The 60,948-nt window shown below is 42.4% G+C and overlaps 3 protein-coding genes across 4 annotated transcripts in view; 1 reads left to right on the top strand and 2 right to left on the bottom strand.

Annotated features, from left to right (window-relative positions):
* Window positions 1–1,883: 1,883 nt before the first annotated feature.
* TMPRSS3 (transmembrane serine protease 3) lies at window positions 1,884–20,076 on the bottom strand. The gene is made up of 13 exons (XM_026070714.1): window positions 20,059–20,076; window positions 18,804–18,948; window positions 17,465–17,575; window positions 16,456–16,572; window positions 14,694–14,817; window positions 13,497–13,622; window positions 12,673–12,716; window positions 11,806–11,971; window positions 10,110–10,279; window positions 7,791–7,886; window positions 6,974–7,116; window positions 5,332–5,484; window positions 1,884–2,384 (listed from the first exon to the last, which is right to left on the bottom strand). The coding sequence occupies exons 1-13, from the start codon at window positions 20,074–20,076 to the stop codon at window positions 2,367–2,369; spliced, it is 1,431 nt and encodes a 476-aa protein (XP_025926499.1). The 3' UTR covers window positions 1,884–2,366.
* A 2,191-nt stretch (window positions 20,077–22,267) lies between these two features.
* On the top strand, window positions 22,268–51,328 carry UBASH3A (ubiquitin associated and SH3 domain containing A). 2 transcript variants are annotated; one of them, XM_026070690.1, is made up of 14 exons: window positions 22,268–22,395; window positions 25,702–25,755; window positions 27,331–27,517; window positions 30,080–30,278; window positions 33,809–33,978; window positions 34,810–35,018; window positions 35,944–36,070; window positions 37,646–37,745; window positions 39,068–39,190; window positions 39,631–39,723; window positions 40,756–40,900; window positions 45,305–45,411; window positions 45,952–46,058; window positions 46,999–51,328. In XM_026070690.1, exons 1-14 carry the CDS (start codon window positions 22,283–22,285, stop codon window positions 47,134–47,136), a joined length of 1,872 nt encoding a protein of 623 aa, XP_025926475.1. In that variant the 5' UTR covers window positions 22,268–22,282; the 3' UTR covers window positions 47,137–51,328. The 2 variants fall into 2 exon arrangements, with proteins under 2 accessions (XP_025926475.1, XP_025926476.1); XM_026070691.1 differs by lacking the exon at window positions 39,068–39,190 and having other exon boundaries at window positions 46,999–50,460.
* A 7,657-nt stretch (window positions 51,329–58,985) lies between these two features.
* RSPH1 (radial spoke head component 1) overlaps window positions 58,986–60,948 on the bottom strand; it is a 6,486-nt gene continuing 4,523 nt past the window's right edge. The window contains exon 7 of the mRNA XM_026070692.1: window positions 58,986–60,948. This exon is cut by the window's right edge and continues 1,851 nt beyond it. The gene's annotated coding sequence lies outside the window, so the exon portion shown is untranslated.

Raw genomic sequence — 60,948 nt, 5'->3', positions numbered from 1 at the left:
ACCCTGCTCCAAAAGCAGGACATACTAGCACAAGCACACATTCGCAGGCCATTTATAAATCGTTTTTATACCAGCAGAAAAAAGCAATGTTCTAAGTGTAAATGAGATACAGTCCTTTAATCTGACCTCTCTTGGAACAAAATGCCATGTCCACCTCTGTGCAAAACCCTTCCCACAGTAAATGTCTTAAAACCCCTTGTATCTTCACCTGGGTGATTTCAAAGAAATATGCTTGTGCTGTGGTTATATCTATTTTTAAGCCCCTTGCAAACATTAATGGCATAAACTGGGGGATGAAAATTTAGTTTCATGGACTGACTTCTTGTAACAGCATTCTGCCTGTACCTAAAATGCTACAGCCAGGGGCATAACAGAAATTGGGGAAAGACTGGCTTTGCAGGCCAGTGAGAGTAGTCTAGGTCCATCCATAACTGATTGTCATTGACTTAGAGGTAAATGTGGCTTCTTGTACTTGTCTGAAAAACTTTGCTAGCTTTGTAAATTCTGTGTTAGATTCCTTTTTAATATACAGGCAAACCACATTGGGTATAGTTTCACTGTGGAAATAGAAGGAGTTGAAAAGAACATTTCAAGATGTTTTCAGAGATATGAAATAGTCASTCTGTGAGCTTAGAGAGCCATCCCCTCATCTCCTGATTAGTGCTAATAATAAAATATGAACCATATTAAGGCTGTAAGAATACTAGGATAACAAACAACTGGACACTAAAACACTTCTGAAAACCTCTTATTTACAGAAGAATTTGACATACTTGGTTTTAATTTTGTCACAGTTCAGACAAGTCGAAATTTCCCATTTCATTCTAATTTTTGTGTCAGATAGTTGATCATGATTCCTTCTTCTTTGTAACAACATATGACTTCTGGAAATGTCATTTCCATTGCACTTGCAGGTTTCTTTGTTTATGGTGAAACATATTGGAGCAGTCACCTCTGATACCAAAGTGAGTATCCACAGAACAGGCTTGAGTTTGACGGTTCATGCTAGTTTGCTGGTCTCTCTCAATTTTAACCTGATGTGTTGCAGTTAGACTGTAGTTCAGATTTCTGCTGTGCTTTCTTGCAGCAGTGGTGGATATCTGTGATGCAGATACTGGTTTAGAGGCAAAYAGACTGCATCCAAAACCTCATTTCAAGCAGACCAGCAGCATTTGATCAGATGACAAGATCAGTTTTGGCTGGTATTGAAAAGCTCTGACAATATTCTCTATTATTCAGTCTACCCAGCCTGTGGCACTCAGTTCTAAAATTGTTAACTTGGATYCCATGATTTTTACAAAGAGCAGGTGCAAAATGATCAGACACTTTGCAACCTAACCACAAGAGGCAGTTGTATTAGAATGGCTTGTAAAACAGGAAACCACAGCAGCACTTCAAATATTTTGCCCCTGCATTAGCTGCTTGCCTTACTGACATCAGTTCACCTGCACTGCTGCTGTCGCTAGTAGGTACAAAGAGTGCAGGATCTATACTATGCTATCTGCAGAGAAAGGGAGAGAAAACAGAGAAGGTGACTGAGCGCGAGTGCCTTAGTGAACTGTTATGTTAYGTGAGCTTGGGAGTACTGAGTGTATTTGATAGATATTGCCCTCCACAGTACACTATAGATAGAACACTCTTTTTGGCTTTATAGCCTATTGAAAAGCAGTAAAGAAACTCCCTTTAAGGTTGTTTACCAATCTCAGAGTTTGTCGGTAAAGTAACAGCTTGTGTGTTGCTTGTTCCAGAGCCATTTACAGCAATAAAACACCTCAGGATTAGTTTTTAGGGACTGTGTTTGCAGCCTCATGATAAAGATCTGAATCCAGACTTTTTTTTCTAACAGGAGCTGAATGTACTCAGAAAATTTCCAGCTGCTTGCTTCCTGCTTGCTTTATGGCTTTAAAGAAAGCTGCTGATACCCGTGCGACAGAGCATGGACCTTATATAGGAATACTTTCAAGAAAAAAGTCACTTTGTAGTCTGGTTCTTGGAAAAGAAGAATTAAAAGAGTAGCTAATAACCTGATTTTAAGTTCCTGTAGTCTTTGACTCATGTTGCTTGCAAAACTTTAATTATGATAGGATTCTGGATTCTCAGTCTTAGCACTTTTTCTTTGTGTGAAATTTGTGGTTGACAGTAAATACGCATGCTCATCATCCAGACTTCTACTGGCTTCTTCTATCTGAAAGAGGCTGAATGTACAACAGTTTCACTAAGCACAGTTACCAGTACCAAAAAGATGAAAAAAAGTAGTTGCTGAAGGTAAGAAGTTCAGAGCAGGTGTYCAAAAGACTGTGGTACATCCTTTTGTGCAGCTGGAATTTGATGTGGATTTTCAGAAGTCCAGGGAATCACTGCTCTCTTCAGGTTTGCAGTTCTCTCTAGAAATCAAAACCAATTATGCATTTATTCAAATGTTCGTGTTGTTGCCTACTGAATTCTGAAATGGAGTGACCTTTTTTTTTTCTGTGCTACAATTACCAAAGGAACCATGAAACTGCTGGAGCCAGTGCTATTATCTGGCAGCGTTCGTTCTTCAGAAAAATGTACCACCTCTTTAAAAGAGATGTGGACAAATTCCCATTGCATGCATTGTGAACCTGAGCAAACACAATCAGCTTCTGTCACCACCATAATTCACTGATTTTCAGCCTTGTGTGGGCTGAGACAGGAACAGAAGATTCATAAAGATATGTGGTTGTGGGGGATGGAGGAATATATTAGTAGTAGTGGTGGAGTCTATGTGTGGGTCAAGTGAGTGATACAGGGAGCTAAGCAGACTTTGAAGGGGTTCATTTTGTTTCTGCTTAGTTGTTAGAAGTGGGAGAGCTATTCGAAATGGCGGCAGTATTCTGCTCACAGTGTTGGAGAAACATCTTGTTAAACAATATCAGCTATTTTTCCTCATCTAGGAGAAAGCAATAAAAAACTGTTTTTGGACTCGTGGGAGAGAGCAGTTAGCAAAATCGTTGCAGAAGAAAGAAGATCAGAAAATACAAATGCCTCCTCCTTGATCATGTCTTGCATTAGATGATGCCCCCAACTGAAAGGTAAGCAGTTATTAATCTAATTTGCAGAAAGCAAGCCTTTAAGTGCATGCTCAGTGGCCAGATTCCTTACCTTTTAAATTTGCATCACTTTTACCTAAATGGATCTCTTTCCTAACTCCTTCAATAAGCTTTAACCACAARAGCTAATTTAATCTGAAGAAAGTACAGGAACTTCAGGAGAGTCCAAGTAAACCCCAATGCAAGGTGAGCAATAGCAGTTAAAAACAGGTCAGGACTGTTCTACCACAGTACAGACCTGTTAGGCATAAGCCTAACCCTTGGTCCTGTTTTCAGAGGTACACTATCTTTACTGCGCTTGCTGGTTTCTTTTGGAGCTCATTAATGCCAAAATTGAAAATCCTTGTTGAGAGGACAAGTTGAACTAATATTTACACCTCAAGGACGTCCCTGCCAAAACTTAGAACATGTTAGCATCTATTAAACAAAGATTTAACTGTACTTTTTCCCCCTTGATTGTTTATTTATAATGGATACCTGTGCATTTGAAATGTCTGCACTTCCATGGTATGCGCAAAGTACCAGACATTTCTGGAACCTATGCTTGGATTTGGGGGAATTGCAATGACAAAGATATTTATGGGAAAAAATTAGAAATAAAGCTGGCATTCTTTAGAATTGTTATCCAGGTTTATTTAGCCTTGTTGAGTAATGGCTAGTCATGTGATAATAGAAATCTCTGTGGGTAATACAGGTCATGAGGACAGTGTGCATGTCATACAGTACAAAGATCAGGGCTGAACTAAATTTGCACATATAACCTTATTTCTGGCATTTCCTTCTCTATGGATGCTCGACATCATTGACACTTATTTTGAAGAGGAAGTGTTAAATATTTCACAAATCGGGAAGGGAGGGGCTAATTCTACCACATGGCATTGTGGTGGCACACACTGGTGTCAAGGCTGGGGATGGAGCTGTGTTGCTCCCCACAATCCCCTGGTCCTGGTGGAGTTGGAACAGCAGCACTGTTGTCCTCTGTGAGAACCAAGGCTACAGCAGGTGGGGTCATACACTTTGGTGCTTAGGGTGGTTTTGGCTTGATACTAAGAAAATTACACTTCAGAACCTGCACATAGGTGTCTACCTGTGAGCTATGTGTCTGAGCGCCTGCCAGAGCAGTGGAGGCAGGTTCAGTTGCCTGCACGTGCACTACCCAGTGCCATTTAAGGTGCCCTGCGGCACTTTGCCTGACCTCCAGCAGCTGGTCCGGGAGGGCCCAGATCTCCCACAGAACCTGGGTCATATCTGCCAGCCCCAAGCAGATATCTCAGATACCTTAAGGTGTCATCTGCAATGTTAGCAGATACTTCCATGTGAACCACTGAACTGAGCCCTGGAGATTGTGTCAGTGATGTCTGTAGGGCCTGGAGAGCTTTTCCACTGATCAGCCACCTGAGGCATGATTCAACCACCTATGCATTATATCTGGCACCACTTGAGACATTGCAGCGTACCTGAGATACCCCCATGGCGATGGCAGATATGACCCAGGGATGGCCAGAGATCCCTGCCATTCTGCAAGGACAACTGGAAGCCAGGCAGGACACCTTTGGTTGTCTAAAATGGCTCTAGGTACCTCTGCTTAGGCAACAGACCCCTGCCTGAGATCCACCCAAAGCAAAATGAGTCTCCTGGCTCTGCCAGCTGTGCCCACGAGCTCTCCAACGGCACCAGAGGGCGGCTGAGGGCTCAAACTTCGTAGAGCAGGCTGTTCTTGGGGAACTGGCAAAGGCAGCTGCAGTTTCCCCCCGCTTCCTTCATGCTGCACTCCTTTCCTTCCAGCCAGCGCTGTCTCTCCCCTGTTCCCAGTTCCCTTCTTCCCACTCAGCTTCCACTCCCCCAACACCTTTGCAATAACCTCACAGCTCCAGGTAAGGTGCCTTGGCATCTCTTCCCTCACTCCCAGCCTCCTTGCTCAGCCATTTCACACCTCCCAACTCCCTGCTCAGCACCACTGGGCTCCCTCCCAGTCATGCCCACACTCCTTTTTCCTTTCTATCTCAGTCCCAATCTTACCTGCACCTCCCTAAGACCCCCATCCCAAGCTGCTACCCCACCTTCTGCCTTCGCCATGTGGACCTGCCACCTTCCCTCACCCCAGCCCGGCACGGGGAGCACAGGACAAACAGGCTCCGTGCTCTTGGCTCACTTGTTGCCATACAACACAAGTCAGCTGTGACAAATGCGAGCTAAATCCTGTTACGCACAAGCAACACAAAGCCATTACTGGACATGAAGAGACAGGGCAAAGCCACACCTCCATCTGTTCGTGTATCCAGTCCAGGAATGAGGTGGTTCGGCTGTAGACTCCTGGTTTGTTCTCTTCTGCACAGCCCACCCCGAAGCTGGTGGTCCCCACCAATTTCCAGATACTCATATCTTCACATGCTAGGGGTCCCCCACTATCTCCCTGGAGGACAAAGAATTAAAACAAAAGTCAGTGCCCCAGAAAAGGAAGGGAAAAGGGGAGGGGGCATAGTCTAGCAATTCAATTTCCTATTTTTGCTCCCTTCTGGGTCCTAGGAAGGGCATATGTTACAGCAGAAGTTGGCAGCTTCTCAAAGAGGTGTATTAGATCATATTTTTCTTTTTCCCTTAGGAGTACAGTGCAGCAGAAGCAAGATTTGAGCCTGCAGTTAGACAACATTGAGGTGCTGAGGAATGTCGCCTGTCCTGGAGGCAAGGCATTGCTAATCTGCAGTCTCCAAGGCACGGTCTCTCACAACTGCTTCTCTCAAAAAGCTCCTGGCTACTGACCTTAGCTGATCCAACATTTGCTGTGTCAGAACAGGAAGCTCATACCTCCTTCCCTTGGCTGCTCCTGCCTGCAGGCTCACACAGTGCTTTGCACCAGCTCTGGCCCTCCCCAGACACTTTGCTGAGCAGTTTTGACTTCACTGACTCATGCTTAACTACTGGAAACTCCCAATTCATTTTGTTGGGGCAGTTTCTTGCCCTTCTAGCATCAGAGCCAGTGCAATAAAAAAAGAAAAGGGAATTTGGAAAGACCCTCTCCTTTTTGGGAGTAGGACTTATTTTGTCACGTAAAGCCATATGCTGAGCATGCTGACTTTGGACAGCTCTCCCAGGCGCAGTGCTGTGCTGCTGCTGGTTACCTTGCTGTGGAGGGTCTGTGCTCTTCTGCTCTAGCAAACAGGCACTTAAGTGAAGACCTATATTCTAGGCATCTAATGCCTTTGTTTTGTCTTGTACCTTTTGTAACTGGGACTGAGTAGATCTGGAAACATTAGACCCCCTCCTCCCCTGCCATTGCTCTTCATTTGTGCCTTGTTAGATGAGGCTGCATTTCTGTGTATTGGGGTGAGACCTGGCACAAGGTGGGCATTCTCATGATGCAAACAGTGATTTTGGATCATTTCCACCCTGTGCTGTTAAGGAGCCTCTGATCTTTCACCACTATGAACCCCTCTCCCCCGGAGTTCATCACCAACCCTCTGAGCTACACAAACCCCTCTCCCTCCTTCCTGCCACATTCTAGCTTTTCCAGATTTAAATGCTTCTGCTTCTCTCTTGCTGTATGTTTTGGCTGCTTTTCACCTTGGGGTTTCTGCACCTTGCAGGTCTTCTGAGCTGCAAACTTTTCACTTAGCCAGTGGCCGTGGCAAAGAGAGGATGGTACCATGCTATAGTGCATACAAGAAATTAAAAATTGTCTTAAGTAAATTTGACTTCACAAGTAGCAGATATGGTTCACAGAAGAATTGTAGCATATGAATGTGAGCACAGTCAGTGGTACATACTTATGGTAAATAGAGCAAATGGCAAAAAAACAAATATTTGCCCAACAAAAATGTGGGAGTGCCTCCTGATAACTTATTACTCATGTTTTTCCACAGCTGCTGTTAATGTGCACAGTTGTAGTTTGGAAACTTTCATACCTGGCAGGTGTCTACGCCTCCCTTTAGGAAACCAGCACAAAGCATTGAAGGAGTTATGATCCCACCATAGACATCCCTGTGATTGCAGATTGTATTAGAAATCAAAGGAACACCTGCATAATTCATGGTCTCTGATGTATCACCTATACCAAAAAGAAAACAAAAAACTCCTTATCAAAGTATATGTTTTTGATGTCCTGAAATTTCCTTGAAACTAATGTCTAAATATGAACAGAAAGGTTTTAGTATATGAAGAATGAATAAAAAATAATGACCTGAGCAGTCAACCACTTTCATTGAAAGTGTTTCAGTACGTATTATTGACTAACATGACCTGCGAGTCATAGTAAAAAAAGTAATCACTTTTCTTTGTGACATTATTCACAAATCAGTTTTCTTTATCATCCAACCTGACTGAAAATACATGCATGCTTTCTCTGAAATAATGGCTGCTTTTTTCTTGCATTCATGCTGTTCTCTCTGTGCTTGAAGTTACAAACAACACAGCCAGTTTGACCAAGTCCTGAATACAACATCCTGGATGGCATTGCTGTCTACATGTGATTTTCATCCTTTTCATCGAGTGTACCCATCCGTTCTGTGTGGTAGGAGTTTGAACAGCACTTTTGCCTCATTTGGCCCCATGCAGAAGATTGAATTTGCATCCTGGCTGAGCATAAAATTTAGGAATAGGTCTTCTTTTTTTCCACCCAGATATTCCAGAAAATTTAATGCTGAACAGTGCTACAGCCAAATCCTGTTTTTACTCTGTGAGAGATGTTTTCATGTGGTGAATTAAAGCAGACATCTAAAATACCTCCTTCAGCAGTTGCTCCCCATCCTGATATCCAACACATTTTCCCTTCTGGGAACTGCTCACCAAAATTAGGCAGACAAATTGGCTCTATGTGACCTATTTAGAAAAGAGAGAGAGAAGAGAGAACTGCTTTCAAAATTCAGCAAAAATTGTATGCCTGAGTAAAACTTTCAGGGTTGGACTTACAGTGAGTTTGTTATGAAAAATCATACAATCCTCACATAAAATAGCCTGGCAACTCTAAGTCTTTTGTTTTACAGCCAAAGTTTGAAACAATATCTACATCAGGGATAACTTGTTTCAAGCAGGAAGTAATAGAAGGAGGTGTTGGGATGTCAATGAATTAAAGAATGAGCAAACAAAAAATACACACGGTACTCAGCTGACAGGCAGAACATAGACCCTCTCCAGGTTTTGTGTAATTTCATGTGACAAGAGCCCTGAGCGCACATCACCGCGTCCCACTGAAAGGACAACAAATCACCTGGGCTGTCCTTTGCTTCCCGCCCCCCAGCTCAGAGATGCAATACCTTTACACTCTGGGGCGCTGAATACTGTGTGATATATGTGATGCTCACACTCGTGATGCACAAACCACAACATACCAAGATGACCTGGCTCTGAGCAAAGGGAGGGAATATGTGGGAATATCATTGAGTAATTGCTAGTGGTTCAGTTCTCCCTTGTGAAGTGATCCCAGCCCAAAGCATCCAGCCCCCAGCGTGGAGCCCCTCAAGTCTCCCTGGGCCACACACCAGCCGCCCAGGGTGTACTGGGTGCACGATTCAGGTGCAGAGCTGCTGCTGTTCTTGACAGCCTCCCAAACTTATTCCTGAACAAAAGAAAACAGCAATTGCTGAGATTTAAAACAGAACAAAATCCCTCAAGCTTAATTTTAATTTTAGCAAAAAGCTCAAAAGATTTCAAGAGAAGTGATTTAGGAACCGACAGTCAAGACGAATCAGAGAGCAACAACCCCTACTTTGCAGAGAGGGCCCACTGTGATTAGGAGGCATTGGCAGGCTATAATTTAAATCCATACAATATTATTATTCATTATTTCAATTCACCCACTGTGTCAGCTGCAGGTAGCATCCTGCTGAGAAAATAAGAGTGGTTTTCATTTAAATGAATCATTATATTTTATTTGCCTTGACTTCTCTTTGAAATTTAAGCTTGATTTTCAGCTTCGGATACTGCTGGGCTCCCCATACGCATAGAAATGAGGACAACAAGGACATTATAAAAATCTCTGTGAGCTCCAAGAAAAACAAGGCAAGGCATTTGTTTTAGATAGGACAAAACACTTAGAGAGAATAAAAATAAAATAGTTCAGCATAGGTAACCTCCCCCTCTATTGCTCTCACATAGCTTTGTTTTGCCTATTATTAAATGACTTCAGTAAGCCAACAACACAATGGACTGGAAATATTTTTTCAGAGCCCTATAATCATGTTATTCCTCCTCTGTGGCTGGATAATGAGTGCAGAGGAGCTCCTGATACTGAGGATGGAGGGGACTTTCTGCCACCACGCTGGGCTGGCAGCCACCGGGGCAGCCAGGACTCTCTCCATGGTTGAAAGTGGGCACTGGGGACAGGCTGGTGCAATTTGAAAAGGGAGTCATTGCCTTGCAACCACAGGGATAAGCTCACCCCATCAGCATAGCTCTGACCAGGCCGGAAATGAAAACCAGGTTGTGCTGTTTTTTGTTTCTGGCCCAGAATTTGAACTGCTATTTGGGAGTTCCTATAGCCAAACCTGGATCAGAGCTGACCCAAGAAATATTATTTCCTGCCAGCAACCCAAAACAGCAGATTAACTAAAAACCGAGGTAGTGAACTGAATGATTTTGCATTCTCCATCTCAGTGGGCAGCAATGGGGATTAATTCTCCATCCTGGAGCTGCCCCTCACCATCCCCTGCTGTTGGTGTGGCAGGGCAAAGGGGCAGGTAGGCACCGGCATGGGGACACAGAGCGAGGCAGTGACTGAGGTGGGTTCACAGCTCGTCTCCCCACCAAACCGTGGAGCCAGGGATGCTCTCCTGGGGCTTGGTGCTGGTGCTGGCCTGAGTGGCAGTGTGGACACAAGGCTCTTGCTCCAAGCCTTCCTGCGGGACACCCAACCTGGGCTCCAGGCTGAGCCTTGCTGAAGCTGGTGGGACTTCTATCCTTGCTCCTAGAGGAAGTGGGGATCGACTCTACTGTCCCAGATCAGGCCCAGGATGCTGACAGAAATGTGCCTAATCTGTCCTAGGAGGGACACTTTTTGCTTTTAACTAGAAAGGCAAAGTGAAGTGAAAACTAACAGGGGATTACCATTGAGAGCAAGCGGTGCTGCCAGTTTCATTAGTGCGATATCATTTCCCATTGTCTTGGGTTTATAATTTCGATGGTATATAATTTTTTCCACTGAATATGGGTGAATTTGGGTGTCTTGCCGAGTCACAAAGCCAACTTGCACACTCCATGAGCTCGGCAGGTACAGGCTGAAATAAAGAGGTAAGAGAGTGACAAACCTTCAGGAAAACTCTCAGGTTTCACACGAATCTCTACAGGCAAATAAGTACAGTCAATTCTACTTGCTTACTGATGTATTAGTATTGGCTATGTTTTAGATCTAATTTCAAAAAAATAGAAAGGATGATTAGTGTCAGCAATGTACTGGCTTACTGGCAATTTGTTTGTGCAGTTTTCTACAAATATTTAAGAGCTTTGCCTCATTCTACCTTTAAAAAGCAGCTTCCTTCCTATGCAACCCCACAGCAGTTGATACTGTCTGGTATGTGTCAGATCAGTTTTTAGATTAATTTAGTGGCACTTGCGGCAAGGTGTTTTCAAGGGAGCGGCTTTTATTCTGGGACTTGCTTCTGCCCCCAGTTCATTTGCAGCCACACCTTCAGCCTCCAGCATGTAACTCATCTGCTCTTGGGTTTACCCTGCTGTGCCACTGGTAGATTAGTGGAGGTCCTAAAAAAGGACTCCAGGGATGGGGGTTGCCAGCTCCTTGCACAATCAACCTTTGAACAAATCAAATCAAATCAAATCACAACCAAACTTTGAACCAATGATTGGATTGCGGGGGACAGAGCTACAAAAGTAGAGATGCTTAATTCCTAAGTAACTATATTTATGGCAACATATGGCTCCAAACAGGATCTGGAAGTGGGATTTGTCTGTCCCCTTTCTTCTCTCCACAGGCTACAAAAGGATCTTAGAGGACTTGCTTGGAAGCTGACACCCATGTTGTGGGTGTCTAAAACTGATCAGACAAACCCCATTTTAGCTGCCTTAAATGCCTTCAGTGAATGTGGTTTGGATTTCCTAAGAGCAAGAGATGCAAGCTTGTAGTATTTTCAAGCAAACAAGAATGCACAACTGGGCAGCTGCTCTCATTATTTATAAGAGAGGGGACCATTTTTATTGTTACACTAAGAGAAGAGTCTAAGTAATTATTTAGCATCTATTTACAACTCTAAGAATGCTTTATACAGTATAAAAAGAAGCAGTGGAACACGTGAAGGGCATTAAGAAGTACTGTATAACTCACTAACTACAACTGATTGATTTTGTAATACTTGAAAAGGATCATGTAATTTATTTTGGAGCTCCTGAATGCCAGAGGAGCCAAGTACAAAATCCTCCTGATTAATTCACATGCAGTAAAGCCAAACCACAGATCTGGAAGCCTAAAACCTGTCACTTCGATGTTTTTTAGGGTGATTTCTCAGGCAGCTGGGAGTGCCCAGCATATGTGAAGAGTGGGCCATTTGCTCTGGGATAGCTTTTTTGGAAGACTTCTTTATAAAGACTTGCACTGGTGCAAGAACAGCAAAATGTAGTTTAAATATTATGGAGCAAGCCAGTGAAATAAGGATGGCACTAGTTTCTCCTGCATTTTTTTACTGAAGAGAAAGCATGTTGCTTTAGCCCACTTCTGCAGTGGCCTCCCTGTGTGGATACACCGCAAGCGGGGTTGGTAGGGCACCCCAAACACAACGGCACAGGGACTTACTCGTACACGCAGTGTGCAGCCGTGATGATCCAGCGGGGGGTGATGACGGAGCCGCCGCAGAGGTGAAGCCCGTGAAACTGCAGGCTGACCTGCCATGGCCACTGCTGGGGTGAGGACGCATTGCCCCCCACGATGCGCGGCCCGTAGCTGGCCCGCGTCCCGCACACTGCCGGAAAGCAAAGGTTATGCGCCAGTTTTCATCACCTCAAACCACCCCCGCCTCCCCCCCCTCCCCGTACTCTCAGCCCTGACGAGGCTGGACGGTCTTGGCAGTGGGACTGTCCCTGAGGTCTTCTCTCCACCTCTTGCCCCCCAGCACCATGTGGGGCGGCTGGTGTGGGTGCTGGGGAGCTCCCATGGGCTTCCTTGGACACCTTGCACTCAGCAGAGCTGCAAAACTCACTGCTCTGCTATAAATACACAGTGACCCAGGGGCCTACACAGGCAGGCTGAAGCATCCCATCCCTTGGGGATCTTTTTTTTTTCGTATCCCGTTCTGAAAACTAGTTGACATGGAGAGCCGTGGGATGAAAATTCACATGTAAGACAGAATTTCCCTTTCCCCACCTAGATGACAATGAGTTGAGTTGCTATACCAGTCCACTGACTGAACTCATAATCCTTAAACGTTTGCTTCTTTGTGTGGTTCTCATGAAAACACTCCTGTTACCTGATACTCACAATCTGCCCTCCCAGTCTACTCTGACCTCATGAAATTGTTTGAAATTTTATGCATGAAATGCAATTTTTTCTTGACATCATAAACTGATGGTATGCCCCTGAGTATGCAATTTCTCCCAACTCTTGCCCTGCAGTGGATGAAAAAGGACAGATTTTGATCTTATATTCACTTTTCCTGATGCTTACCTAGACATTTTAAGATGATTACATTGCCAGAAGTGCATTCTTCTCTAAGGCGAAAAGACAGCAATATTAGTTCCAATACAGGAATACTGTTTTGTTTTTTTTTCATACTTGTGTTACTTTCTTGTACAGCTATGTAGATACAAATATATATATCTTATATATTAAGAGAAGCACATAGTTGTGTATTCATCCAATCTACTTCAGACATTTAACAGAAATACTTAAGCTGGAAATTCAGATGTCATCAGGAGTCTACAGACCACGTGCTGCACTGCTGAAGAGTGATTCACTCTTCTGTGAAGGATTGGGGTGTGTGTGKGGGGGGTCATCAGTGATTTTCAGCATGTGATCTGTAGGCTCCTTGGAGCCTTGGATTGCTTCTCAGTGAAAGGTAAGTAAGAAAAACAAGCAATCATCAGGAGGAAGAGATTCACCATAAAGACTTTGTACTTCCTTTGGGAAATATCTAGGGATCTGCAAACTAAAACAAACTGCTCTGCAATAAAGATAAGTGCCTGGTGACTATTCATTGACTATAGAGGGATCATGGGAGGAATAAGTTTTTCAGATAGGTCATTTTAAAGCTTTTGTTTGATTTTAACAGGCCTTGGATCAGGCCCTTAGTTCATATTCCAACAAAACTGCTACTGAACCTTGGGTTATGATGTGTAACATCACAAACCATTTATAAAGTGCTACATGCCTGAGAAAATTAGGCAATAATCTCAAACTATTAGTAATTCTTCCATTAATTACTCTGTTTCTGTCCGTATAAACTGACAAAACTGGTGTTTCTTCTACTCAACCAAAAAGCTGAAGCTTACCTTAAGTTTGTTGCATTGTGTAGTGATGTCACTTGATCAGCTGATAACCAATGGCTGAGGGATACAAAATGTCTTTTAAACTGTTTTTCAACTGCAGCCACAGGCAAGTAACCTGAACTCACATAACTGCAAATAAACCATAAACACAACTTCCAAATACAGAATTTCAGTAATCCATTTAAATAATTCAGTGATTCTACTAATGAAAAAGCCAGTGTAGTAGATACAATAATCGGATTCTGACACTTGATAAAGTAATCCTATCCTCTTCCAGAAAGATTTCTTGTAACGTGTGGGTATTTTTGCCATAATCATATGTAGAAGTCACACATACTGAGAGGTATTAAACTGGTAGCGAAGGTAAATTTTAATTCTAATATTGTATTAAAGCTTTAATTGTAACTGGTTGGCACGTCCTCTGAAACACTAACATGCTTTTGGTCTCCTTTTTCTACAGTTATGTTTTGCTGCAGGGAGGATGAATAATTTTCAATTTGTTCTTGTCTTTTGCTTTGAACAGCTGAGCTGTATTTTATGCTAATGGCAGCAAAAAATTATTCAAAGAAGCTTTATATTGCTAACAATAATGTGCAGAAACCAGAATGACTCCATCACATGAAATAACTTCTGCAAGTCACAACTTCAAATTCTTTCTCAGTAGTGTATTTTCGTGAAAAGTTCGTGAAAGAGTTGGTGCTTTTCCAAGAATCAGACCACTCCATTAAGAACTGCCTCATCACCTTCTTCTCTAATTGCAAAGTGGACTTAGCTTGGGCCTCTCTAATAAAAGTGCAAAGCATTCCCTAACAGATTTAATGACACAAATTCTGTATACAGTTTTTCCATGAAGGAAGTAATAGACATGGAAAATACACCATATGTTGCTTACTGCCTCTCTGACCAGTTGTAAGTTACTAGAGAGACAGGTATGATTCAGAAAGCTGCATCCCATAGGAAAGATTTAATTGTATCATTGTATTCAGTCATCATCTAGGATTTATAGCGGTAATAAATGGTGTTTGCTGTGCACAAGTATTCAAACCATCCCAAATCTGCTCAGTCTTATTATTCACAAAGCTGGAAAGTTAAGTTCTTTTTCTTTTAAGTGACAGGCAAATACAGGGCTTCATTAGAAAGACTGAAAACCTCAGTTTGCTCAACATGCCAGTTAGAGTTTCTTCCATTTTGTATATGTACCTTGAGAAACCTAAGTGTTTGCAGGTAGTATTTCCATACTCTTCTTTCCAGTCGTCAGAGCAGACCGTTCTCCAGGATCCAGAAGTGAACACTTGCAGCACTGCTTTCTTGCCACTCAACCTGACTTTGAGATTCAGAAGAAAAGCCTGAGTGAACTCTAAATTAGAACCACTGAGTATACAATAGTGTCAATGCACTGCTGCAGCATCCACATTTCTGTTTTTACTAATTGTCTTTTTGAACACTCGGTTCCTTTGAAAGAATTTTTCTGTTTTTTGTTGTTGGTTTTTTTTCCTTATGGAGGGAACTCGTTTTCCTTTACCAGTGTCCCTCTTCATCAGTGTACCAAGGTACACTGAAGCGGATCTGCCTGAAGAAAAAATTCCTATGCTCATGGGAAGGGATACAGGATGCTAGCTCTAATACAGAGAGAGAAGTCTGACCTGCTCTCCAGTGGGTCTAAACAGCTCTTGCTGAATGCAATGAGCTGGAGCTGCAGATGCCTGGCACTGAGGACAACCATGTCCAAGCTAAGTGACAGCACAGAGTTTAATGAAAGGTAATTAGCACCACCCAAGCCGCACAACACAGTCAAAGTGGATGTAATTGGCCAGTACGTAAAACCCAGTCACTCCTGGGTTGCTGTGGAGTTTCCCAGTCTCAGTCCCTCTGCTGCAGGCCAGTGCTTCCCCCATGGCAGCTCTTCCCGGTGGCCCAGCAGCAGGTCCAAGCTGTGCCAGGGAGCCTTAGCTGCCATGAGCCATACTGACCCTTGCCAAGAGGGCCACGAGGAAGCACCACAGAAGGCCCAGGACCAGCGCCAGCATCCGCAGCCCTTTGTTCAGCATCCCACATGTCCCGATCCCTGCACCCTGTCATCCCACGCCACAGCCACCAGAGCCCCAGCTGAACTGGGAACACCGGGGACAGGGCACCTCTCCGTGGTCTGCYGCACGCCTCCAAGGAGAAGGGAGGCTGCACCCACAATCACTGCTGGCCAGGGAATTTCCAGCCCAGGGGCACATGGGCTGTTATGGAATTGCTAAGGTAGACACAAAAGCATATGTATGGTCAACAGGCTCCACAAGGGCCTGAAGCTTCCTGGCGAGAAGGACCCCAAAGGTTGAAAGCATTGTGCAGGTCAKCTGGGACCAAAAGCTGATGGTTCTTCTCATTCCTCACATTGCACAGACTGAAACCTCTGTGACCTCCTTGCCAACAGGTGCAGGATTCAAAATTACTAGTACACCAATCTAAAAATCAGCTTTGCTGTTCCCAAATATTAAGGTCATTCCCCGCCAGCTGTTGAAAGCATCACCCTCAGCTACTATAAAACAGGACAGGGAGAGACTATTTAAAATGGTTCTGTGATGCCAAAGACGGTTACAAAGAGAATCCCTGATAWAAGGGCATATATTTCACATGAAAAGCAGCATACTCTGCAGTACTGAGCACAAAAAAGTCAGTGCTGGTCTCTCCATTTCCTGAGTCCCTTAAGAAAACAACAGGCCTGTGCAATCTTCAGAATTGGCATAGTGTTACTATATGACACTGAATACAGTGATCATCTCATTTATCCTAAGAGCAATTTGGTTTCTCATTAATTATAGAGCAATACTTCAGAGAGACTCTTTCTCTGAAGCCACAATTTAGACAAGTCATCAGTCTCTCTGTCTTGCCCAAAGTATAACATACATCTCTTGAAAAAATGCCAAATGCTACAGGAGGAGGTAGGAGGGATTTATAATCAAGTTTAAATTACCACATCCGTACTCATCCTCCCCTTCTTTACAGTTGAAGACACCATTGCACCTGGCTGATTTCTGGATGCACTTAAAGGATGATCGGCAGCGAAACTTCCCAATGCAGTTGTATTGGGCTAACAAGAATGAAAGAAAACAGGGTGATGAAAACACACTTGGGTATTAATTTAGCACTTTTGAGTTTCATTATCTGGCTGGATTTCTGTCTTGCTAATGAAAAGACAACTCCTGTATTCTAGGAATATTTGAAATGCATCCTGGGGGTTGCTACACAGTGCTGTTAAACTCATCCTTTAGTAATAATATCTGGACCAAATCAACCTTGCTGTCTTTGCTGGCTCTTTCCTAGCTTCCTCAGCCCAGGTTTATATTTCATTGCAGGGAGAGTTTCTGGATGCCACAGCTCCTCATCAGCAAAGGAGGGAGAATCTGACAAAATAATGTGAGCACACTCTCTTCCTGGGGGGATACCTCAACTTTCTGCAAGCTCATCCCTGTTGTAGATGTGAAAGCACTGCTCAACATCAACATATTTGATACCTAGACCTGGGCAGGTCACACTTTCAAGGTGCAACTAAACTCATTCTATATTTTCTTTTCCTTTATAGAGGTTGTTTATGGTAGGGGAAAGTTTATCAGTTCTTTGAAAATAATCTTAAAGAAGTGAAATACTGGGCAAAAATATGATGTGCATTACCTGAAACCTCCCCCAGTTTCTAAATTCTTAGCTCACCACCTAAAAAGGAATCAGTGAAATTTAACTGGAGAAAGGTTTCTTAGTGTGGCACTTTCCCCAGTGTGTAAATATTATACCAATCCTCTCCTGAGTGCCAGATCCATTTTATCCATACATGTAAATAAAATTTAAAGCCATCACATCAACAGGATTTTTTACTTCAGTAAACAAGCTGCAGTGGCAGTTTAATTCCATTCTCAGTAAAAGGCTCATGAAAAATTAAGCATTTGAACGGTTAATTGAGAACTTAATGAATAACTAATTGTACTCACCACCCAGGCCAACGGCAACTGCTAGGATTACTACAAGTAATAAAACACAGACATATGGAAGGGATTTGGGGGAGATTAAAACATGGCACATCGAAGGTGGTTGGATATCTCCTAGAAACCAAACAGAGACAACAGCTTCTGTGAAGTTAAAACAGCTTGAGTTTTCAGTGAAAAAAGATTTATCTAACATTAAGATAGATGCCAGGAGTAACTAGTGCACACGCTTTAGCAGCTGACCTGACCTGGAAGGTTTGGCTCCCCTTGGCTCAGGGGCTTTTGGACTTGTAAGCAAGGTTAATTGAAATAACAGAAAGCTAAATTTGCAAAACCAGGACCCCCAAATTAGAAGATAGTTTGAAAACTGAGGGAAAAGGTGATCTGGCCAAAATTTTGCTGTAAAGGCAAGGAGAGAACTGAGCAATGGCTCAGGGCTGTTTTGAGTTTTCCGTTCATCTCTGTAGCTGACCTCCAACTTAATGGCATTGTGAATAAAGAAGACAACAGAAAATAATGAATGGTCCACTTTTGTCAAATGTATTCTGACATATAAAGGGCAAACCTCAGGAAAAGAGCATGCACAGCTTGGTCATGTATACGCACAGGAGCTGGTAGAACCTTGTCTTCAATTTTAATTCATGCAGCTCTTCACCCTCTCCTCCTTAAATTTCTGAATTTGGGATTGGCAGAAACTTAAAATTCAGTCAAGGCTGCTAAGTGTCTCCCAGTATTTATACAACTACAAGTAAATTCCAACTTATTCAGACTGTCTCAGCAGAAACTGAGTGACTGGTTTGGTAACAGAACTGGTGTCTGGTATGTAATAAATTTTAGACAGCTATAGTGGCTGATGGACTGTAAAATCGAATTGATCTATCTGCATCCTTGATGTTCATCCTGCTTCTGTTGGAATTAATGGACATCTTTGTCAGTGATTTCAACAGATGAAAAATGAAATCTACATGATGTAGCAAACACATATTATTCCTCCCAGGTTACTCTATTGTGTTTTCCCAACATGAAAATTGAATCCATTAAAAAAAGTGAATACTTTAAATGAGCTGTTCAAAAACGTGTCAGAAAAGCATAAGCAAATATATATTTAGGGGCTGAAGCATGTGAATAATCTGGCTGTGAAAAATGCTTGCATATGCACACAGACACAAGGTGTTATCACCCACTAACGTGCTGGCAAATGTCATGGTTCGGGGAGTGAGATTCTTTCTTCTTCCCTTAAGTAACTGTTTTCTCTGAATGAGTGGGCAAGTATGGTTTTGCAAGGCTAAGGACCTAGATTAGCTGTTTAGATTTCAATGGGCCAAGAGCTATGCAGTATGCCTACCAGATTCATCTGCACTGGGGTCAATTTTTGTTTGCGGTATGCAGAAAAATCTTTTGAAGGAAAAATGGAGTTCTGTTACTGGCAGTTCATCTTCTGTAATGGAGATGATTTCAAGACTTCCAGTATTGGGATTTGTCTCTTGTACCTGGCTCAACAGAAAACAAAAGACAATATTTAAACAAATTAAATCTATCACCTCTTAAAATCTGATACCCTTCTCCTGATACTAAGGAACATGTAGTTTTCCTTCAGGCTTCCATTGTTAATCTGGTTTTTGAATCAAATACAAAGTGAATCCACAGGGTTTTTCAAGAGTCTTCAAGAATGCCAAGAATGCTGTGTCTGCCCAAGAGAAGTCACCTTGTAAAATGTTAGACATTTCATGTTCATTAGAGGACCCCTCATATTTAAAGTATGTAAGTACTATATATATAGTACTGAAGTTAAGTTTTGCTGAAGTTTGTCTAAGCATCACAGCTACTTTTAATAACTCACACTGTAGGACATTCTCCCTTATGTGTCAAGCCCTTCTCAATGAGATACTCTTTAATTGTAACTGGAAACAAGAGAAAGACTAAAGTATATGACACCTGAACAGAGCCTTACAGGATTCTCATGCATGCACCCATAGAATTTTATTCCAGAGAACCTTTGAACACTTTGTACACAACGAAAAGCAATTAAAATGGGCTACACTGGAATTCAGAGTGAATATCTTTAAAATTCTAATTATAATTTCTGACTTTAGTTCTGAATACTAGATGATTAATGACAGGAGAAATCAGATTTTTGAACTTACAATAGTGTGAAAGAAGTCCAAGCTTGCTAAAGACAGTGGAGGTGGTAAGCTATAAAAGTGTTTACAGAGTCAGTCCAAAGAAATGTTTACAAAGACAAGCTTTAGGCAAAGTAGGTGTCTTTTGTCTGTGACATTAATTTTGAAGTCATATGGTATATCTTTTCACCCTTCAGCAAACAACGATAATAAGATTTCTACTCTTTCATTTGATAAACTCCCACATATAYTTCAAGATGCTATAATTTTGAACATTTCTCTTTAAATTTTATATAGAAATTGCCAGCCTTAAGGCAGAGGAATGTGCATGGTTTTTAAATATTTWAAAAAAACCCTTCTAACTGGTGCATAAGTTGTTCATCTGGAAATAAAACATCATTGAGTAGAGTACTACACAAAAGATAAACACTGACGTATCATTACCTAGAGGACATCACACCCTCCCAAAGCTTCACTTACCTCTTCCTGAGAAGTCATAATTAAAAGCAAAACTGTTTTCTCTCTTCATTATCAAAAGAAGCCAAAAGGAAATTCTGAGGCTGCTAAGCCAGTCTGCTCTGGAAATGTTTTCACTGAGCTGCCAGTTCAGTCATTTGTTGCATATGGCATTATCGTAGCAGTCTGTGTAATTCAACCTGGTGAGAGGTATCAGGTAGCCTCGGATGGCATGGCTACGGAAAGGGGAAGATAAAAAATCGGCAAGCTTTTTAATTAGCGTAAGAGCGTAAGATAATATTGTAGTATTTGTAAACCTTTCTGTAACCTCTCAGCTAAGAAACTCCACAGAGGTTAAGCCACAGGCTTGCGCTTGCTTGTTGCTTATCAGAAATCATGCAGCTGAAGAGACAGGCTTGTCAAAATCTGCGAGAGGCAGGGCAGAAGGCAGAAGCCCCAGGTGCTTTGTCTCCCTGGCAAACAAGGCCTTAGGCTGATGTTGCTTGATTCATTAACTTGATTTCCCCTTTGCTGTGTGCATGCAGCAAAGAGCACGCTTAAAGAGAGTTTTTGAAACAGACCCATACTTTAGTTATGGATAACTTCAATTATTACCTATTTGACAATGTTTTGAAAGCACTTTGCAAGCAAGAACTGGTAATCCTGTAAATGGTGTGTTTGATTTGGTAGGGTAAGGATCAGCTCATCTGTACTCTGGGATTCAGAAACTGAAAATGTATGGTCAGCTTCAGAGAATACTCAAGTATAAGCATGATTTGGCTTGACTTTTTTTTAAGAAGAGAGAGAGGCAGCAGAGGGGAGGGTGGAGGGAAGAAAGAGGAGGTGAGGCAGAGCAAAAAACTATAGCAAATTCAAGTAAAACAGGGCTCCTGAGTGACCAGGAAGGAAATTAAGGTTTTCCACGTTAAACCCAAGCTCCCTGGAGCTTGGTACTGATGAGGGAAGCTGTTTAATCCCTTCACTGCACAAGACAGAAACTGGCATTTCCAAAGGACAAGTTGTCACATAACACTCCCATTAACCTCCTATTTCTGGTGCAAGTCTAGGCTGTGACATGCAGAGTTTTTCCTCGTCTGTTATGTCACCTTTTCAGCAGCCTTCCCTGCAAATAGTAATTGAAGGAACATGTAAAAAATCCCAGAGGATGCACAAAGAAAGCTGCAGAGCTGTAACTGCTCTCTGTGCTCTGATGCTCTGCCCTTCGCTGCAGGGGCAGCCCACCATCGGCAGAGAGTCTACCAGGGTACCCCTAAGGAAACTTCAGCTTGGGGGAAGAATCAGAGCTCATTTTGACACACTGGCTCTGTCCTCTGGTGACCCTTGCTGTCCAGCAGACACAGGGAGCAGTGTGGAGAGAGGAGGTGCCCCTCTGCAGGAGCATTCTGGTCCAGGGACCCCTCTGCACGTGCATCCCAGTCTGGTAACCACCTCAGGACCCTCGCTGGCCAGTTCGCCTTCTTCCACAGTGCAGGAAAGGGATTGCTGAACCCARCAAGGCCCCGGGGAGGCCCTGGGAAGGCCTCGGGGTCAACCAGCGCATCTCTGCGAAGGCACTGTTAAATCGTGGTCCCCTGCCGAGAGCAGCACCAGCAGGGGAAGAAAAGGGTTTTCCCAGCTGCCTCTTTTACCTGCCCCAAACCTGGCTTCAGGTGATCACACCTAAAAAAGGAAATTCGATTTCATCTTCCACAGTTGACCAGTTCTTGGCCTTTTGGCTGAGGACACCAAGATGGGAGCTGTGTAGAATAGGGATTGGAGGATTAGCTAGCTAGGGATTGGAAGTCCAGTTCAAAAAGAGTTAATTCAACCCATCAGCTAACTTCATACATGCCACAGGATATCCCCTCAGTAGCAGCTCAAGTAGATTTCTTGGCTTCCAGAAGAAAACTTAAAATGAAGGACTGAGAGAAGGAAAGCCAGTCTCACACTCCTGGCAAGCCTATGCTGACTGTGGTATTTACCTCTGGACTTGTTCTGCTGGTGCAGACAAGAAAAGACTGTAGATAGCTTTTGCTTTTTTAGCTGCCCTAAAATAAGAATTTAGAGATGCATGTGCTACAAAAACAGGATATCAACTTTTGTCAAAAAGATCACAGGAGGTTTGAGGKTTTTTTTATTTTAGCTGCCTCTTTCTCGCTCTCTCCTTTTCTATCTCTCCCGCCCTCATCCTCCCACCCCAGTTTCTGTGCGCACTGAACACACATTTGGAGGAGGAGGAGTGGAAGAGATGGCGGTGGCTGAGACACAGCTATATGCAAAGGTGTCCAACAAACACAGGAACAAAAGCACCTCTTCACTTCTTGAGTCCCTCTTAACTAAAGGATTCCCAGCTCATATCGCGTGAGTAATGTGCTTCAGCACTCTTTATATAGCAAGAGGTATTTCTGGTAAGAATGCGAATGCAGAGAGCCTGCATTTTTAATTGAGAAAGCGTGCCCTTTCTGGGTGATGATGTCTCTACACAGGGATCAGATATGTCTTGCTTTGTATTTCTTGTAGAGAAGTGTTTTGTTTATATTCTGAAAACAACCTGCTCTGTATTCATTTCATAAAATACTGTGCATATCTCTGAAGACCCATACTCTTCCACATCTTGAGGTTGAGAGGCTTCAAAATGACTTAAGAAGCTGATGTCTATAGCTAACTCTTGGGATAATTAGCTAACTCTTGGGATGATTTCTCTTTTATTTTTGGTCTTGTCACCATTATTATAAGGGAGTTAAATGTGGGTGTATCTTCTATACTCAGTCGTTGTCAGGTCTGACAAAGATCTCTTGCTGGGTTTTGTCACTGGAAACTGTTCTAAAAGAGTTAGCTTTTTTTAACAAAATGCCATTTTTTTTTAGTATGTTTAGGGAGTTTTATGTTAATAATGTTAATATGTTTAACAAAATGTCAAAAAGTCTATCACTTTTTATTCCTGTCTTGAATCAGGATATTGTTCCAAAAGCATGTCCTAACAGGAAAATACCATATAATAATAAAGAATCAGATGCTATTCTTTTCAACCTCAACTGACAAAAAATTAACTGGGGACAGCATTTGCAACTGAGCTAATAAAAAAGAAACATGATGGTCACTCCCTCCCCAGACATTGTTTAGATTGGATAGACAAGTTTTACATGAGAGTTTCAAATTTCCGGAGGGCAACTTTGAGCGCTTCTGTGGTGGCCAGTTGAACCACATACTTGCTCTTCAGAAAATAACTCCTTTTATTTAAATGTCAAAGAACCCCTCATCAAAATTATTTGAAAAGGGAGAGCAGTATGTCTTTGTGGCTTCTGTTTTGACTTTTCATTGAAAATTAAACCAGTTGAAAAGGTGCAATACAGAAATGCTGTGTTGACTTTTCTAGGAACACCTCTGTTTAATGGAAGAACCACAGACATAATGGGCACAACTTACGAAGGTAGTCTGGGCCCCTTATTCCCACTCATGCCCTGTGGAATTTTAGCTTGGAACTTATCTAAAAATCTGGCTCCCTGCTTGTCTAATACGTACTATAAGTTTGATCACCCCAGAGTAATGGAGAGTTTTAAAATTTTTGATTCTGAAGGTGATGTTCTTCAAATTCCCTTTGAAACATTTTCTGCTGTCACTGAGATGGGTTTGTGCTTTCCAGGTCAAAAAAGACAAACAGTGGCCAAAGTACCATGCAAGTCAACATAAAATAACAAAACATCCAAAAGTCTTTTTTTTTTTAAACTTTAATTTCCCTTTAATGATTTTTAGATCTTCAAAATTTGGATCACATTTTATAAAACCTTTTAACTTTCTCTGCAGTTCCTGGTTTCAGCTATAAATCAAAGTACCGAAAGATTGTTCTTTTGTGACATCCTGGCCTGAACAAAACAAGGCTGCATAGAAATATCACAATATCTCTCATAATGTAGAATTGACATGACAAAGCAACTTTTCCCAAAAGAACAAAAACCATGTATGTGGGGATCAAGCCAAGCATTAAGCCAGCAAAATGGGCCTCTCCTTCTGCTTAGACCACACTGAACTGTGCCAGCGGTTTTCTGCTTTAGGGAAGCACCAGTTTATTCTGCCTGTAAAGCCATGATTTTTTAACATAGATTTTCTAGTGTAGCATATTTTGTTTGCAGAGGGCTTTTCTCCTAGTGCGAGGAGCAGCGTGGCATAAAGTGGCAAAACGCTCACTTTGAGATTTAACAWGCAGGTGATAAAGGCTGACATCTCTGGCAGAGTAGAGGCAGGCTTGGCTTTTCAACAGCATACAAGCAGGAAGGGCCGCATGGGAAGAACGATGCAAACACAGGTCATTCATGTTTGATGTGATGGAAAAGGGGGAGACGGAGGACGGATGGAAAGAAAGCATGCAGGAGTACTTCAGTCACAGAAGATGCAAACTGGTTTTACGACAGCTGGCTTATGTTTTTGACATTGATTTGGCCATGACAGTTAATTTACTATATGAAGAAGGAAAGTAGGAGGTAAAGCCAAAGCTGAAAGACGCCCATTAGCGTTCAGCCTTGTCAAGCCCCCACTAATGAGCCAAGCACAGTTTATCACGCGTATAAGTACATTCATTGTTTTTAACAAGCCATATGTAGCTTTTGTATTAGAGAGAAGGCAGAAGGCTGAGAGGAAGCACCCGGCATGAGCCTGGACCCTGCTGTTTAATGCCCTGCTGGCACGTGCTCAGATGCCACGGGGGTGAGAGGAGGATAAGAACTTGAGAAGACTAGGCTAAACAAACCAATGCCCTCAGCACCCAGCTGCCAGAAAGCATGGCCTCAAGAGAGAAGGAAAGGGCAAAAGAAAGAGATGAACTGATGCCAAGTAATTTAGTATTTTTTCTCCATGTCCACTGTCTCTCCCTCCCCTTTGTGTCTTCTGAAAAGTTTATAAGTGGGTTCCAGGGCTGAAAATGGGGTTCGTGTGTACAGGTGCTACTTAAACAATGGAAATACTTCATTCTCCAAAAACCTTGCCTTTAGTCACAAAACTTGTTCATGTGAAGGACATTGATGGCATTTTGAAAGCCCTCGTGAGAAAAGGAAATGTGAATGAAATTTGTTTCCAGAGAATGACAGTTGTATATGGGAGAGAAACTTGAGACATTGTCCCTTACCTTGGACTGAGTTTGTACCTGAATTTGTGGCTCAGATCTGGCTCTCTGCTGGGTTATGGGAAATTTTCAATCCAGATTTTCAAACCCCAAGTATAAGTATGTTTTGCTTTGGTTGTATGTATGAAACATGGGCTTGGGCCTGGACTTGGAATTTATCATTAGCAAGAACACTATCCTATAAACAGAGCAAACCTTGCTCTTACAGTCTGTGCACAGATGAGTTACCCAACCCTAAGTAAATCCGGATAGTCGGTAAGGGTACTAACAAAATATCTCCAGAATACAAAGGATAACATCCTGTGGGGAGGACAGGATAGTTGTCTTTAGGGAATTAAAGCCTTGCAATGGAAAAGACTGTCTGGTGTTCTTTACAAATATGTGTTACATAAAACATCTTCCAGGAATAACCTAGTCACAGTAGGTCCTATTTGTGCTGGAAAATAGACTTGATGCCTGCAGAATGTCCATTCTTTTTTATGTGCCTGGAGTCATAGAAAATGACTTTAATTCTCTCTGTTATTCTGATTAATACGTTTTGTTTTTTCTAGGCAAAAAGCCTTGGCTGCTACTGGACAAAAGACAATAGAAGATGCTGCAAAATGGTAAGTGCCTGTGATTTCTAAGGAGGACTTTCATATCAAATCTAGTTAAAAATACTTGTTCATGTGCTGATTCTGTCAGTGAGTTTGAATTCAACAGCCATCACCATAAAAAAATCCTGCATTCACTTCATTTCATTTCATTTTTATTCAGTTCATCTTTATTTCATTTTAGTTCACGAAGCAAAAGAAATAATTGCATTTAACTGCTTCTTCTGGGAAGTGAGGTTATTTGCAGAAGGCACAGGGTAAATCAAAAGTTGGGGAGGACGGGGCAGTCTTGGGCAAGTGCATCAGCTTTTACCCCAGTGATGACAGTCATCTCATGTGACCAGCAACACAGGGCACAGACGCCTCCTCAGTTTTAAGCCTTGTGCTTATTTATACAATTGACCTTCAGGGCCTGCTCCTGCCTGCGGTCGCCTCTGTGAGCACAGTTATTGCCTCTGCGAAGACAGCTCTGTGCCCCAGTGGTAAACAAAGCTTGGACACAGGGCACAGACCCGGAAAATGGGAAGAAAACATGGAAAATATGTCAGCCTTGTAGTGGTTATCATTACAAATCCATAGAGTTACAGCATGGGGTTAAATGGCACTGACTGAAAGCAATCAGGGCAGTTGTCTTCCCCTGAGAAAGGCTCATATAAAATAAGTTGAAGGGCTGACAGTCAGAGGGAGGTACGATTTGAGTCAAAATCACTTGTTAGTCTTGAACATGCTAAGCTTTTTCCTCTGTTCTGAGACTCCCACAGAGCATTCATAAGTTCATAGGCTATTTCTTTTATTTTAATCCTCATTCAAATCAAATCTATTCTCTCCTCACCCTCTCTTCTATTTTTTGTTGTTGTTCTGTGTTTTTGGTTTGGTTTGTTTTTTTTTGTGTGTGTGTGTGAAAAGACAGAGGAAACATTAGAGAATGACATGTTTACCCCAAACCAAGGTAGTATGAAAAAGAGCTTTGTCAGGGACACCATCCCCTTTCCAAAAATTACCCCCAATCTAAAAGCTGTGAAGCTAAATATACAGCATGTGCAGAAAAAGGTGGAGGCTGTCATCATCTGGGATGCAAGTTTCTGATTTTTGCTTGTGCATTTTCTGGTTTCTTGTTTTTGCTTTTATTGAGGCTGAATAAAAATGATAGCACTTTTTGAGTATGTTTTAAAACTTCAGTTATTTGTCATTCTGTCATTCTTCAACTTTTTTTACCCATTGCCTCTCTTTCCTCTTCCAGTCCTCTGTTTCCAGTCATGAAAAAGAGGGAAAAATAACCCTACAGCATGACAAAAACTTTTTTTCTGTCTTTCATTTTCAGACATCTAAAAAAATTAACACATGTAATAAAATGCAAAACACACAAAAAATAAACAGAAACAAAGCCCCATAGGCCTTTCTCCATTAATTAATATTCCATAGAGAAAATCTGCAAGCAGCTTTCATTTCAGCTCTTCATTTCTAATCTCCAGGGAATAACAGCTTTGTATTTCCTTTTTCTACTCTCTGTAGTGGATGTCTTGAGACAAGGGAAAGAAGAGTAAGCGGTGCAAACACTTACTTTGTATAATATGTTCTCAATTTCAGGTTACACTCTCACTGCAATGATCCCTCTTTGGATGACCCAATCCCTCAGGAGTATGCTCTTTACTTATGCCCCACTGGCAGCTTGCATAACTACCTGCAAGAGTTTTGGAAGGAGAGCAAGCGCCAGTGTGGGAAAAACAGAGCCCATGAGATTTTTCCACACATCACACTTTGTGATTTCTTCACGGTAAGGCACAAAAGACATGCAAGGGCCAAGTATTGACTACTGTTGACACTAGGCCACTTACGGTTGTTTTCCACCAGAACTTCTCCTTGGTGATCAAAATGACAAGACCCAGGTCCAGGCATGAGTGTTAGCTCTGTTAGTGTGTTCAGCCTCTGTATAGGCACTGAGGGCCACCTTCCCACCACACACTTTAGATACCTGACTTAGATCTCAGCATGTCTAAAACTTAGGTGCTGGGAGGAGTGGGCTGATTCAGGGTAGCCGGGTGACACATGTCTATCATGCGCCTAGAGCAACCCTGTGCAGCCTTGGCTGAGCAGGCCCCGTCAATGGGAAACACTACTCACTGCATGCAGCTCTCCACTTGGATCCAGGACATTAAGCCTTCCTCCCCAGGCTGGCAGCAGCTGCCTTTAGCCAATGGTGTAATGGTGATAACATTTTCATAGGGTGTAGGAGGCTTTGGTACTAGGCCTATGGCAGTCTCAAGGAAACCCCTGCCTCTCCCAGAGTGCCCTAGCCACTAAGCTATTACCATGATGGCATGTGTCATTCTTTACCCTTCATATAGAAGGCTGGCCATTGTGAAAAAGAGGGAAGCAGAATGCACAGGAAAGAAGGAGCAAAGAGAGCCAGATTCTGTAGTCCAGCAGTGCAAGTGAGTCACTTTGTCTATAATTTAATACGGAAATTACGCTCCAGAGCTGGATTCTTGGTGGGTAGTTTTCTGGTTCTGGAGATGCTACTGTCCTCCTRGTTGACCTTCTGAATACTGGATGACACTTTAGAGAATGTCTCAGCAGAGTTGTCTTCCCATGTTTGGGTGAATGTGTCAATATAAGCAAAGGCTAGCAAAGATTCACTGGTCTGGAAAAACTCTGGAGACAGCTGGAATCCAGTTTCTGCATGTTGACCATGCTGCACATGAACATCAACTGCATTTGAGATGCACTGAAACAGAGATGAGCTAGAGCAGCTGGACAAAGTTATTACATTTATCATACTTTCATGCTAAACCATGTGGCTAAGCACAGGCAGTGAATATAAGAGTATTTTGTTGCAAAATATTGAATATCATCTTACCATGTGGCCATTAATCACAACTATATGGAACAAAAACATTAATAACGAATGCTGTGYTCTTGAAAGATGTCAAGTTTAAAGGCCTGACCTGGAAGAGATGAGTGAGTGGTAACCCTCATCTCATGCGTCTCAGCCATGTTTCAGGTAGCATATTTCTAGGGATAAATGTACCCTCCATGAATATCCACCGCTAGTTCTTTGTTCCTCAGCTGTCAGCAAGAGCTGACCGGGGGAGCCTCACACGTGGAAAGTGAGACACACTGAACTGGCTCCCACCTCATCCTCCTGACTTGTCCTTCTCCTGTTTCCTGACTCTACAAGTCTCCTACAGCTCATGGACTTGCCACGCGGTGCTGGGTGCTCAGTGGAGCRTGTGGGGTTGTGCCTGCCCCAGGTGCACTCCCCAGTTCCCCACACAAGGATCAGTATGCCAGTGCCCTCCTTTAGCGCATCCCCCCCTTGGCTTGTTTAAGGGGAGCTTGCACGGCTTGCAGGAAGTGTGAGACAACCGTGTCATGGTGGTGGCTTGCAGCTGAAGTGTGGGTCCACTTGAGGATGGACAGTGCAAATGCTTAACAGAGAATGACTGTTTAAGTAGCAAGTGAAAGTGCTTTAAAGGCGAGCACTGGAGAGTTCAAAAGACAGAGATGAGAGAGGGGTGATGGGATCTGAGTGCCCATGCTGTGAACAAATAAGCCCTGGTCTGAGAACAGAGCGCAATGGATGCAAGCTTTGAACCTCCTCCCCAGCTGGATTCTGTTTCCTTTTTTGTAGCTCCTTTCTTCTCTTTGGCTCTTCCCTTCAGCAGCTTGACCTGATGTAAAGGCTAAATGGAACAAATAATAGCTCAGTTAAGGAAAATAAAGCAGTATGGAGACAGAGCATTGCTAATGTTTGTGTCTTTGGCTGGATGGCACAAATTCCATCTTTATCTCTTCATTTCTTAAATTGCTTAATTGCCAGTTTTTGCTGAGGCATGTCTTGGTGCAATCCTTTAGTTTGCTGTAATTAGAGCATTAAAGATCATCTGACACTGATTCCTTGTGAATTTTCCTATGTATGTAGCTCAGCATATGAGATTTTGAAGGTTTAATAGGACCAGTTTCAGCTAAAGACTGCAAGATAACAATAATATAAATTCTTACTTAAAATTAAAGGGGGAAGTCATAATCACTACCTCATTTCAGATGAGCTACTGAACAGTTATCAGATGGTAAAATCTTTTTGCCCCTTCCCACCTAGACTAGATACATCTAATGGTAAAAGACTCTGTCTCTTATTATAGCACCAACACACTGTGCTGACCAAACTGCCCTATATTAATGATTTTAATACCATGAATTTCAGCCCAGTTCATAGATGTGCTATCTTTCTCAAGAAATCTAACTTCCATCTTGCTTCTGGTATTACTATATGAGACGGTATAGGAAAGCGGCTGTTAATATGGTTTCTAAAGCATGTTCTTCTGTTTTCTTTCAGTGTGAAGACCAGAAAGTGGAATTATTGTATGAGGCCTTAAAGCGAGTTGGTGAAAGTTTTTCACAGTGCTTTCCACCATTCATTTCCCTATCACTACATTCATCCACCAGCTACCTTGGTTTCTTTGTTGGTGACAGCCATGCAAATATCCTCAAAGAATTTGCTACGGCGTTCTCTGCAGAGGCTTCAGCCTTAGCAGGTAGGATAAACATCAGTGGGAACATGAGTGGATTGTAGAACAAATGCTTAGACGTGATACTGAAAGCATCTCCTGTGTCTCTGGGGGAGCTAAACTGATATTTTACTGCAAACAAGCATCCTTTCCTCCTATGGAGTGGAAAATAATATGTCTAGGACAGTTTTGTAGCTTATTTTAGACTCCAAAGACACAATGCTTTTGTCTAGAAGGTTTTGCTTTTGCTGAAATCAGTAGACAAGAAAAAAAGAAAAATGCTAAAAGCCTTTGTTAATTTTCTCTTCTTCAGGGAATTCAGGCAAAGGCTTTACTTGGCAACCTCTTGCAGGCAGCTGATGGGTAGAGTAGTCCCTCAAAATGGTATTAGCTGTTGGTTTACTGGGCATTTATACCGTGCTTCTTTCCAAGGATTTTGAAAATGGCTTGAAGTTTATTCATTTTTGAGCTACTACATAAGAGTTTCTGTGAGATTGGCTTTATCAGGGTTATTGCTATATGATTGTGCTTTTGTATGCATTTCTTTTCTTGACCCACAAGATGAAATGGTTGGCTGTGTAACTTGACAGGCTAATGACCTGGATATCCAAGATAGGCAGAGATATAATCCTTCCTATTCCTAGATCTCCATACCTAGCCTCTACTCTTCTTTCTCTCACCAAGGATCAGTATCATGGCTGGGTGGGGACAGAAGGAAAATAGAAAAGATGGGCTTGAAGGAAAAAAAACAAACTCTACCTATACCCAGTTCTCTGTCTCACATGCAGCCTTGGGAAACAGTAGACCTTTCTGTCTTTGGGGGTGTTCAAATCTCTGTGGCCAAGCTGAAAAGGAAGGCAAAAATGAAAGAAAGAAGAAATACGGCCCAGCAGGCCTGAATTTTCCCTGGTGCTCATGTAGGGCCCTCTGCTCTTGAGTTTGAGTCACCTATTTCCTTTCAGTGGTTGTGTGCCAGTTAGTGATCTCCCTCACCCCCCAAATTGCTCATCTGAAGCACAGCAAGGACAGACAAGTTTTTGACACTCATATCACAGGTGACTGAGGTACCTTGTGCATTAGTGGTTGGCAGGGTGATAAATACAATAAGGAATTGCAGGCATATATTCTAAACCAAGCTCCTAGTACTAGGGAAGAAAGATCCTGGAAAGTCCTAGGAGCATGCTGGTGCTTTCAGGTGCTGGTGCAATGGGCACTGTAGAAATTTTCCCTGCCTTGTTGCGTATGTTACATGTTGCCAGGGGCTCCAGCCCCATGTTGCTGGATATCATACAAGCAAAACAAAGGGATGGCAGAGGACGAAGGGGTAGTGAGACAGTGATAGCAGCTGTCTCAGCCCACAAGCAGCCCTCATGGGCAGATGACAGTGGGTCCAGCTTGCTCTGGAGTAAGGCTTTGCCAAGGAGGGACCAGGGGGTCCTGCCTGCCTTCTAGTTTTCTTTAGGGAAAAAGGAAAAAGGGCCTCTTTCCCTCTTAGGGAAAAAGTATAAAGGACCTCTTCAAACCACAGCAGTGTGTAAGAGGTCTGCATTCAGGAGTCATCGATCTCTGGTTAAGCATCCTCTCCAGCCTGCCTGCCTCTCTGCTGTCCTGGGATTGCCAAAAGCCTGGGCTGTAAGCAGAAGGAGAGCACCAGATTTGGGGTTAAGGTTCCAGCAAAAAGGGCCTGTTGCAGAGAATTTTACTAAGTTCCCTTTTSTAACTGCCCTTCTGGCTCAACCCATCCTCCCTCAGTACAAGTCTGTTCTCCATGGCTTGGTCAGGACAGCAGCAGGGAAGAGAAAGGCATCAAGCACGTAGTGCAACATGCCATTTCTTCCAGTGGCAAAGCCTGTGTAGGAAGATCAGCCTCCTCCCCATGTGTTCAGCTTTACATCCCCACTGCCTTTCCTACGCCATCCTCATGCTATTGCCTGCCCTCGCAGCAGAGCCCTTGCGGGAACTCCCAGCTGCCTTTGCCATCAGCCCCATGTTTCCAGTCCCACAATTTGGGTTGCTGCGTGGAGGACATCACCTTTGAGGCCACTCTGTAAAGCAGATCGGTGAAGTCCTGGTTAAAAATAACTGCTCCTCCCCCTTCTTTTTGGATGCAAGTTTATCCTTCAACACCGATCACTTCTGTAGCCTGGTTTAGCAGGCAGCCGTGCTGACAGCYGTGCAGCTGAGGATGTGGTGAGCTGCTGCATGAGGAGGTGGCAGTGAGAGCTTGAGGTGGAGGGGAGCGCCATGGCCCTGAAGGTGACGTGCTGCCAAACTGCACCCTGTGCAAGCAAAGATAGGCCAGGAGGTTGCCCCAAGACGGCTGTGAGAGAGACAGGATGATCTGGCTCACGAGCCATGAGACCGTGCACCRGTGCGGAGTCTCACGGGTGCTTTCATTGCCACAGGCTCTGCATTCGGATTTGACTGATGTTTTTTTCATTTTTCCAATGTGGTTGAAAACCAAAAGTAAAGAGGCCTTGAGCATGCCAAGCAGAAAGAAATGAGGGCCTGGGAGCACAGGTGTTACTATTTGGTTGCTGGTTTTGCTGGAAGGAGGTGCTCTGCCATAAGATAAGGCAAAGGTGTTCACAGGGCAGTACTGAAGAAGAAGCTTTAATTAGGGCTACAGGAATCACTAATGGTTCAGACTGGCAGCCAAGCCAGGCACAGAACTAAATCCTCTTGGATCAAGTCAAATTATTTTTTAAATTTTTTTCTCAGTGAAATAGGGTCAACTTTTGGATTTTGTGTCAAATGAAAACATCTTTCTGGCCCAAAACAGAGCATGAAAAAACAAGGAAGTGAAGGGATTGAGAAGGAAACACCACCCTCCACTGTGCTAACCAGTATTTCAGTGTTTAGGCCATTTCTCCAGAGACTGGGAGACACAGCTTCAAAACACCTGTCTGCCTGAGGAGATTTGGACCCATCCCTGCCATCTCCCAGGAGAACACCATACCCAACTTTGTGTAGATTTTGTGGATATGGGGTCACCTTAGTCTTTCCTGCTGGAGCTCTAATTTGCCTGGAATAACTGAGCTAGAGAACASTCTCACCGTACTATTGCCCAGCTTTATGGCCTGACTGCATCTCTGAGAAATAGGTCCTAATCCCTGCTCCAGTGACAACCAAGTGAAACTGGATCACCAATGGAGACTGAAGGGCCTTGGCCTTGGCCCCTGAATAGCTTTGTCTGGGAGATACAAGTTTGAAGCATCTAAGATTAGGAGAGGAATTCAAACTCTGCTTGTTCTTTCTTGGAGAACAGCAACCCAAGGAACAACAAATAAAACCAAACCCCCATGGGCAGTTTTTTTAAACTGTCTTTTCCCAGCTGAAGCTCAGAAGCAAATCCAGTCCAGATCTGTGAATATTTTGGTATGATTAAAACTATGATATTCTGAAAAACAGTTATTCAATATACGTATGGTCAGCCCTACCACTAAGCACTATGATATTTTCTGTATCATGCAAAGCATATAGGACAAATCAACAAGAAGAGCATTAGATGACCTTTGCTTCTATTTTGTGACATGAGCTGACTGTTTTATTCCTAGATTGCCATGTGAAACCCTGCCAAAAGCAGGTCCATCTTACCTTGGCTCACAAGTTTTATCCTCACCATCAGAAGACTTTGGAACAATTGGCCAAATCCATCAACCCAGGGGAGGCCTGCCAGTGGGTAGCTGCTCTCTATTCAAGGGATATGCGTTTTGTACATTACCAGGTACTGTCATGAGAGTTATTTAATTTTCTGACTCGTTAATTAAAATTTCTTCTGGAGCCATCTTGCTTTTTTTCATGAACAAAATTAGTGTGTGTACAGTACAATGTTTCGAAAGTCATGGTTCTTTCAAGTATCTCTTTGAGTTGAAAAACTGTACTCTTGAATCAGTGTAAAAGATATCTTTCTGGCAGATCTGATTCCGGGAAAGCTGAACTTACAATGACACAAGAAAATAAAGAGACAGGACATGATCTTTGAATATTTGCTAGAACTGGCCAGATCACAGCTTTGCAGTAAAATTCCACTCAGTAAAATTACAGTTTTCTTGATTGTTCCAATGCAGGTTAAATATCAGAGAGCAAGGCACAGTTCACTCATTGATGATTTTCTGCTTAATAGACTATTAGTTAAAAACAGTCAACATTTTTCCTGTTGTCTTTTCCAAATTTAAACTATAGCATGATAAATGGTCACTACTTTTTTAGTCAAATTTGTGTATCATTTTGGTACAAGTCTTGTACTGGATTTCATCACAGTCAGGAGAACTGCAGGTTATCATGGCAAGAGCTGATAATGCTTTTACTGTGTCTGCTTTTAAATGAGTCTGTACTTTTTACAGAAAAAAAAGAAGCATTTTTATGAGTACCAAACGCCTATTTTTACACATGCTGTATATGCATTATTAAGTTTTTTCCTTTGCTGAAGTGCCATTAAGGAACAAATTGCAGAGCAGAAAATAGATAGATTGCTATGTACAGTACAGAGGTTAACAAGCATCCTCTGAAATGCTGCAGCACATACAACAGCTATGTCCTGTGTATTTTCCCCCAGACCCTGAGGGCCGTCTTCCAGTATAAGCCCCAGAACATTGATGAACTAATGATAAATGCTGGGGACTTCTTGTATGTTGACCCAACACAGCAATCTGATGTGAGCGAAGGCTGGGTGATTGGGACCTCACATCGGACTGGCTGCAGAGGTTTTCTTCCCGAAAACTACACAGAGAGAGCCAACGAGTCAGACACTTGGGTTAAGCACAGGTAAGTCGTGGTTCCCTCTGTAGGTGCTGGGGTTTAATGGGTATTGCTTGCTTTGTACCAGCCACTTGTCATACGGCAGAGGCGTGGCAGAGTTCTTCTGTGCTGTGAGCTGTCAGCTGCCAGGCGCGAGCTGGAGGTGGTGTGGGCAGAGGGGAGTGGAGCGTGCTGAAGCCCTGTAGCTGAAGGGGATGAACTCTTGGGGTCTGCATGGGGAGCTGGGATTTCTGCAATAAAAGACGTAAGACACCYACCCATAGAAACTCAGAGTGCATTAGTTCAGCTGCTCAAAGGATGACCTCTGTTTGCTCTTGAATAACCTTAACAAGCTAATGAATTTTAAAAGACTCTGTTCTGCAGCGCAGATTGAGACTTCAGCCTGGCTTACAATCTTCTTTTCTCTTTTATTCTTCTCATTTCAAGAGGTTGCAAAGTTAACTTGAAATGAAAAAATGCACCACCTTGAGCCCATCCTTGTCTTGTTGATTCACCCATATCAACAGGCATCCGTCTGGCTTCCTGCACTTTGCTCTGTAGCTGGCGGCACCGTTGATGGTACTTGTAGATTAGATCCAATTTTTCTAAGGAGGAGCTGTAGGTACAGTCCTTGCTGAGTCCACAGAGACAGATAGGAGGTCATCAGGTAACATTTCCTTTTCAAAGTTCATACTTTAGAAGGGTTACACACAATATATTCCATCAGTTACTATTATTTTAACCTCCTTCTACTAGTATGTCCTTGCTACTGGACAGATTCTAGCTAAAGAGCAAAGTTATAAAGTGGATAGCAAGTGTGTGAAGATTACTGAATAGAATATGAATCTTGGCTTTCACACTCCTGTATAAAATGTCATGACTTAAAGATCCCTTTTATTTGTGTGTGCACCCATGTTTGTGTGTGTATGTGTTGCTTCTACTTTTTCTACAGAGAATATGCTTTTGTACCAGCTTCAAGATTTTTCACCCAAACTGAAAATGAACCTAATGTAAAGCTGAATGGAGAAGTCCATAATCCAATTATGTCAAGAAGTGTAGCCAATATACTTTCAGTTCAGGTAATTGAGGTTTTTTTATCACTTTTATCTTGTGCTTGTGCAAACATACTCTTAAATAAAAGCATTTAGTAATTTTAATATCTTCCTTTTTCTTCTTAATATTGTCATGTTATAGTGTAATGCATATACATATCTGAACACACATACACTCACAATATATGGTATAGTATCTCATATATACTTTATGATGTGTACTCTTGCCTTCCTTCATAAATCTCTTTTTATTCCTCTCATAATAGTACAACATATAAAATGTCTGCTCAGCTTTCTCTGTGCACAGACTTAACAGGCAAGCTGTGCAGAGATATGTGGACAAGTCTCACAAATAAGGTACAGACACTGGGACAAATATTTTTCTCAAGTTACATATTCCCTTGTCTTTCAAAAGAGTTCATAGCAGAGTAACTAGAGCAGAATTAGTTAGTTGTTACTTTCATGACCAAATTCTAAGGATTTCACCTTAATGGTTTACGTAGTTCCGGATCTTAGCACATTTAAATGTTTTATCTCAGGATGACTGTGTGAATGTCTGTAAGAGAGACGCTCCTGCAAGAGTCACATGTCCTTACTCTGGCTCTCAAGTGCTCTTGTCCCCTGTTATCTGGCTCAGATCTGTGGCAGAGCTACCGCTTGGCCCCAAGACGTTCACGTCTGCAGTCTAGGAGTTTCCCCGGTCTCTGAGTTCCTCCCAAGCAGAAGAACAAGACCACAAAAGCTTGGTTTTGAACTCTGATCTTCTTGTGCGGGCTGATTAGTGTCTTATGGCGTAAATGCAGTACYATTCTGTGATTAGCAGAGTACGTGAATGTAAATCTCATACTGCTTCTTAAGAATTCCCTTCTCCGCTTCTGAAGATACACATCTCTAACCTCAGTGTTGCAGCAGTGGCACTGTGATGGGTTAGTGTTGAGAAAGTTTTAAGCCTTCAACCTGTTCCTCTTTATCTTTTCATTTGTATCTATGTGTGTTGTAAACTAACCCCAAACTATTTAGAATGTATTTGTAATTCCATTCAATCTGATTTAAAAAGTAGCCACAGAGGAGATCTAGGTTCAYTGCTGACTTGGCCAAACAGAGTTATGAAAAGTATAAAGCAGTTAAAATTACTGTTTTCACTGGGAGAAGAAGGATGTGCTTCCTGTTAGTCCTGGTGTAGAAAAGAACATTACCACTAGAATCTGTTAGCTTGTTTCCCTCTTTTGTTTACAGCAGCCATATAATATGTATTAAAATTATAATTATTTCCCATACAAGGATTAAAAGATTTGTTATCAGCACTGCCTTTTACTAGTGTAAATATAGAGTTAAAACCTAATTTGTAGCCCGTGAAAGTCAGAGATGACTTTCCTTTGCCTTCAGTGGAGAGTTGATCAGGCCTACTAGGTGGCCTAAAGATACTCCTCTATTATAGCAGCTCCTTTCTCTCACTTGCAGTACTTCTTTACGCTATAAACCTTTCAGGAATGGACAGCTGTCCTTATTCTGTTGGGCAGCATCTAGACAAAGGAATCCAGACCTGTTAGGCAGGTTAAATATAACATCATAAAAAAMCCAATTTTTATACAACTTTCTCAGAACACCGCTCTCCGAAGAGGTCTGTTGGTGATGCGCCATGGTGAAAGAGTGGATCAGGTTTTTGGGAAGTCCTGGCTTCAACAGTGCTTAACTGCAGATGGTGAGTAAAAGAATGGGAGTTTCTTACCCAATCAGAACTAAAAACACTTGACCCCCCATCTCAGGGATACAAGAAAATCAGTCTCCTGCAGGTAAATCTAAGTGCTGAGACGGAAGAGTGAATAACATTGCAAAGTCAGACACAACACTGTTTTGACCTGCACGTAATCAGTATTTAACACACATACCATGTCCTACATATTTATGCTGGATAAATTCTACAGAACAAGCAAAGCTCTTGAGAGTCAGAATCAGGGTAGTTCATCATGTTGGTCAGAGTCACAGTACACCACTAATCAAACTTGGTGAGGAAGAGCAAGAACAAACCATGATGGAAATGACATGTCAGCACTGACCTAAATTAAAAGCTGAATTTCTTGACTCTCTCTCTTCAAACAAAAAGCATRTTTTGGGGTACAGAAAACCAACTAAGAGCAGGGAAGTATTTTTTGAGAGGGAGGAGGGGAACAAGGAGAAGGGAGAGTTCAGAAGGAAGYTTTATGCTGATAGTCTTCCTCATTATCCTGGGGATCTTCTACATGATGAATTTCACACTAGATAATGAGGATGGTACTTTCTGGCTCTATAATCAATTCATTGACTTCATTTTTATTCAATAGAAATACTGGTTTTTGTCATTTTGGCAATGATAAAAGAATATTGATATGGAGTGAATATTTGTCTTATTTGAGTCCAACAAAGCAGAATTCTTGTGATTTCCTGTCCTCTTGSAAAGCAGAGCTTGCAAAAGAGATGTTATTTTGTAAGGACAGGTGATTTCCCAAATCAGTATTGTGACCTTAAAATGTGATCTCTTTAAAGTAATAGTAGTCACTGTTTTTGTTTTTTTTCTTTTTTTTTTTTTYCCATCAGTGAGACACTATGTCTGTACTGGTAAACTAATCCTGTAGGCACCTGAGTTCAGGCATCGCACATGATGCTCCAAACTGTTTAGTTGTTAGCTAGCTCCCGGTCATGATCTCGGCTGATGATAGCTCCCCTTCACCCACACAGTTTCTAGATGAGGTTTAGGGGACAGCAGAGACCAGAGACCGTTCCTTCTGGACAGTTTGGATGTTTGGGGTGGCGGGAAGAGAATTTAGCTCTTTGGGCAAATGCCTTGCTTCATCACTTGCTGTCATGGCCAGAGAATGGGCACCAACCTGTTTTGTTACCAATAAAGAAGTAATTTTCAGGTTGAGTTCTCAGAATCAACCACTTAACAATCCAAAAAAATTTGATTAAGCTCTTATAATGAAATGCAGCATGATATTCAGCTACTGCCTCCTTCATACTGCAGCAAAATGTTCCACCTTATTTCAGGAAAATACCACAGAGCTGATCTGAACTTTCCTTCCTTCCTACCAAAACGGAGAGACAGCATGAAGCATTTTGAGTACGATCCTCCTTTATCTTGCTGTGGTATTTTCCAGTCAAGACTTACAGGTAAGCTAGGTAATACCCAGTGCAAATTTAGTGGTTTGGGAAACAAGTTTTCATCATGTGCAAAAATTCATACTTGTTGTTTCTGCACTCTGAGTGTGTGAGCCTGACTGTGACAATAAAAATCTGGTGCAAATGCTTGCCTCTCTCTGATGCTTTAGAAATATGGAGACAGCCAAATACCTAAGTGCCATTTGCAGTTTTGGGATTAATCTTCCATAACTATCTTTCCAACATTCACTTTAGACTTGCTGTTTCCACCAGAATGAGCTTTCTAGTGAGCTTAATCAGTCAACAGTGTGTAAAAATGAAAGGGATGTCAATATACCCCATGTTGATGGAACTAAAACACTCCAAGATGTTTTTTGCAGAAAATGGTTTGCAGTAGTTTCTCATCTCTAATGATTTGTAAAACAACAACTCACATCGCTGTTCCCTTCCAGGGGAAGCTCTGCTGGACCAGGAGGTGGCAGTCAGCTATGTGTACTCRTCACCTGCACTACGCTGCATACAGACAGCTCAAAACATACTGGAAGGTAAGGCAGCAAAACTGGATGAAAAAGTCTCTGTCAAATTTCTATGAAGTATCTGAGATGTGCAATTAAGATGATGTATGACTCTGTGGTTGTTTGTTGTTATATTTAAGCAGGGAAGACAAGGACATTTTGTCTAGTTGGTAATGTTGGCAGTAATAAAACTGTTGCCATATGTATGATCTTAAGAGGATGATCCTGTTAAGTCTAATCCTCTCTAGTTATAATGGAATCTAATATGATATGAAACAGACGCCTTTCATGTGAGGCAGAATTCAACATTAGCGGCTTCTACTCAAATCACTACTGCTACCTCTTCTAGAAAATATTTGGAGCCAAAAAGCAAGTGTTTCCAGTACTCTGAAGGAATACATATTTGAATCAGGGAAGATGGTTTTCCCCCGAAAGAGTTTACCTTTGGAAACCAAAGGATTTTAACTCTCTTGTATATCAGAACCTCTCTCCTCTCCTCCCTCCTCCCTCTCCCTCTCCCCTTTTCTCTTCTCTGTGATAGGTCTGTCAAAGCTTCTGAGTTCATTATCCTGTCTATGTTAGAGTTAGGAGGAGAGTGCATTTCTTCTGGGAATCTGTGTAATTCAGTAACCTCTCCTAGGAATAATGAACAAAAGAATGTGTCTTTTTAAAACAGAATTCCATTTCTAACACTGTAGCATGATTTTTTGCCCCGTTGAGGAACACTGAACAAAGTACTGTGTAAAACAGTGAAAACATTTTCCATCTGATGTTTATTCAGATTGCAGCACTACTGAGGTCTTTTCTTCCAATCTCTTCTGTATCTTTCAGATCATCACAACAGAACTCCAGAAATAATAATAATGTAAGAATTTTTAGTGCCTTAACATTAGTCAGGCAGGAGTATAATGCTGATTTCGTTTAATCAAAATGATCCTCTTTTGTTTGGCAATAAGTATTTCATTTTGTTAATGAAAATACTGCATCAAACAAGGGGCAATGTACAGTCTGAATGMAGCACTTTGAGTGTATCTTTCTAAGAAACATTTCTTATTTTTGCAGGGCTTAAATTAGATCAAAAAGTCAAAATAAGGGTGGAACCAGGACTTTTTGAATGGACAAAGTGGGAAGCAAGCAGACTAATTCCTAACTTTATGACTGTGACAGAACTGACAGAGGCCTCTTACAAAATAGATACAAGTTACAGGTAATTGCTGCCTATCTAGCTGTAAAAATGTTTTCTTTCTGAGATTTCTTTTATTCTTTTCCCAGCTCTTATATGTCATAAACCATTATTGCCATTGTAAAAATGGGTGATTCTGATCAAATTGAAGACTGCATGATCCTTTGACAAAACAAGATGTGCTGTCAGCTGCTTTGTGACAGGAATCAACTGCGTTTGCTGCTCTGACATAGAGACAAACCATGTTTTATACGAACACATACACACATTTGGGAATGTGCATAAACAGAACAAGTGGTCACACCTGCACCCACACAAACATCTGGTATTTGTGTATGGTGTCAGTCCTGCTTCGGTGTTGTCTGCAGATTTGCCAGTTCAGGTCCACAGTTTGTTATGCACAAGCACAGCTATATTGCAGGCATTAGTATCAGGTGTCAGGATTCTTGTTTTTACCTTTGCTCATATGAAGCATGTTTTAGAAACATGAAGAAGAACCTGTCGAGGTAAATAACATGCTGGTTTTCAGCAATTAAGGGATGTGACTTTAGAGAAAGAAAGTAAAACCTTTGTTTAGGATACAGCCCTTTGCCTACAGGGCAGAATGAAGAGAGGGTTTCAGGGTCTGCCCTGGGGGAGCTCCATCAAAGCAGAGAGTGAGTCAGGCTCAGATATGCACAGCCTTGGACATGGCAGGTTAGCACAGCTCCACATCATAAAACGTCACTCGTTTGTGTCCCTGAGGCCTTGGAAACAACAGCTACACCAGAAGGAGAAAACGGGGGCCATTCCCATGCACCTTGGGGCAGAGCTGGGGGAAGCAAAACAGGCTAGTGTCGGTGGGAGAGAGAGATGACCCCAAAGCAAGCCAGCTATCATTCAGATTTTGGAGGCAGGCAGAATAACAGCATTTCACTATGATTGATGTTGGTGCCAGATTCAGTGGGGGAAGGGAGTTGTTTTGAGTTCTTCAAAGATAACTGCTGTGCTCAGCAAAGACTTTTTGGGGCCCTCACAGCTCGGGGGTTTGATGCAGCTTCTAAGCACTTGCAAACCACGGCAGAGCAGGAAATGATAAGCCTCCAATTCAATCTAGCTCCTCATCTTGCTCACAGACCAGGCAGCTCTGTGTTTGCTACAGTGCACAGCCAGATCCAGGAAATTACTCAGCAAATAAAAGTGAGTGTCTCTGGGGTTTCCCACATATATAAGAAAGGGGGAAAGGAAATTTCTCATGCCTCAACCTATTTCTTACAGCCAAGCAAGTGTCTTCATTTTAAATCACATRAAGGTATAAAATCCTTCATATTCTTGAGTCATAGCATGTTCTGATGTGTTTTACCACAAGCAGGCTGTTTCCCCCAGTTTTTTCTATATGGACTCACTTGCCTCAAAAATTAACCAGACTTCCACATAGAAAAGGGTACATGGGTAGCCATGGAAAGGTCAGTAGGAAAGCTCTGAAGCAGTGCTAACTACAGCTTTCAGACCCCTCAAAACTTACTTAGATTAGGTCAGAAACAGAATAGATGAGCTATAAACTTGCACATATCATGCTGTTTTCTTGTTTTCTTCCTGTCAAATGCAGAATTCAAAATCCACTGGTTCCAGGGGTTAGTTTTACTAAATTCACCCACCACAGAGGGACAACCTTTGATTAGGTTAAGTCCCTGGCCATTTCCCATCAGTAGAGGACTTGTCCCAAGGTTGCCTGTTTCTAGTGCAACTAGGAGGCAATGCAAGTGAGTGGTGCTGAAGCATTGGCTGCCCAGGTGTTGTGTGGCTGAGGTGAAACCATTTTGAGATGCCTCACCCAGTTGCAGCCATCTCCAAGATGGGTGCGTAGGCTAATATAGTTATCTAGCAGCCTTATCATCAGTGGAAAGACGGGGACATCTCCAGAGAGTGATTTTCTTTCTTAGATAGTCTATGTCAGACACTTTAGATAGCATGAATTGGCCTCTGCAATGGCTTATTTATTTATTTTAGGTGACCTAAACGGACACCTAAATTGCAGGCAGCTAAGGTTGGTGAGATTAACTTTGCCTCTCTCTCTCCTCTCACCCTTTCAAGCAGCAGAGGGTTCATGTGGGAGGGGATACTCCCTGTCCTGAAGCAGGATAAACTCTGCCTTTGCCATTCCTKCTCTTGAAGAGTGTCAACTGCAGACACTCAGAGATCTGCCTTGGGAACCAGTCCCCCTGCTGCACCATCCTTACTTGAAAAATGTTTCTAATCTCGAGCTTTCTTCCTTCAATGTAAGCTGCTTATTTCTTTCCTCTTCACCCTGTACAAGGAGGACAGATCCCTCCTTTCTTCTTCAAAACAGCCCTTTGCAGACTATTAYCATGTCCTTTTTCAGTCTTTTTCTCCAAGCTGAATTCTTTTAATCTTTCCTTGTAGGCTGTGCTTTCTGGACTCTGCTCTCCTCTGGATTATCTCTATTTGGTCCTCATCTCACTTGAACTGTAGCACTCATAACTGGCATAGCACTCCCACCGAGACATTAACCTGGGCTGAACACTTAAGTTGTTATTTAGCCTGGAAGTCACCTGGGCCAGCACCTGCTTCCACATATACCCAATAGGTACAGAAGCTAAAGTATGGATGTCTGCTCTTTGTTGGGGGTGCTCAGTTCAGTTGCAGGACAAGCAGTTAATAACCGGGTTGATACTGAAGGGATGGAGGTGCTAAAGGCCAATACATTAAAAAGTTGTAGCTCTGCCAAAAGGCTGACCGGTTTTGGTCCACCATTCCAGACTTCTCTGGCCTAGCCAGAATTAATATTAACCGTAGTTAATAATCTAGAATGAGCCTATCACAAAGTTTTACCACCTATTTTCTACTTCTACTGCTTGTACTGACATAATGTACTGAGGGCTCACCTGTAAAATACATTATGATACCATACCTTATGACAATATAGTAGTCTAATCTCACTACTGCCTATTCATGGGATAAGGAGGCAATCAAACCAGGGGGAGGAGAGGAGGTTTGTTTGTAGAAGGAAATGAACATCCTGTATTGTATCACAGCACATGACTAGCTACATTTGCTAGCCATAGCTGTGAGCATCTCTGGTTCCCAGGTAACATATATTAAGAGGATGAAATGAAAAATAGGAAGTGAGTTTGAGGACATTGAATACTGTCACCAAGAATGCCATGGCATGGCATGAACCTGTGTGGACACCTTAATATTAGAGATAACTAATTGATGCAGGCACTCTAGCCTGGAGGACAGGACATGGACCAGCCCTAACTAGAGCATCAGCTAAGTAGTCAGATTTCACAGGCAGGGGTCTGCTGAGAAGCACCAGATGACTGCGGTCCTGCTGCCTCTTCTGCCTGTCCCACAGCCCCGGGAAGGCTGGTGAGCTGCAGTCACAGCTAAGGAAGGCCTGCAGGGTCTCTCGCCATGGGGAATTTGGCCTTCCCAGCAACAGCCAGCGCTACCCCACCATTGGACCCCCAGCCACAGCATGGTCAGAGCACTGCAGGCTCTTCCCTCTGCTCTCTGCTGAGGTTGCGGAGCCTGCCTGGGGCAGCCCTCAGCCCTCCTCTGTAAGTTAACATGATCTGGTTTTGTGAAGGTTTCTGAGGAGCTTTGAGCTGGGTCTCAACAGGGTACATGGCATTTATCAAGCCAATCTGTTCAGTGGAGCTGCCCTCATTTACAGCAGTTTGAAGATCTGGCTCTTACTTTTTTTGAAAAATATTTATTCAGTGTTTGAAGAACTCCTCTACACAGAAGAAAGAGGAAAGCCTGATCTTAATAGAAGTGTTCAGATACATAGGAGTGGCGCATTATGATGAATGCCCTTGGAAACATACACTTTTTTAACTCTAGGAAGTAAAGTCTTTACCATGCATTTGTTCAACTAAAGCTCATATGCCTTTTTTGTTGTTGATTTTGGTTTGTTTCATTTATTAAGGAGACTAACATTGAGGGATCAAATCTTGAAATCATTCACATCATCAGTGTCTTGCCTAGGGTATGAACTTGGTCAAGATGGCTAGTGCTGGACCACTCTGTAAGTATGCACCTAGGCAGGCACATCCCAGTCTGCACACCTGGGCAACAGTACTTCCCAACTGAATTGTGCAAAGCACAAGCTTTTCTCAGGCAAAAAATCCTATTTTAAATAATCTCTACTGTAAACTGCAAGTTTTATTCAAGCATGGTTTTCCCTGCCTCTGGTGCTAGCCAGCTTTATGGGCTATAAGATTTAGCCATAAGATTTAATGGAAATTACTATGGAGGAAGCTAATGCCCCATGCAAGCTGTGGTATCAGTATGCCAACCATGTCAATGGATAGGCCTATATCCTTTTAACCAAGTGCCTTTTCTCTGGCATACTCGTTCAATAGTGTTAACAATGTCCCAGTATTAATCTAGACAAATGCTTTCTTGTGATTTTATTGTCAGGGGTAACTTCCCACTCTCTTCTCTGGTGCCATCAGAAACTTATGAAGAATATGTAAGCAGAAGCTCCACAGTTATAAAACAGATTGTCACTTCCTGCCCCAGCAAAGGTAAATGTTTCAGATCTTTGTACATCCCATCACACRCTTTCAGCAACAGGTTCAGAAACTGGCAGAGATTTGCCATTAGAAGCACATTTATCGTGGGTTGTTGGTATCGCCCAGTATTTAAGGCAGAACACTTAGTCCTTGGCCTGAGCTATACTACATCGAAATGTTTCTGAAATTATGTACRTGTATATACATAAATATGGGATAGAAATGGAAAAGCAAAATTAAACAGAAGACAATAGAATACTTCATTGCAAAAGTATAATCTTTGCTTGATCTTTCTATGTCAGGATATAGTTCAACATAAGATAATATTCTTTTCTGGAAAGCTACTTTTTCTATTTCCCTAGGAAATGCTTTTTCCTACTAGCTGGCATGCATACAACACATCAGACTTTTTCTGACCAGTACAATGCACCCTGCCACATTTATCAAAGAGGTCTACAAAGATGACCAAAACAGCCTCACACTTATCAGCATAGTCATCAGACAGTGCTGCAGCTCCCTTACTACTTTTCTTGGCTTATTCTGATATATCAGGTGTCATCCTCATTGTGGGCCATGGCTCCTCCTTGGCATCTTTCACTCGACCTCTGATAGGGCTCCCAGCCAGAGAAAGCAGCGACTTTGCCCAGGTGGTCCGAAAGGTAAGAAGTTTTTTTCAGCAGAAAGTTTTCTCTTTGTATTATTATGTTTTTAATAAGGAGCTTGCTTATGCAGTGAGGCACACATGTAACTGCATGCTAATACCAGTGACATTAGTACCCTCATTACAAAGGGAATCTCATGTAGTTTTAGCATAGTATTGATGGTGAAGAGATGCATTTTCCCCTGATGAACTGTATGTGTCTAGAGACCAAGTCTTTGGAGAAAAGTTTCATGCAACTTCCACAGAAAGTCAGTGCAAAATAATAGTAACACAACAAGATCATTTGAAAACCTCTCCATCTGGAGCTGGCCTCCTTACTATAGAAATAGGGCTAAGAGTCTCCCTTCTCCTCTCAGTGGTGTTGTGAGTCTAAAATTAGCTATATTCAGTGAGTCACTCTAAGAAGTTGMGTGATTTTTGGGTCACTATACATACACACCTTATTTGCTCAGCTTCAGAATGAAATGGAAATGGGTTTTGTTGCCGGCTTTACAATTCAGGTCTGCACTTGAAACTTGTTGGCCAATGTTTGGGGTTTGCTTTTTTCTTTTTTTGATTTGTGCATCATCACCAGTAGCAGATTTCTTCATCCCAGTTTTCCTTTTGTCTGGGAAACACTGTAATACCAGCTGCCCTGGTATTTCCAAGGGGAGAGTTTAGTCTTTAGCTGTATTTTTACTATCAGTATGATGCATAAGAAGTGAATACAGCTTGATCATCAAATCCAAGTATGAATTTGGGGTGATGGCACAAGCTCAGCTAGTGTCCAACAGGCCTCCTTTCTGTTTTCAGTTCATTTCAGAAGTGACAAAATCTCCTGGTGTTTATTCCCAGAATGTTCTCAGGATCTGCTCTCTTCTGTCTTGCAACAAAGCTCTGCCCTCCACATCAAAGTAAAGACTCTGCTAATAATTCCTGCTTGTGTCCTACTTTCCTAGATCCCTTCTCTGGGCATGTGCTTTTGTGAAGAGCTTAAAGAGGAGAACAAATGGCAGATGGTTAATCCACCAGTGAAGACGTTAACTCATGGAGCAAATGCAGCATTTAATTGGAGAAATGGCATCCTAGATGATTAGAAGCCCAGCTCTGTCTTTGAAATTGTCAAAAATGAGAAGACAGTTTATTATTCAGCACAATCGAGAGATTCATCCACAAATCTTACAGCTTATGGGAATTACTCTCTCTGAGTTGTCTAAACAGAGTAAGCACTTCTGAGTTTGGTGCCTGAATTTTTTCTTTTTTCTTTTTGGCTGACTGAGAAGAAGGAACTGTCATAAAAATGAGAAATAACTCTTCAGAGAATATAGAATATAGAATGACCTGATTATAAATTCCATTGCAATTCTGTTCCAGGCACTAAAGAAAACATTATTGCATTTTCCAAGAGCAAAATATAGCCAATAAGAATTACTTTTTTTCCATGCACTAAGAAATTTTCAGACAAACTGAGATATTTGGACTGGAAAAAGTCATCTAGACCATTCTCTCATCCAAGGAGGACATAAACGCTACCTAAAGCCATCTGGTTTCCTATTAACTCTTCTAGTTCTGTGAAAGTATGGGAGGAGGGGAAATATCATTATTTATCTACCCCTTCTACAAAGGGAGTTCATTTTCTATCACAGCAGCTTGCTTTAATGTTGCTGAAACAAAGACAGATACCTGCATTGTTGTACTGGTGACAAAACCCAACGTGAGCAACTCTAACTGCTGAATGTTTCCTGAGATGGCACTTACAGGACAACAGTTTTGTTTTGTGTTGTTCTATGCCAAATTATATTAATGGTGACACACCCATCAGGATAGTTCATCTGAAAGGCTCTTCTCTTGGTTACTTTTTTGGTTAATGAAAGATAGCCCCAAAATCTTATGCACAAAAAGGAACATGCCTTTCCACTGGCTCAGACTTCCTTTATAAACAATCCTTTCAGATAACTACCTCTGAGAAAGCACAAGCATTTGTTGCCATGAGAGGAAAAAATTGAGGTTTCCTTTTCTCTCTTAACATGACTGAAAAAGTTTTCATTTTCAGTCTTAATTTCTGTGTTCCTTCTTGACAAGCCGATGCATGCATGCCATCAACCTCAGGGCATGCGGCAGAGCCCATCTAGCATTCAGGCTTCAGGGCTGAGCGCCGTCTGATAAGTGCTATCACTAGGGGACCACATCCGTAGCTATCAATCCGACTCTCTACCAAGCCATACCTCTTGATCTCGAAAGGCCTTGAAGCCTGTAGATTTCCATACACACTTAAAGGGATCCATAGCACTAGGTGCCCACAAGAGTTCTTGGTAACTGTCGACATCGATCACTGTTGGAAGCCATAGAGACCACGCGTTCTTGACAGGCATTTGTGGCTTTCGCTGTTGGGCCRATTTTGCTCTTGGGAGCCATCGAAGGGGATCGACATCGTTCGCTCTCAGTATGGAGCAGCATCGATGCTCGTCCAATTCCAGACCTCTTGAAAGGGTTCAATATCGATATCGATATCGAACCCTATCGACAGGCCCCGAAAGCGCTCCTTCTCTGCAGGCATGCACAGCTTTGGCGCTGGGGACGATGCTGCTCTCAGTAGGTGCTGCTGCCTATCGACATTGACCGTTTTTCCTACCAACAGGCCATGATGASCATCGATTTCCCTACCTGTCTCTAGGACACCACATCCATGGCTATCGATCCCTCTTGCTACGTAGCGTTAACCCTCGATCTCGAGAGGCCTCAATGCCTATGGACTTCTATACCTACTTACAGGAATCCATAGCACTAGGTGCTGATTACATTCACAGTTATGGTTAGGCTTAGGGTTAGTGTCAAGAGAAAGAGACAGTGTAGAGGTGCCATTGGAGTGGGTGTGGAAAGGGGCTGCCAAAGGAAGGGTTGTATTGCCAAGAGAGCTGTGCTGGGAGGACTCTTATTGGTGGGTGTGGAGACTTTCTATCTCAGTCTTGCATCTGAAAGGGCTTGCTCTGACTTTCCAGCTGTGGCGAAGTCACCTGGGCTGTTGCTTTTCTAACAGCACTGTATTTTAAAAGTGAAAATCAAATATCCCCAGGGCCAAGAGAGGAGCTCTTTGGTTAGAAACTGATGGGAGGAAGCGTGGGACTGCATCTCCAGCAGGTGAGCTGAGTGGCTGCGGCCGCGACAGTGGGAAAAGGCAGAAATCCTGTGCAGCGTTGCAGCCACTCCTCGTGCTGGGGAGGGAGGCTGTGCTGCAGCGCTGAGGATGCTGCGGCTCAGCTGCTGCCCCATGTCTCGGCCATCACCCCCTCACCCCCAGCTGAGAGGGGTAGGTGTGAGGAGCGGCAATTTTGCCCTGACCCTGGAGGCAGGTATGCTGCTCCTCTGTGGCCTCAAAAGAGAGCTCTGAGTCAGAGCTTATACCCCAGAAAGCCCGTAACAAAAAACTAACATGTAGGAGAAGGAGGGGTGATGTCTCCACGGCACACGCAGCCACACTAACAGCACCCAACAGCTGTCTCCAATTAACCCACTGCACTCCCCCGGGCTGTGGTCAGTCATGTCTTCTTGGACACAGAGCAGCAGAGGAGCCATTTCTCACCCTGCAGTGCTCCCTCAGGATCTTCCCCTCTGCGAATGCTGCTGCTTTTGATGTGATCTGCCCTGCTTTTATTGAGCCACGGGACAGATGCCACTGGAGAACCCGTGAGGGCTAGACTCGAGCACGGTCTCAGACGCTGATGGCAGTGATGGGCTCGGCCGCTGGGCTCTGCCAGGGGCTTGGCTCACTGGGATCAGTGTTGTGCATGTGTTAGTGCAGGTGTCTGCGTTGAGCTTACCCTAGGGATAAGGGCCTATGGATAGGGACCCAGCCCTGGTTTTATCAYGACATGAAATGCTGCCTGCCTGGGGATGGAGCCAGGATGAGACACAGAGAAGGAGGTGGGACCTGTTCTCTCTTCCTTAGGCAATGCGCCTGCCCACAGGGAACAAACTTGGCACTAATGGAGGAGAAAGAGAAACAGGTAACTTCCCCCAGGTATAGGAAAGTCCAAAGCCGTTTAGAAGACTGGTCATTTTTAAAACGTTACTGAAGTAAAATTTCAAGTGCTTTCACGGGAAACTTTCCTCTACCTGTTTAGAAAWAAGATCTTTCCCATGATATCTCTTATATTAAGTTTGGGTCAGAAATATAAGTCTTCCTTTAAAAGAGCAAAATGAAACACAAAATAAAATCTCTCCCTTCACTCAATAAGCCCTAAAATATTTTTCAGTTTGGTTCTATTCTGAAAAATAATCTTTAAAAACAGCATCTTACTGTTTGTTTGAACAGCTTTCCTAAGCTGCCACCACAGTGTACAACATAGCAGTGAAATATATCTCTTTACTTTTTACTCCTGTTGGCCTGCAGAAATAATGCGACTAAAAGCTGATGTACCTCACTCTAATCTTGTCAGCATTATTGTCTATGAAGCTCCTACCAGCAGCAAGCATGTGCAGCCCAGCCCAGCAGGCAGGTGCCAAGAGGAGGTGACCGTGCTTGGGGGAAGCACCTCTCCGTCTGGTAGGGCCTTCATTACAGGTGGGGACATGGGAGAAGGTTTCAATCAGTTTGTCCAATCTTGGCATGCAGTCAAAGGACCCACGGAATAAAAAGAACACCATTTGTCAAAAAATATGCTTATTATGAAGACTGCTAAGACACTTGAACCAAAATCCCACTATGTTATATGTTGGGCTTTTTTTGATACAGATGCACTTCAGTGAATTTAAATTCAGTGAATGCAATGAATTAAACTTCTTTGAAGGTGGCAAAGAGGGTTTGAGGACTTAAATATTTCTCTTCTGGTGTTTTCTAACCCAGACACTGCAGTGCTGAGCAGGTGAGGAAAAATGCTTAGCTACAAAATACTTCAATTCTTAAAGACTGATCTGTTCCTGTTGTCCAAATTAACTGAACAGAAGGAACAACCAGCAGAGAGAGCAAGCAACTGAAACTGGATGTCAATCTTTGTAATGAAAGGGCAAGGACAAGCTGTTCCATTCACAAGGAYGCCACTTTTGGTTTTCCTGGGACTCCAGCTGAACACAGGTTCACCTCTCAAGAACACTTTGCAGGATCAAAGGTAAAATCATATCCTTCACATAAGAGCGTTCCTAGCTGTAAAAAATACTAGTTAACAGAGAGAGAATTCCCAGAGTGTGATGCACTCATAATACGAAACAAATTGCTGAACACAGGTGAAATGAAGAAATTGTCTCTGAAGGTTTTGAAGTTGTTTCTGTAGTAAGTAAAAGAAATAGGAAATTCTTTTCCAGTTTCTTCATTTTTATGCAACTCCCCAAAACAGATTTTATTTTTTCCCACTTTAATTTGCTTCAATTGGATCGACTTCATTACCAAAGGAGGAAAGCTTCATGATTTTAAGTTATTCACTTTAATAGATATTTTTAGTAGTACCTAGAGAGTATGARTGTTTTGTTTAATCTTAAAAAATGAAAAGGGTAAATCTTTTTGATAAAGGTCTGTAGTGGTATGTAGTGGTATTAACCTATGGTGACACTTTGTGGGAAAACAAAATCACAAAATTATTTGCCCAAATATGATCTAGAGTGATGGGGGGGGGGGGRGGGCAGGGAAGCAACAGTTGTTGTTTTGAACAAGAATGAAGAACACTGTAATAGTCATTCCTATCATACCCTTTGAAAGGCTAAAAACATGGAAATTTATCATTTAATAATGTTTGGGAATACTTTTAGGCAGAACCTTCTGAAGAGACATTTGAGTCCAGTTCTTCTGATAATCAAGAGGAAAAAAACACAGTGGCTGTTTTGATCCTCATTTTCCCAAAGCCTTATTCCTTGTGCAGTCATTGATATTGGTGCAAAACTAATGTGAATTTTTTCTGACTCAGAACAGTAGGGGGTTTTTTCCCTTCACTTTGCACACTTTTGAATCAACAGTTAGGCAGTCAGGTAGATTTCTGGCTGTCTCCTGGGAGCTTTGCTATTAAAATGCTGTGTAGCAGTAGAAAATGCAGCAGTTTTTCTTGAGTTCAGAAGGGTGTGTGAGTCTGGTCTTGATCTTTTACAGCTTCTTTATGGGTGATTAAAAAATTAAAATGTTCATTTCTCTTTGAACCTGAGAACAGCATGAAAGCTTTGAACAAACCAAGTCTTGTACTCTGGTGTATAGGAAGGACTCAGTGAATCACTGAATTTTACAGTCCAGCTCTCTGTGGAGATCTGATACATCTCATGAAGTGTCTGGAGAGAAGCCTGAAAGCACTCTGGACCTTCTGAGTCTAACCCCTAGTTTAGAACCATGTTCAGTTTCTTTATCCTCCAGGAACATACTGACCTGTAATCAAAACACCAAAGCACTTACTGGATGAAGCTTGATTAGTTTTGCAGTGAGTCTTGGGTTCACATTCTTTGCTGTTTCCCCCACTTCTCCTTGCATGTTACTCCCTTTGGGGGGCTTGCAGCCTCCCCCTTTGCCTGAGCCCCCACTAAAAGGAAAGTCCCAGCAGCCTGCTATGTTCAAAGGTGACTTCAGCATCACGTGGCAGCAGAAAACTACTGTTCCCCTCTTCCACTTCTACAAGTGGGACAGTTTTGGCTAGAAACCCCACTAACCCAACATCTGAAGGCACCTGCAAGGCCACTTCCCCATCTCTGAAACATCAGGATCTCACATGATCTCTTTGGGATCCTGCCAATCTGCTTTTGATATTTTAATTCTTTTTACCTAAATCTTTGTACTCCCCAAAGGGGAATCAACCATCAGTATCATTGTCTGCATTCAAAGGAGTTGGCTGATTTGTTTTGTAACACGAGCCCTCAAACCTGTGACCCCAGCTAAGCAGCAAGCTGGGCCTAAACAGTGTAGCAGGGAATTTGCTGGTTACAGTTACTACCTGAATGCATATGACAAGCTGGGAAAGCATTAAAAAGCCACGGTAAAGACAGATCACCCTGGCTTCTTCTGTGAGAAGAAAATACAGGACTGCTCTCTCCACATTTCCCCAGAGGCAAGACAACCGACCACTCCACTGAGTCTGACCTATGTGTCCTGTAGAGGTTGGTTTCTACCGGTGAGGTACAGCTCCATCCTAAATCATCTTCCACTGTTGTGAGAAATGCTCAGGTTTAATAATTAACTTAGTGGCTTTTTCTCTGTGCTCTCTTCGGTTGGAAAAGAAAGAAATTGTGAGCAAATGCCAGCAGTAGCCCATGAGGGCTTTGTTGCCATGAGGCTAGTGCAGTGGGAAAACCCTGCAACAGAGTATTAGCCTGGTACCTTGTGCTGACTTTTGCACTGGYGCACCCAGATCTCGTGTGACTCTTAGGAACTCCTAGTAACATGAAGTCAATGCTCTGTATTTGTGCAGATACTGCCTCTGCCTATTCCTTCATAGACAAATTGTGCAAAAAACTCCAAAAGGCAGCATCTTCTGCCTCTAATGATGCAAAGAATAAAAACAAGACCACAATGCTAGAAGCATTTAACCTGACTCATCTGAAGGTGCTTCCTTAATAGAACTATTAGCGTAGTTAAGTGCTTGGAGGATCAGAGATTAAATCTGTAACATTTTGGTATTCAGATACCACTGGGGGGAAAAAAAAGCAAATGGGGAGAGATGCTACCAACATACATACACTTTTAATTCACAGCAGGTATTTGTGTTGCAATCTGTTTATGAAGAATCATTAATGCAGTTTTGACAGAACACACTTAAAATACAATGACTCTATTTCTGTACCAAGAGGGAGCAATGTCTTTTAAAGCTTATTTGTTCCTAAATTTGTTTGATACTGAGTCGTCATTTCCCAGGTGTTCTGCCAGGTTTCTCTTGCCACCTGTGGGCTAGCAAGCTGAATAAATAATACACAAAATAGAAACTATATGCAATATATCCTATTCTCCAGTTCCAGTTTACTCAAAAGAAGCTTTCCCAAGCATCAGTCTTTACAAAAAACAGCAAGCCAGATGTATGTAAAAAGGGGGTTTTATGGTCCCATGGCTGTCTCAGGAAGTTGTTAATTTATTATATAGCATGGTGTTTAGTTTAAAGTCATATGGTAGATCACTGTACTTGAGGATGGTTCAGAAACTGATACAGCACAGGAGAGTAACTGTGATATTTAAAAAAATCTCTAAAGAGTGGTTTGTGAAAGTATCTCTGCCAAAGAAAATATCTCTGTGATTATGCAGAGCTGGCAAATGAATTGTAAACAATTGCTCTCCTTCATGAACGGAGCCAAGCTGTTTATTCCAGATGGAAGAATAAGGAATGTACATGCAAATCTTTTTTATGGCTTTATTTACAACTTTATGTACACAGTAAAACTTCAGGCTCTGCAGGCTGTGCTCTCATACAGGGCTGTCTGTGCATTTCACCGCTACAGAAGAGCAAGGACACTTGCTTCCATGCTGTAGCTCCTCTCTTCATTTGTCTGCACAGCTAAACAGCACTTCGAGCAGAAGGAGGCCTAGAGAGGTGCTCCTACAGAACCTCCTCAGCACAGAACTACGCCAATATTTAACCTTAATAAATAACAGCACTTACTAGCTCAGCTACAGCATTGTGGTAAAGTGGCGACAACTTTGGGATCCTGAGCTATTATCTGCAAAGCACTGCTCTGTGCTGGGTGAATATATGAGTGAGCACAGCAGTATGTTCCCTGCATTCCTTTACGGAATCTAGCCATGCCTTTTTATGTCTCTAAAAGAAGCACATTGCAGATAACCTCTTTGCTGGGCCTACAAACCATTTCAAGGGGACGTAATCGTTCAGGGTATGTACGTAGGGAAGTTGTTGAATCAATTGCAAAAGCAATTTCATGTCTCCTTAACCCATTTGCTTCCCCTAATATTTGATTTCTGACATATTTGCCTTATTTCTAAACTAAAATTGATAAGATTCCCCAGGCTGAACACTTTAGAAAAGTACATGGTCAGTTAAAAAAAATCTACTTTCTACTGTATAAAAAATGTATTGGTTTCTAAAGGGGCAGTGGGGGGAGACAGTCTGCTGGAACTCTTCCAGCACAATCCTCCTAGAAAAGAGGAAAGATGTTCACTCATGTTCCACTGCATGTGGAGTCTTTTTAGAAGAAAAAAACGTCCTAGATACTTCAAGGTATCCCTCTGCAACCCCTCGAACTTGAAGGAAGTGAGGACTCATAAAATCTGGCAGACCAGAAGGGATGTTTCCTGTATCTTGCATGCATAGATCACAGTGCTATGGAAAACTCTACTTTAGACAACAGGTCAAATAGGTCTCATTTCTCTTATCATCTGTGAATGTCGAATGGGCCTGTCTCTGAAAGAGACTTGCATTTTGAGGTGGAAATAGGTACACTGCAAGACCTCCTTGGTGTGAGAGGACTTGAGAACCCCAGGCACCTCCTTTAGCTACAATGAACTCTCGTGACCAGCCTCCTTGTCAACTCTAGAAAGAGTCCTGTCTTTGGGGAAGAAGTAGCTCTGAAAGTCAAGTATGATGGCATTTCCTAATTGTTTTTTAAGACTTGTGGAGCACAGATACTCTCAACAGCATTTTTTTCATAAACAACTCATATTTTGATGACCATTACTGACTCTTGACCTCAGACTTACCCCTATTGGCTTACAGGTCATTGGTTTAAAGGTATAAAGTTAGGCATCTAAATCAATATTAGATAAATATGGTTAAAATGGTCTAATACTTTTAGAGAATACTTGTGCTGCCTTTGACGTAAGTCATTCAGACATCAGAGTGATAATCTGAGGATGAAAAGCTAGAAGGAAAGCTCCAAAGTCTTAAGTTCAACATCATATCTCAGCATTCAGCACTTATTTTATTACATTATTTAGGAAGAGGTTTCAAATATGAGTGATCTAATACTATCTAAAATGGTCTTTGCCTGCTGCTGAAAAGTGAAGAGGCAGATGGGTGAGAGGGGCTTGGCAAACTTTAGCAAAACAAGCTTTCAAGGGGGTTTCCTCCCTTTCCAAAATAGGGATGAAGGTACTACTATTAACCAGTTTACAAATTAGCCTTAGGGTATTTCTGGAAGTTACAGTGAAATGGAATGTCTCCACTAACAAAAGCACTGGTATTTTCCAAAAGGAGCAAACCATCTTTTCAGGAGCACTTTTTAACATATTAGAGACTTCCAGATGTCCTTAGCTGTCCTTGATTGCATTCCAGATAGGATGCACTTTTTGTAGGTATACCGCTGGAGGTCACTCGTGTACTAATAAGGAGTACAGTACTGGATGCTAGGGGAAAAGGTAATTTCATACATCAGCCAAGAATGAACTCAGCTTGAACTGAAGACTACCATAAAAATGGAAGTGAGTCGGGGTGAAACATGTTGTGCAGAAATTTCTCAAATTTACAGTGGGATATACTAAAACATGCAAGTAAACTATTGATTTGTAGGGTTTCATCAAAGGACGAAAACCCCAGCATTAGCAACCCAAGTTTACTTTGATCTAGCTACACTAACATAGAAATGCAGCACTTCCGTTCACCAAAGAAAGCAAAAAGAGGATGTTCAGTAAATAAAAAAGATAACCACTTCTAAAAGGGCTCACAGAAGTCACACTGGTGTGACAAAAATTGCAAACAAAATGAAGTGTAAGATAGGAGGGAAAAGATTACATGAGAATTTTCTTGACAATATTTCTCACAATGACATTTCTGATAGTAGAAAAATTGCAGGGAGAAGTAATAAACTCTATTTATTTCATATATCTCATCTCCTTATCAACACTTTCTGTTAAACTGTTTTTATCAATAACTTTCACACTTCTGGGCATATCTTTCCTGAAATTGGGAGTTGTAAAGAAAAGGAACTTGTTAAAATATTTCCCCCTTTTCTGCTAAAATAAAATTTTAGTACAGATTTCCTKTTCTGAGGTGAAGAATAAAAAAATACAAGTCATGTTTCAGCAATATTGGTTCAATGTCTCTTACCCCATCAGGGCCCAAAAAGTTATTTTACTTCAAAAGCAAGCTGCTACAGGCTGGTAACTCTTCATCTCAGGTTCCAGGCCCATCAACATTCATACTCTAACAATATGGGAAAGCCAGTTAAAGTCTGACACATACACATGTTAACAATTAAGCTAGTGTTTACATATCAATAGGAAAAAATGTTTTAGAGCAGCTTTATTCACCTGCAGAAGAGGAGAAAAGATCTATCTATGGCATTTAGTGTTTGTGCAATATTTTGTGCAGCTCTGCCTTGCTCCATATTTTAAACTTCCTAAACTATTTATGTAATACCATTTGATTCTGATAGCTTCTAGGGGCTTCTGCAACTGATATCTCGTTAGCTGTTTCTTGATTGACAAGTTCTTGATTAAAAAGGGCCTGCAAGTTTAGCTGTTAACTGCCTGCTCATTAGGGAGTACTGGGGAAACTATTTAGCTGGGAGGTGGGAATACAGCAGAGAGGTTTTGGTATTTGTGTGGGTGGTGGTGGGTGAGGGGGGTAGAAGTTTTGCTCCAAACAGCATGGGATTGTGCTGCATTGGGGTGATAGGCTGCTGGGCCTCATTTCCAGCACTGACTGAGAAAGTGCCCCTGGTATGTCCAAAGGGACTTGGGCAGGGGGACGTGGTACCCATGCCTGTGGCTGGAGAGTGAGTCTGGCTGTGGGTGATGGTGGCCTCCTTGCAGGAGGTGTGCATGACTCTGGGCTGTGTCACCAGGTGAACAGTCTGTGGGAGGAGGTGAGTGGGCTGTGCCCCCTTGGGGTGCATGTGGGAGGTTGGCAGAGTCTCTGCAGGGGCCCTGCAGAGATGAAAGCCCATGCCATGTGAGGATGGCTGGACAGATTGGTGGATGGGGGCTACCCTGAGGGAGGTTTCTGGAAGCCTTTGACTCCTGGCAGCAGGAGAAGGGTTCCTTCTCCAGGCTCAGACCTGAACACAGAGTTGGTATGGGGCCCCAACAGGAGGGGAGGGCACAGGTAGGATTAAGGGGGCCCTGTGGGCCAGCTGAGCCCAACCTGAGCATCTACACCAAGAGGAAGCAATGAGTGGTAGTGGCTGGATATCCCCTGCTGAGGAGAGGAAGGGCACCTGTCTGTTGACCAGGCATGCAGTTGTTGAAGGCTTGTTGCTCTGCAGACAAGCAACAAATTCTGGGTGTTGTAGAGAGACTGCCAAGGCTCATCCTGCCCTCCAGCTGTTACTGTTTGTTGGTCATTGGACTGAGCATCAATGACACTGCCAAAGGAGACCTGGAGCAAAGCAAGAGTGACTACAGGGCTTGAGGTGGCAAAGGACATGGGAGCTCACAGGGTGGTCTTCTCCTTCCCCCATGGGAAGGACTCAAGTAGGAGTGGACACAATCCTGAATGTTAACAACTGGCTGCATGGCTGTTGCAGGTAGCAATTTGGTTTCTATCATAATGGGTCCCTCTTGGAGGAACATGGAGAGATGGGACCCACCTAACAAAGTGGGGTATGAGCATCCTTGCCTACAGGTTTTCAAACCTGGTGAGGAGAGACTTAAACTTGGTACCTTGGAGGATGGTGATARCACCTTACAGAAAGTGAAGGAATGGAGTTCAGGGGTGGTAAGTACACGGCAGCAAGAGAGCCCCTGGGAAGGATAAAACAAGTCAAAAGGATGCCTACCTCAAGTGTTTGTACACAAATGGTTCCAGCCTGGAAAACAGGAGGAGCTAGAGCTCTGGATGCAGATGCAGAACTGTGACACCCCTGGAAAAAACTGTAACATGGTGGGATAGCTCACACAAATGGAGCTCTGCAGTGGATGAATACAAGCTCATCAGTAAAGACAGGAAGGGAAGATGAGGAGGAGGGTTATCCTCTATGTGAAATAGCAGCTTGAATAAACAGAGCTCTTCTGTGGGATGGCCTACATGCTGGCTGAGAGCTTGTAGGACAGAGGAGAGGGCAGTAAGTGTGACAYAGTGGTGGTAATTTTTTTTACAGATAATCCAATCAGGGAGAGGAAGTGGACAAAGTCTCATTTAAACTTCAGGCTCCAAGCTAAACCAGGAACTTGAGACTGAGCTGCAAGATGAAGAAAGCAGTAGCATACAGAAGGTGGAATCAAGGACAGGCTACAGAAGGAGGAATTTAAAAACACTGTGCTGACATGTAAGGATGGTGTCAGGAAAGCAAAACTCAAGCTGAAACTGGCAAAGGATGGTTTAGGGCAACCAGAAGAGCTTCTGTAGCTACGTGAGCAGGAAAAGGAATAAACAAGGAAAATGTGGGTCCATAACTGGTGGTCTAGTAACAGTGGATACAGATACAACTGGGGTGCCCAAGGCTGTCTTTGTCTTCACCAACAAGACCTCCCAGGTCTCTGTGCATAGAGACAAGGTTCAAGGAAGAGAGGAACTACCAGAGTGGGAGAGGTTTGAGTTAGGGTTATCTTGAGAAATCTCAAACCAGACTGCATCTGGAATACTGCATCCAATCTTAGGCCCATTCAGTATTAGAAGACTGCTGATAGACTTAGGCAAGTCCAACAGCAGGCCACTGAGATGGTTGTGAGCTGGAGCCCACAACCTGTGAGGACAGGGTGGTGGAACTGGGATTGCTCAGCCTGGAGAAGATAAGGCTTTAGGGGACATAACAGAGGCCTTACAATACACAAGAGAGGGTTATGGAGCCAGGGGGTTCTTTTTTTTTTTTCTTCTTTTTTTTTTTTAACAGAATAGGAGAACAGGAAATGGTGGTCATAAATTGAAACACGGGAGGTTATAACTGGATATAAGGAAAAAATGTTTCACTCCAAGGATAATTAAGCATCGGAATGTGTTGCTAAGAGGTTGTGCAACCTCCATCCTTGGATGTTTTCTAGACTTGACTGGACAAAACCCTGAGAAACATAGTTTGAATTTAGTGTTGACCGTGATTTGAGAAGGAGGTTGGATTAGAYGCCTCCTGAGGTCCCTTCCAACATAAATGATTTTATGATTGCTTTCTAGCACTTTAACTAATTTCCAAGATGGATACCATGTTCTGAATTTTTGGCCAACCTTGAGGTGCTTATCAGGTATGGAAGTCATCTTCCTGTAAAGAACTGAATATAGATTGTCAAAAGCAACATACTTGTCTACAGGCATATGTGGTCTGATCTGTTATAATGTATTTATGTTCCATTTTAAAACTTATGTGTCAAGTGTTTCAAAGCCTTGATTCTGCAAGCATGTAAGGACACAATTTTATGGATCCAGAATAATCCCATATTGAATTCAACAACTGATAACCTGCTACATGGAATAAAGAAAGTGGTCTTAGGACAGCATGCTCTGAGATCATAAGTGTGCCAGAAATATATATTCCACACAGAACACTGACAGAAACTTTTATTCAAAATATCTTAAGTGAGCTTTTTAGTTATAAAAATATTACAGGTTTATCATACCAGACAATTTACTCTGAAATCTCCTTTTTTGGCTCTATTCCTCTTTAGTTGTATCCGGTTCCTCTGTTTCCTTTGATTCTGTGTGGGGGGAAAAGAAGTGATGGTTATGGGACAATGCATCTTTTCTTCTAATCATTTCCTCTTACTATAACTTCATCTTGCTAAACCTATAAAGACAAGGGAACATATGTTGCCTAATTAATTCTAGAAATAAAGAGTTGCCCTTTAAAAAAATTTCAACGTAATTAAAGAGCTAGAATGAACTTCCAGAACATCTATCACGTTCCTATGCTTCCACACATAATTTGTCCAATCTGTTCTTCCAAAAAAACAAAAAACAAAAACCAAGGGGGATGCCTGAACTATCTTATTGGGGTAGGCTAGAAAACATATTAGAATCGAGTTCATTCAGAAATGTTTGTTTGAATTCAAGACACTCAGACAAACCAGGCTCGACAAACCAGGCTCAACAAACTTTTACCAAATTCAAAGCAGAGCTCTGCAGGAACCCTYCTTAGAT

This window comes from Apteryx rowi, unplaced genomic scaffold (genome assembly GCF_003343035.1).
Source record: "Apteryx rowi isolate R43461 unplaced genomic scaffold, aptRow1 scaffold_317, whole genome shotgun sequence".
In the NCBI taxonomy this organism is placed as follows: domain Eukaryota; kingdom Metazoa; phylum Chordata; class Aves; order Apterygiformes; family Apterygidae; genus Apteryx; species Apteryx rowi.
The sequence above is the reverse complement of the archived record's forward strand: the minus strand, read 5'-3'. Positions and strand labels throughout refer to the sequence as shown.

Excerpts from the sequence above, each read along its gene's own strand:
- TMPRSS3 (XM_026070714.1), bottom strand. Across the intron at positions 12,717-13,496 it reads CACAATGCAACAAACTTAAG|AGAAGAATGCACTTCTGGCA; the intron begins GTAAGCTTCAGC and ends TTTTCGCCTTAG. Across the intron at positions 7,117-7,790 it reads GGGAGCAACTGCTGAAGGAG|GTGATACATCAGAGACCATG; the intron begins GTATTTTAGATG and ends TTTTTGGTATAG.